Genomic DNA, 72,089 nt, shown 5'->3' with positions numbered 1-72,089 from the left:
AAAAATTTTAAAACACAATGATATAATAAATGACAACACATGGGTTACCTGATATATGATAATATATCAATCCCTATGAGAACCACAAAACATCTCCCTACATAGAAGATTTATTGGGAAAATATGCACAATAAAAGCACAGCATGAGAAGGCATGGATATTTGCAATTTATATTAGTGGAAGTAATATTATCACTGATAAAATTACAAATCTCTTGAGTATTCCAATGCTTTGATTCAAACGGGAGAATGATTAGAAAATTCTGGGCATTATAGAAAGGTTAATGCCATCTTTTGTGGTACCAATCAAATCATATCTTTGATGTCATTACTTATTCCATTTTTACCTCATAGATTCCCTTGCTGTTGCTAGTGGAGATATTGATGATAATGATGCCATCATCATTTCAAGTTTCAATTGTATCTCCCATAATTTACTTCTGTAATAATATCTTAGCTCAACAAGTCAATTTATCTCCACAAATATTTATTATTATTTGTAGGAATATCCTATACTTCAAATATTGTGGTAGGCCCTGAAAGTGATATGAGGCTGAATCGTTTATTCCTGTTAGCATCAAGGTGAGTATGGAAGATTAGAAATAATAAAGTTATACCCAAAGAGTTATAAAACTACATAAACCCAGCAACCCAGAAATACCACTATCAGGTTGTTTCCCAAGGTGATCAAGGTAAAAGGAAAATAACTTACATGTTCTAAAATATTTATAGCAGCTCTCTTTGTGGTGGCAAAGAACTGGACCAGTTGGGGAATGGCTCAACAAGTTGTGGTATATGATTATGATGGAATACTATTGTGCTATAATAAATGGTGAACAGGTTTATCTTAAAAAACATGGAAAGATTTTCATGAAATAATGAAGAGTGAAATGAGCAGAAGTCAAAGAACATCATATACAGTAACACTATTGTTCAAGGAATAACTATGAATTACTAAGTTATTCTAAATATTATACATATTCAAATCAACTACAAAGCACCTATGATGGAGGATGCTATCACCGATAGAGAAAGAACAGATAAATAGATGTATGCAATGTATGAGTGTGAGTGTGTGTGTGCGTGTGTGTGTGTGTGTGTGTGTGTGTGTGTGTGTGTAATGTTGGTCTTCTCTAGTGAGGGGTGGAAAGGGAAGGAGGAAAATATTTCAACACTTAAAATGTACCAAAAAATTAAATTTAATTAAAAAAATAAAGTTCGATCTATCAGAAATGATGGAAAAAAACGTTAAAGTTCCTGTGAGAGCAATAATAAAGAAGTTGTTTCTCACTAGGGAACCAAGAAAACTTAATGGAAAAAGTCAAAATTAAACTGAACCCTGTAGCATGAATAGTATGTTAACAGCTGAAGATAAGAGGGAATGGCAATTTAAAAATAAGGAACAAATCATGAGCAAAGGAAAAGAAGTTGAAATCAATAAGGCATTTTCTGAAAATGACAAGTAGTTCTATTTGTTTGGAGAGTAGCTAGCTTTGAAGTGGAGTAAAGAGAGAGCAGTTTGGAAAGGAGTACTAGATTCAGAGTACAGAAAGTTAAGAATGTCAAGCTAAGGATTTTGGATTCTATTTTGTAGGCAGTGGGGTACAACTAAAAGTTTTAAATGAAGAAGTGATATGACCTGAATTATGCTTCCGGCACCAAAATGAAAAAAAGGGTGAGAGGATGAAGATTTTTGAAGTCATATAAACCAACTGAAATAAGCCAGGTAATGGATGCCTGAATTGGAAACTACCAGTACAATTAAAAAACAAAAAGAATTGATGCATCTTTAATTTTGTATTGATAGAATGGGAAGAATCTGGTATCGGATTGGACAAAGGGGTGAGGGAAAGTAGCTATGGAAGATACCAAATTTAAAGCCTTAGTCACTGGGAAAATGATGGAGCCATGGAGAGAAATACGGAAGACAGGAAGTGGTAATTATGTTGGTGAAATAGATTGTGAGTCTGATTTTGAACATGTTGAGAATAAGGTAGTATGTGGTTCTGGAGCTGAGAAAAACTTTTTAGACCACAGATATAGAATTGAAGCCATTTGAATTCATCTTTGCATAGCAGCTTGTTTGCTTTTATTTTCAAACATCAATAATTTTTTTGAACATAGATTTATTTTCCTTATGGGATTCAAAACATTTTGAACATTTCACAAAAAAAAAAACCTTGAATCTTAAAATATTATTATGAAATTTAAGTGATTCCAAATTTACATGCTTGTTTATTTACAGACATTTTGACATTCAAAAACTATTGTGTTATCTTATGTATGGGTGAAGGTTGCCTCTTTTTTATACTGCCTAAAGGTTACATTTAGAACCAGTTTTAATTTTGTCCTTTTAAGTTTATTCTCATGTAAAATAGTAGGGATTTTTATCTAGTGAAACTTTGATGGGCATAATAAATGGTTAGACTTTTTAATTCTGAGGAATAATCTTTAGAATTAAATTATTTTACTATTCTTTAACATTATTCAAATGTTCTTATCTAAAATTGGGAGGCTTTGAATGATGTCACTATTTTAATAATACAACTACACAACAGGGAGGTAATTGTGTTTTGAAATATATAAGTTGAACTATCAAATTATCCAGGTAAATATAACACTATGGCAATAACATTTTGGTAGATTGTAACCTTTTTTGAGGAATTTTGTTTGTTTAAAAAAAATTAATGAGGAAATTTCAAAAATAAATTCATGAGGATATTAGAATCAAGGTAGATGCTTAATAAATACCTTCTCATTAAATTTTCCATCTTTAATTTAGGTCAATATGTCTTAGAAGTCTAGCATATTATTGGGTTATTATTGTTATGTGACACAATCATTCTTTTGCAGTGCTGTGGATAGATATTTAAGTCTTTGAAATGTCTCATCTTCTAAAGTCTCACACTGAATGATATATTGCATTGCACAAATGACAGTTTTCCCTGTAACCAGTTTAAAGGAATGATCATTTTTTATTTCTTTTTTAAGAAAGACTGCATTAGAAATGTTCATGATAGGGTATCTGTCACTAGGAACTCACTGTCTGGGCTATGTTCCAGTCTAAAATCATATTTTTATAAATGCAATAAGCTTCTTTGTAGACTTGGCGAGTTTTTATTTAACTCTGAGAGCATGTCATCTTATTTTAGGGGATGATTTCCTTTTTTATTGATTTCAGATAACAGATTTAAGATTTCACCTCTAGAACTTAAAGTATGGAGAGAAAGTTCTAGGCTCCAAACATGAAACTTCATATTCTTCCCAATGCCAATAAATGAAGCAATGGAAATATATGTTTAAATAGTCAAGAACATTAGAAAACAAAATCTCTCCTTCAATTATTACTATATCCAAAAACATATTACAGTCAAACCACTACAACCACTTTGACTACCATCTCCCCTCAAGCCTGGAGGGAAACAGCCCATAGCTCTTTACCCAAGAACCTTGGGAATAGTAACATCCCCCAGACCATTACAGCTGCTTTCATTCCAGCGTCTCACAGCCATCTTTGAGGGGCAGATACAAATAATTATGAAGAGGGAGTCTAATTCGCTCATTGCCACCAGCAACAATTGCTACCAACTGCCTCCAACAGGTTAATAGGCTTAGAAGCCTTGAGAGTGAGAGTACACTCAGATGAATATGGGTGGATTTCAGCCCAGCTTTTATATTCAGTCATCAAGGGGAGAAATTCCAATGGAGAAAAAGCCAAACATAACTACCAACTGCCAATAAACTGCCACTAACTGGACAGCCAAGCTGGCTTAGGTGAAATTGGAAAGCACCCTAAGGGGGCAACAGGAGGTAGCATGCACTGGGTAAGTCATACAACTACCTTAACCGGCATCTGAACTCATGCCCTGATGCAGATAGCCCAAGACCCATACTTGCAGCCCAGCCATAATCCTGGAATGTATGCACCTGCACTTACAGATGCTATAGACACATCTAATAAGGACACAAAAAGTCCTTGGCACTATCAAATGAATTAATATAAAAAAACTGTTATATTTTATCAGTGTAAATGATATCAAAAAGAGACATTAACAGGACTTTGCTATTTTACCCTAAAGATTATGGAGTCTTTCCATGTGACATGTAGCTGAAACCTTTCATGTGTTGTCTGTCCTTGAGAGCAGAGTCTGCCTTCCTTTTTAAGTATCTATCACCTGCCTGTCAATTGTGGAATGGCTGAACATATTGTGGCATATGATTGTGATGAAGTAATATTGTGCTATGAGAAATGACAAGGGGATGGTTTCAGGAAAAAAAAAATGTATATTAGAACTGACACAAAGTGAAGTGAGCAGAACCAGCAGTTCACTGTTCACAGTAACAGTAATATTGCAATGATCGACCATAAAAGACTTACATGCTTTGATCAACACATTGATCCAAGGCAATTTCAAAGGATTCATGATGAAAAATGCTGTCCATCTCCACAGAAAGTACTGATAAACTCTGAGTACAAATTGAAGCATAGTTTTCTCACTTTATTTTTCTTCTTTTTTTGTAATATGGCTGATATGAAAATATGTTTTGCATGATTTCACATATATCATTAATATTATATTGCTTGCCATCTTAGTGGGTGAGTGAGGGGCAGGAAGGAGGGAAAGAATAATAAATATTTTTATTATTAATTTAGTTATTTTTAGTTTTCAATATTCATTTCCACAAGATTTTCAGTTACAAATTTTCTTCCCATTTCTACCCTCCCCCGGCACCAAGATGGCAAGCATTCTGATTACCCCTTCCCCCAGTCTGCCCCCCTTTCTATCACCCCCCCCTTTTATCCCCTTCCCCCTTTCTTTCTTGTAGGGCAAGATGGATTTCTATACTCCATTGCTTGTATATCTTATTTCCCAGTTGCATGGAAAAACAATTTTTAACATTTATTTTTAAAACTTTGAGTTCCAAATTCTCTCCCTTCTTCCCTCCTCACCCACCCTCATTGAGAAGGCAAGCAATTCAATATAGGTTATAAATGTGTAGTAATGCAAAACACTTCCATAATATTCATGTTATGAAAGAATAACTGTATTTCCCTCCATCTTATCCCACCCCTCATTTATTCTATTTTCTCTTTTGACCCAGTCCCTTTTCAAAAAGGTTTGCTTCTGACTACCCCTTCCCCCAATCTACCCTCCCTTCTATGACCACTCCTCTCTTATCCCCCTCCCCCCTAATTTCCTGTAGGGTAAGATACCCAATTGAATGTGTATATTATTACCTCCTTAAGCCAAATCCAATGAGAGTAAGGTTCACTCATCATTCCCTTTCACCTCCCCCTTGTTCCCCTCCATTGTAAAAATATTTTTCTTGCCTCTTTTATGTGAGATAATTTACCCCATTCTATCTCTCCCTTTCTCCTTCTCCCAATATATTCCTCTCTCACCCCTTAATTTAATTTTTTTAAATAGCATTCTTTCATGTTCAACTCACCCAGAGCCCTCTGTATACACACACACACACACACACACACACACACACACACACACACATTCCCTCCAACTACCCTAATACTGAGAAAGATCTCATGAGTTACAGATACCATCATTGCATGTAGGAATGTAAGCAATTCAACTTTAATAAGTCCCTTATGATATCTCTTTACTGTTTTCCTTTTCATACTTCTCTTGAAATTTATATTTGAAAGTGAAATTTTCTTTTCACCTCTAGTCTTTTCGTCAAGATCTTGAAAGTCCTGTATTTCATTGGATGTCCATTTTTCCCTCTGAAGTACTCAGTTTTGCTGGGTAGGTGATTCTTGGTTTTAATCCTAGCTCCTTTGACCTCTGGAATATCATATAATAATAAATATTTTTGAATGCATAAATTTTCTATACCCATTGCTTACAATGCTTTGCATATACTTATTGCTTAATAATTGCTTTATTTGTTTATCCATTCATTCATCCAGAGAATTATAGAATGCCAGAATTTAAAAGTACAGCAGAAGCCATTCTATCCAATACATATTATGACATTAGTACCTTCTGTAATATCAGAGAGAATCACAGAATCTCAAAGTTAGAACAGATCATGGAGTCTTTCTAGTTCAACTGGTAGTTAAATAAGTATTCCCTCCACAATATATCTGACGAACATTCATATCATTAATCTATTGATTACAGACCACCAGTGAGGGGAGACCCACTACTTATAAGACACCCCAACCATTAAATAGATCTAATTATTAGGAGCTTTTTTTTCTTCACCTCATGCCAAAATTTACCAATTTGCAACTCTTACCTTTTTGTGCTACTTCTGCCATCATCAGTTAAGTAGACAAAAGTTAATCTTTCTTACATATCCCTCAAATATTTGTCTTCTTCAAGTTTTTCCTCTCCAAAATGCTGAACCTCCCCAGTTTCTACAACTATTGTACAGCATGAACTCCAAGCCCTTTAATATCCTGGTTACCCTCCTTTTATTGTCTACCATGTGCCAGGAATTGCGCTAAGTGCTTCACAAATGTTATCTCATTTGACTCTCACAACAGACTTGTGAGAATTTTTATTAACCCCATTTTATAGTTGAGGAAATTGAGGCAGACAGAATTTAAGAGATTTGCCCAGGGTCATAGAGATAGTAAGTGTCTGAGGATCAACACAAACTCCAGTCATCCTGATTCTAGGCCCACACACAATGATTTCCATAATTCAAACTGGAAAAACAAAAAAGCACTAAAATAAGTCTGAATTATTTGTAATTACAGGGTGTCCCTAAAGTCTGGACACATAGGAAATCTCATTAACATCTCGTTAACCATTTCAAGAAAGACTCTGTGTTGTTCATCGACTTCTTTTTCTGAGGTGTGCTAAAGGAGGTGTATTCAATGAAAATCACAGCTACAACACTTGATTGAATGCATAACAAGTGAATGTGCTAAAATTGAGGGCAATGTGGAGTTCTTGCAGCGAGTTCATATGAATCTTGCAAAGTGCATCAACCTTTGCATTACAAATGATGGAAATCATATTGAAGATGTTATTTGCTAGTATTCCAATGAAATAAAATGTTGAAAATTTCATTTCATTTCTTAAAAGTATGCATTTTTGCCTATGTGTCCAGACTTTAGGACACCCTGCATAATGATCAATCTAGACCCTGTAGAAGAAATAAGGAAGTGCACCTTTCTCCTTTCCTTGGGGGAGGGGTGGGAGACTATGGGTATAGAATGTTGCATATGTTATCAGGTATGATCTCTCTGTGTGTACTGTTTGTGTTTAACTATATTTCTTTGTTTCAGTGGTAAGCTCCCTGGGGCAGGGGAAGAGGGAAATATGTCCAGAAATTATTTTGATTCAAAAGGAAAGAGTATAAATAAAACATTTAAAATAAAATATACATATTATACAATGATATTCCTTTGATCTATGTAACTAATAATTTTCATGAGAAGAAATTATTTTATGACATTCTCAGAACAAGTCATGAAATGCCATGTCTTGCTCTTGATAAAATTGTGGTGGCTTTTGGAATAACTACTTTCTTTTCTAAATGTTCACTAACTATCCCTTTAACAATATATTAAAGATTTATTTCAGAATCAAAAACATTCTCTTTGACCTATAATTTCAAGATCCAACACTTTTTTTCATAAATTGGGACATTTGACCTTCTCAAATCCAGAGATACCTTTTCCATTCTCTATGATCATTGCTGTTAAATCATTTCAGCTGCATCAGACTTTTTGTGGCCCCATTTGGGGTTTTGCTGGCAAAGATACTGGAGTGGTTTGCCATCAATCTTATAAATCCCTTTTTTTTTTTTTAATGAGCCTTGAATTATAAGTGCAAGTGGTTTTTGTACCCAATAGTGTAGTTCATCTGAGTGAAAATAATGACATGAACTCATCAAGAGTAGCTAGAAACTATGTTACTACCAACCAACAAGATGATATTGTAAAAATAACAGTGGATCATAAGTCAGAGTGCCAGGATTTGAACTGTCTTTTCAAACAACCCAGAAACATTACCACAACAATTCTTATTCATTAGATTGTTTAGGCAAGGGAAAGCAGGAAGCATGCATTAAGCACTGTGCTAAGTGCTGGGAATTTAAATAGAAACAAATAGATACTCCTTGCCCTTAAGTGTCTTGTATTCTATTAGGGGGCCATATCTCACAGAAGGGAGCTGAAAAGATGAAAAATAGCGCCCCGCCCCCTGAAGTACAATTATGTTGAAGACTGCAAAGAAAGAAGCTTAGCTGAGAGGGGAATGAAGTTTAGCTGACCTGAGCCCTTGCCAAAAAAAAAAAAAAATGGAGGCCTTGGGAGAAATTGACCAATAGGACAAAAAGGTAGCATGTAGAAATATATTTTGCACAGAATAGGCACTTTACAAATTTTTTTTTTGTTGAATTTACTAATAGATGATTAAAACCTCTCAAAACATATTAACTTCACTAGAAAGAAAAAGAAAAAGTTAAAAGTTGCAGCACCACGAAAAAATCATACAAAAGATTTTATGACAAGAGACATTCTACTTAAAGCTTCCCTATGCTTGAAAGGTTTTGTTGGAGTTAAGATAAATGGAAAGAGTGAGTTGTGATCTAGCAATAGCCAAAGATAAATTTAATGCTACAAGTTGCTAAATCACCAAGATTAACCCAGGATTTTTCTGAAGGAATTGAAGACCTGTGGCATTTAGTTCCACTTTCCCTGGGCAATGATGATGAAACATTGCAAAGCAATCTTTTCCTTCCTGAACTAAAGTGAGTGAATCTGCTTGGTGAGTGCAAGTTTCCAGCAATATCAATTCTATAAGAGCAAAGAATTGATTGTAAGACAAATCTTCCTTCACTCTGTTTCCTTTTTCTCCTCCTCCATCTTCTCTCTGTCTATAATATTGTTCTAACGCTGCTGTAGTTCTCCACTAAAACCTTCAGGTACCCAGGAAATTTAAAACATATAGAAATATGCCTGCACACACGACCCATTGCTTTCCATTTCCTAACCCAAAAAAATCCTGAGGGCAGAATCCTGACATTGTAGTTATAGTTAAGTAATAAGTTGAAAGTACCCCAAAGAGGCTTCTGGAATCCAAGATGGTGTAGTAAACAGTAAATCACCATAACTCTCCCATATTCACCTCCAAACAACCATAAAATAGAGCCTTCAAAAAAAATCTTTGAGCAGCAGAACCAGTAAAAAGATGGGGTAAAACAACCTTTAGCCCAAGATACTTGGAAGATTCACAATAAAGGTCTGTCTCCCTGGAGTAAAAGGAGAGCGCAGCCTCCTAGAAAAGCATCCTCCTAAGAAGCATCCCAGCAAGCCAACAAGCAGCCCTACCTCAGCAAAACAGTGGGAGATCCTGAGTTCCAATGTGATAGGGCAGGCAAATGCCAACACCAGGACCCCCCATTGCTTCAGCATATCCCCTGACAAACAGGTAGATGCCAACCTACAGGTGCCTAAGCAAATGGGCAGCCTCCAGTTCCAGGGCCCCTGCACATACTTCAGCGTAGCTTCAGGCAAACAGGCAGCCTCCACTAACCAGACCACCTCATGTCTCAGTGTTTCCTCAGGGAAAGGAAGAAACACAACCACCAGCATCAGTACACACCAGACACCAGCACCAGGACCTCACTCAGCACCAGGTACGCTGCCAAACTCTTACAGCCTCCGGCATTCTCAATCTCCCCCTGCCTTACCCCCCTCAGCCCAGCAAGAAGGGTGCCCGGGGGCCTCAGGACAACATCAATACAGTACCAGGTAAATAGTGAAGGCCTGCAACCCAGCCTGGCATAAGAAACCTGAGACAGTGCCCCTTCTACCCTGGGAGCAGAGCTCAAATTTAAAAGAAAAGGGGAAAAAAGACAAAAAAAGATGAGCAAACAACAACAACAACAACAAAGACTTTACCACAGAAAGTTATTACGGTAACAGGGAAGATCAAGACATAAACTTAGAAGAGAAAAACAATGTCAAAACACCTAACTGAAAGCCATAATCAAGAGGATACGGACAACATCTTTCAAGAAATTATCAAGGAAATCTGCCCTGATATCCAGAAACCAAGGCAAAATAGGTATTGAAAGAATTCACCAATCATCTCAGGAAAGAGATCCCAAAATAAAAACTCCAAGGAACATTATAGCAAATTATATAACTATCTGGTCAAGGAAAAATGTTGCAAGTGGCCAGAAAGAAACAATTCAAATATTGGGGAGCCACAATTAGGATTACATAGGACTTGGCAGCTGAAACATTAAAGGATCAGAGGTCAAGGCACATGATATTACAAAAGGCAAAGGAGTTGGACTACAATAAAAGAATCACCTACGCAGCAAAATTAAGCTTAATACTTCAAGGGGAAAAGAATGGTCATTCAATGAAATAGAAGGATTTCAAGCTTTTACAAGGAAAAGACCAGAATTGAACAACAACAACAAAAAAAAAAATGACCTCCAATATCAAGACCCAAGAAAAGTCAAAAAAAAGGCAGGGGGGAGGAAGAGAAAAGAAAACATAAGGGATACAATGGAGCTAAACTACTTACATCCCTATGTAGGAAGATGATACTTGTAATTCTTATAATCTGTACCATTACTAGTGCAGGTAGAAGGAATATACATAGACAAAGGGTACGGGTATAAAGTAAATTTAAGGAAATGACATAAAAATAACTAAAAGATGAAAAAGAGGAGTTCACTGGGTGCAGAAGGAAGGGAGAGGTAGAATGGGGTAAATTATTTCACATGAAGAGGTACCAAAAACCTATTAAAATGGAGGAAAAATGGGAAGGTGGACAATAGGTATTACTTGACCCTTATATTAATTCAAAGAGGGAATAATATACACAATCAGTTTAATATAGAAATATATCTTACCTAACAGGGAAGGAGATTAAGTAGAGAGAAGGGAGACTACAAGAAGAATGGGCAGCAAAGGGGAGGCTATAGACAGAAGCAAAACATTGTTGAGGAAGGAAAGGATGAAAGGAGAGAAACAACAAAAAGGAGGAAAAGTAGGATAAAAGGCAATGCACAGTTTGTAATCATAACTGTGAATGTGAATGGGATGAACTCTCCCATGAAACGGAAGTGGATAGCACACTGGATCAAAAAGCAGAATCCTACAGTGTGTTGTTTACAAGAAATACACTTGAAGCAGAGACACACACACAGAGTAAAGGTAAGGCACTGGAGCTGAATCTATTAAGCTTCAGCTGAAGTACAAAACAAAACAAAAAAAAAAGCTGGGATAGCAATCCTTAGACAAAGCAAAAGCAAAATTAGACCTAATTAAAAGAGATAATGGAGGAAACTACATCTTGCTATAAGGTCCCATAGACAATGATATTTTGCACAAACAAAATCAATATAACCAAGAGTAGAAGGAAGGTAAAAAGCCGGGGAACAGTCTTTATAGAAAATGTCTCTGATAAAGGCCTCATTTCTCAAATATATAGATAAATGAGCCAAATTTATAAAAATACAAGCCATTCCACAATTGATAAATGCCCAAAGGACATGAATAGACAATTTTCAGAAAAAGAAATCAAAGCTATCTATAGGGATAAAAAGAAGTGTTCTAAGTCACTTTTAATTAAGGAAATACAAACTGAAACAACTCTGAGGTAACAACACACAGCTATCAGATTGGCTAATATAACAAAAAAGGAAAAATGATAAGTGTTGGAGAGGATGTGGAAAAATTTGGACACTAATGCACTATTCATAGACTTGTGAACTGATGCCCAAAGGGCAACCAAACTTTGCATACTCTTTGATTCAGAAATATGATGACTAGGTCTGTATCTCACAGAGAAGATGAAAAAGGGAAAAGGACCTACATGTGCAAAAATATTTATACTATCCTGTTTTGTGGTGGCAAAATATTGGAAATTGGGGTGATGTCCATCCATTGGGGAATGGCTGAACAAGTTATGGCATATGAATGTAATGGAACACTATTGTGCCATAAGAAATGATGAACAGGCAGGTTTCAGAAAAATCTGAAAAGACTTGTATGAACTGCTGCAAAATGAAATAAGCAGAACCAGGAAAACATTATGCACAGTATCAGCAAAATTGTGTGACTATCAATTATGAATGACTCAGCTCTTCTCAGAAACACAATGATTCAAGACAAGTACAAAGTATTCACAAAGGAAAATGCAATCTGCCACCAAAGAAATAACTAGTGGACTCTGAATGCAGATAGAAGCATATTTTTTTTTCATTTTATTCTTTTTTGTGGGTTTTTTCCCTTTGATCTGTTTCTTCTTTCACAACTGTGATTAATATGGAAATATGTTTTACATGACAGCACATGTATAACCTTTACAAAATTGCTTACCATTTTTGGAATAGAGAAGGGTAGGAGGGAGGGAGAGAAATTTGGAACTGAAAATCTTTTAAAAATGAATGCTAGTAATGATCTTGATATGTAATTGGGAAAAAAGAAAATACTATTACAGAAGGATGTATCTCAAGGATTTTGTCCATAAAAATGATATAGAATGAAAAGAATATAATTTCCTCCCCAATGTTTTTTCCCCTTCACAACATGAATTAAGGCCAGAATAATAGATGATTCACTTTTTAAAATATATTTTCATTCATTTATTTGTTCATTCATTCATAAATCAATATTTAGTAAAACCTAATCTGAACAGAGCACTGGAAAGACATAAAATTTAGATAAGACTCAGTCCCTAATTTCATGAAGCATACAGTCCTCCTCCCACTTGTTCTCTCTCTCTCTCTCTCTCTCTCTCTCTCTCTCTCTCTCTCCTTTTCCCTCCCTGTCTTTTTCCCTCTTGCTTTCCCCATCCCCCTGCCTCCCTTTCTCCCCGCTCTACACACACACACACACACACACACAGATGCAGTATATATGTGTGTCTGTAATTAGATGTTTATATATATACATTTGTGATTAGCACATAAGAGAGGTACAAAGTGCTATATATGTTTTAGAGATGAGGGTGAGGCAATTTCAAAAGCCGTCCTGAAGTAGGTAGCATTTGAGGACAGATATGGTTTCAGCAGATCAAAATGAAAGGGTCTTTATAGAACAGAAAATGGAATGAGGTAAGGAAAGACGGAGGGATTTGTGCCCAGGAAGGAACACTATAATAAGAGTGAGAAAAGAATATCAATAAAATTATAACTACATCATCTCTACCTTGGACAAACAGAACAGAAATCACTAGAGACAATTTCATTCCTAGACAGGTATAAAGGTTTGGGATGAACCATACTCTACCCTCTTGTTCTTACCTATTTTCTTTGAGTAAAGTCTGGTTTAAATTACATGATGGTCAACATTAGAAAGGTGAATATTACTGAAGTGGTAGAGTCAAAGAAGAAAATGTCATAAAACTGCAATATCATTATTTAATAAATATAATTGATGGATGTAAAATTAGCATATTAAAAAGTGATCTCATATGCAAATGTGAATACAAAATTAAAAAGAAATACTTTATGGGGGCAGGGTATGTGAAATCAAATGCTTGATGGTAAAGAACAATCCAAAAGCTAAATTAACAACTGTTAGTATTTATACAGTAATTTCAGGTATTCAAAACACTTTACATACATTTACCCAGTTAATCTTCACAACAGCCCTGTTTGGTTGGTGTTGATACTATCTCCATTTTATAGATGAGAAAACTGAGTCACAGAGTAGTAAATAATTTGTCCAGCGTCAAACAGCTTGAACTCAGGTCTTTCTGATTCTAAGTCTTGGGCTCAATCCATGTCACCACCAAGCTATAATTGAAAATGTCATCCTTTTAGTGAAATCTTTAAAATAGTGAGCTTACTTGGATGTTGTGATTGTATAATAGGAAAATATTTCTCTATATATGTTAATATTTGATTCATAATTTTATTACTATTTTATTGCTAATTTATTGTTTTAATAAAATATTTTAAAATATGTCACATGTTTATGAAATATTTGCTTAGATGACTGACTAATTAAAAGGGACTAAATACTCAACTATAGAAGCTAGGTGGTACAGTGGAAAGAATCTTGGGCTTAGACTCAGGAAGACCTGAGTTCAAATCCAGCCTCAGACACATACTAGCTGTGTGACCTTGGACAAGTCATTTAGCCCTGTTTGCCTCAGTTTCTTCATCTATAAAATGAGCTGGAGAAGGAAAGGACAAACCACTGCAATATCTTTGCCAATAAAATCCCAAATGGAGCCAAGGATAGTCAGACATGACTAAAACAACTGAACACAACAATAATATTACTTGGCTATACCCACAGTGTCAAAGACTAGCATTCCAGGATCGTCTTTGGGATAGAAAATGGAGGAGAAAGAGTTGTGTGTGCAGAAATTTAAAATTTAAATATTAAAATACAAATAAATGAAAAATATACAAATCAAAAAACTAATGGACTAAGTAAAATAAAACAAAACAATCTGACCTGAAGGTCTCTTCTGGAAAATTACAAAGTTCGGGTGATATGTTAAATGTTAATCTGTATGAAAAGGTTATCTGAATTGTGATGTCTCATCATTTTCAACTGAATCTGATAGGAATAAATGCTTAATGTAGCTCTTAAAACTTCTAACTTGGGCACAACATTAGTGAAAATCTGTTAGGTTAATCTTACCAAAACTCAGTTTGCATTTAGAGCGTTATTTGGTTTAAAAAAAATCACCAAATTAAGGTGATGGAGTGGTGCAGTGAAAAGAACATGTTATGGAATCAATAAAGTTAGATTCAATTTCAAATTTTATGTCGCCTATCAGAATGATCTTAAGCAGTTCATTTCTATTTCTTGGGCCTCAGTTTCCTAAGCTATAAAATGATACAATTGGACTGGACAGCCTCTGAAAATTTTTAAAGTCCTAAATCTATTTTGAAAATTTCCAAAATGTTTGCATTTTTATAGACTCCCCTGGTCATGCAAATCTATATTTTCATAAGAAAAACTAAAAAATACTCTAAGAAATGATTTTCTGTCATACCGTATTATTAAACTTAACACAGAGTAATCGGAAATGAAAGGACACTATAATTTAAATTTGTGATTTTGAGTTAATCACTTAAATTCTTCTTTAGTTCTCAAATTCCCCTATTATTATTATAAATTATAGCTAGAATTTATATAGCACCTACATATGCCAGGCACTGTACTAAGTACTTTTGTTTCACAGAATTTACATGCCTTGTTTCTTTTTTATGAAATTAATTTATTTAATACCTATATGCTCATTTGGTGTCATCAGAATAGTATGTGTTCATGCTGATGGAGTGGAAGCAAAGAGGAAAAAACAATTGAGCTGAATGCCTGGTATAAGGATCTGGCCTTTGTAACAACAACATTTTAATTACTTTAGACATAATAAAAATTAACTTTTTATAAGACTTCAAAGTTTTCAAGAATTTTTTTTTCCCATAGCAGCTTTTATTTTAGTTTTCTCTAAAAAGAGTACATTCCCCAAAATACACTTGTGCAAGATCCTCATTACAGTACTAAAAAGGTGCTAAAGCTTCTATAATTCCAGTAATTTTTAAAGGAGAATTTTCCTGTCCAGGATAATATGTTAATCTAAAAATTCAAGGCTACACCCAGCTTCAGATGAGTTGAGAATTGGCTAATACCTGAATTGGAGTGAATTATTTTATTGGCAAAGTTGTTTAATCTGGAAATTATGACTCAGCTGGGAATATTCATCTGTCAGTTATTCTTACTGTGATAGACTAGTCAAACTACTTTTCTGGCAACATCTGTAGCTCTTAGTTTGAAAAGTTCCTAAGCTTCATTTATTAATTTCCTAAATTGCTGTCTTCATGTTCCTTTGTTGTTTTTTTTTCTTTTCATAAGTTTCCAAGTATAATTCTTATCAAAAGCAGGAATCCTATTGTTCTATTGGAAATAACCATCCCAACAGTCCTCAGGTTTATGGATGTCCAGAGTGCAAATCTGGTGAGCCAAATGAGCCCCTTTGTCAGCCCAATGAGTCCCTTTCTCAGCCACTACAGCATAGTGGGGGAGTCTGGTCACAATTTAGTCCAACCAGAGTTAGGCCACCCAGCATGACAATGCTAAAGCTGCTTAACCACTGCTTGTGTCTTCCTTGAACTATAGTACAGTGAATTTGAGACGAATCAGTGCATCATTTCATTTGTCCTGATGGGCATTGATTGTGTCATATGTTAATGTCCACGTAACTGCAGAGAGATCAAGGGTAAGCAAACAGACACATCACAGGAGTCCTTGATGGCAGACCATCCAAGTAATGCTTCCCAGTTAAAGGTCAGTTCTAAGGCTAACTGAGGCCAATCAGCAATTCTTTTCATCAAAGGATAAATGACCATCAGAGATGATGATGCAGTTCCCAGCGTTATAGTGTACTCTAATAATTCAGACATAGGAATATACATAGTGCCAAGCTCAGGTGTCCTCCAAGGAAAACCTAGGAGTGCAAAGATGAAATATTCCTAGCAGCTACTGGTCAATTTGTTGTCATTGTAACTTTTTTATCCTAGTCCTAATTCCATACTTCATTAATGGTACAGCCAGCTCCCCACATCAGAATCATTCCTATGCTAAGAAGGGACAACATATGCCAGTCCGGAAAAAAGTCTGGCTCTGCTGTCAGGCCAATAGTCCAGGTACATGACAAATACAATAGCCATGTTCCAGTGGACTTGTCCAGGCTCATGAGGTGCAGGTAGGACTGCAGAGGGTGGGGTAGAAGACTGTGCTTCCAAGATGACTGCCATCAATAGGATCAGCTCAGAGAGCCTGTCTGGGCCCAGAGAAGGGTGGGGGAGGCAGCAGGGCATCCACGTGGTGTAGGCAGAATACATAGCAGCCACTACAATCCTGCTGGCAGCCCCAGGGCCCACCCTAGGCCAGCCTGCAAGACATTTTTAAATACATTACCTCAGTCAGTCTATCTCAAATAGTATAAAATATCATTTACTGTTATCTCTATTTAACACAGGAAGATATTGAGGCATAGAGAAGTTTTGTCCAGTGCCACAAAGGAGAGAGTGTTCTTTCTACTATGCTTGTGTGTTAACTGGTCTTAAGGCAACATCTGACCCTACAGAACAAAATGCTTCCCTGAAGGTTCACTTTCAAGAAGCTATATCCCCACATACATTAAACATATACAAGATTCTAAGAAAAAGAGGTAACCTTGTTTATAATTTATTGAGCATTGACATTTATGTGAGGTATGAAATATGTGGTCATTTTGATGAGGTCCCAAAGTAAGAATTTGCTATTGATGGTGAGTTTGTAGAGGTGGCTGTAGGTTAACTAGGGTTAACAGACAACACTGTACTAATTGCATTAAACCTCAGAATACTACAATACCTTCTCAACAAAATGTACAACAATGTAAAAGTTTATAGTCCTAACCATCTACACTAGTAAAAAAAAAAAGTGGATAGGGGGGCAGCTAGGTAGCACAGTGAGTAGAGCACCAGCCCTGGAGTCAGGAGGACATGAGTTCAACTCTGGCCTCAGACACTTGGCACACCTATTAGCAGTGTGACCTTGGGCAAGTCACTTAACCCCAATTGCCCTGCCTTCCCCCCTCTAAAAAAAAAAGTGGATGAAAAAACCATTACCCAGATTATGACATGAAGCTATACTGATAGCCCATTGAATGATTCTAATAAGTCCGTTTTCATATTATTTAGAGGCAGCTAAATGGTGCCATGGATAGTGCACTGGACGTTGAACCAGGATAACTGGAGTTCTGGCCTTAGATTCTTATTAGCTATGTGACCCTCCTCATCATTTAATTTCTGCTGCAGTTTTCTCAATTTTAAAATTGGAATTATAATAGCATCTACCTCCCAGGATTGTGAGGATCAAATAAGATAATATTTGTAAAGTGTATAGCATAGCACAGATACTGGCTCACAGTAGGTATTAAATAAATACTTGTTTCCTTCCTGCCTTACTTATTTTTTCTTTTAAATAGTATTTTATGAAAGACAATTTTAACACTTATTTTTTAAATGAAATTTTGAGTTCCAAATTTTCTCCTTAATATAGTAAGCAAATTGAAATAGGTTATATATGTGCAATCACATGAAACACATTTCTATATTAGTCATGATGTATAAGAAGAAACTCAATAAAAGCCCAAAAAAGTACAAAAAAGTAAAGAAAGTGAAAACAGTATACTTCAATATGCATTCAAACTCCATCAGTTCTTTCTCTGGAGGTAGATAGCATTTTCCATCATGAGTCTCCTGGAATTGTCTTGGATTACTCTATTGCTGAGAAGAGCTAAGTCATTCATAGTTGATCATCATGCAATTTTGCTCTTATTGTTGTGATGCTAATCAGTAATTAAAAACCTTCCCAACCCACTCAATAGACCTCAGGTGGGGCCAATTAAGGGAAGCTTGATTGAAGTTTGTAGGCAGGCCTATACTTACTAGGCACTAAGCCTCAGACCCACAACCTTTTGCTGATTGGGCATGAAGCCCTCGGGCCCTAAAAATGGCCCTAAGAATACCCAGAAGGTAGCCATTGAGAACTGAGATTTCAGAAGTCAGAAGTATGAATCAAGAATTCTTCTCCAAGGAGGAGAAGTAAGAACTCCAAGAAGACAGAGCTGCAGAAAAAGTGCAGAGTAGAGAGTGGAAACCAGGAAGCTGCAGAGACCAGAGAACTGAGAGGAGATACAGGCATGCTCATGGTCATCCTCGAGGTCATTAAACTTGCCTTGCTGATACAATTGTGTACAATGTTCTCCTGGTTCTGCTCACTTCACTTTGCATCTGTAAGGGCAAGCAAAATGGGACTTTTTGTTGTCTTTTGTTTTGGCATGCTTCTCAGCACTAAAGCAATCAAGTGCCTTTGACTGAGTGTTGCCTTTGTTTGTAGGAAGGCCCTGACCCTTTTGCTAATTAGGTCACAAGAGGTGTGAAGTACTCTGTCCCTGGAGAAGTGTATATATACTCTGAGGTTAGCATTTTCTTTGAGGTCTCTCTCACTGGAAGAGTGTCAAGTGATTTGACCAGAAGAGACTCTGGGTAGATGTTCAGGAGCCCCCCTGGCTTTGAAAACCCAGATGTTGGTGCTTCTCTCTCTGGTAACTGTATATGTATAGCTTTGGTCAGGCAGATAGAAGCCTGTCTGTTGATTTGTGTTATTTGCTCTGCTTATATTTTCTCTGTTTGTAATTTCTGTTTGTATTTGCTCTGAAGTACAGAGTGCTTAAATTTTCCCCTGAACTAAGTGAATGATATATGTATGTTTAATTAAAGTGAGATTGTAAACCCCTTAAAGTTGCTTTCCTTAGAAAAAGCTGTAGCAACAATTTGGCTAGCAGCTGCTGTGAGGGTGAAAGACCAACAAAAGCCCAACAACAAGAATGCTGCCAGCACAGGTTCTTTTGATCTGCTTTACTAAGGAAAGCAATGTTAAAGGGTTAACAATCTTACTTTAATCAAACATATACATATAAACTCACTTAGTTCAGGAGGAAAAGCAAGCAACCTGAACGTCAGAGAAAATGCAAACAAATTACAAACATACACAACATAAACAGACCAGATCACATTTCATAGTTAGCAAGAAACCATCAACATCTGGGTTCACGAGCCAGGGAGATCTTCACAACAGCTGGCCCAGAGTCACAGGCCACTACTCCAGTGGTTCAGAGCCCCAAGCAAACAGCTCTGTTCTCTCTTTTTATACCGTTTTTAGAGGTCATCAAACATCATCTGAGCTACCAGTACTTAGGCTCCTACTACTGGCTCTGGTCTTAGCAACTCTCCTTAGGGCCCTGGGGGCTTCGCACCCACATTGGCTTAGCACCTAGTAATTAGGGGTTTGGGCCTGGGGTTTAGCACCTAGTTAGACTCAATCAAAGACATTTAATTAATTTGGCATTCTAAAACAGTAAAAAAATTCCCACCTCAATTACCAATACAAAAGCAGATCAAAGAACCTGTACTAGCAGCCCTCCTGTGTGCTGGTCTTGTTGGTCTTTCACCTCCATAGCAGCTGCTAGCTACATTGTTGTTACAGCATTAGGTTATATAAGTTTTTCTAGGTTGTTCTGAAATCTGCCTGTCATTTCTTATAGTAGAATAGTATTCCATTACATTCATATACCCACAGCTTGTTTAGCAATTCCCCAAATGATGAACATGCCCTCAATTTCCAAATTTTGCCACCACAAAAAGAGCTTCTGTAAATGTTTTTGTACACTTAGGTCCCTTTCTCTTTTTTTATGATCTCTTTGTGATACGGACCTAATAGTGGTATTGCCAGATGAAAGGATATGCACAGTTTGGTTGACCTTTGGGCATTGTTCCAAATTGTTGTCCAGAATTGTTGGATCCATTCACAATTTCACCAACAGTGTATTAGTGTCCCAATTTTCCCACATGCTCTCCAACATTTATCATTTTTCTTTTCTGCCATATTAGCCAATCTGGGAAGTGTAAGATAGTACCTCAGAGTTGTTTTAATTTGCATTTCTCTAATCAATAGTGATTTAGAGATGCCTTACTTATATTTTGTTTGTGACAATGAGCTGGGTCCAGAACCAAGTAAAAGGTAGAGATCATGCCACATTACATTTGAGAAGTTTCATACTTCTTCCTATGATCCTAAACTGTTGGCTGCCATGAAATCCAATTTCTTTAACACCAACCTTCTCCCAATAAGACTATATAACTGTGAAAATTGTAACACCATGTTCTTGGAAGAATTAACAATGGGAATACATAGGCTGCAATCATTTACCAAGTATCAGAAGGATCATAAGAAATGGTGGAAAAGGTTTTGACGACATGTGCAAAGAAAATTATATGGATTAATCAATTAATAAGAATGACAGACAAATTTGGTTAGCCTAATTGAACACTGTTACCACTGTAATTTTAAAAGTTCCCAAAGGCCATCAGTACACCATAGTCCAGCTATAAAAGAAAGGCATGTATTAAAAGCAGTGGGGATGAGATGTTCAGATGTACAAGGTTTGCTACCTGTGGTGACAGCACTCAGACTGGTAAAATTATGGATCCACTGAGTTACAAAAATCTGGGTCTATTCATTACTTTTGCTTGTTTTGAATACTTTAAGGCAACAGTATTTTCTCTTTATAGATCCACTGCCTACTTCTTTGGCACTCTTTCTAATGATTTGTCAATCAATATATTGAGGGCAATTTGCTCCAGTGGTTTGGTAGTGTACTTTGTGTGGAACGGTTCTATAATAGCAGACATTAAGGCTACCTACAGCAGTTTTAAGATTTCAATAGTATAACCACTATGACAGGTCAATGAATAGAACACTTAATTTTTTTCCTTCAGAATGTCTATTATTTTAACTGAACCACTTGGATGAGTGGCTGAAATCTGAGATAAGAACATGTTCTACCTGGGTTCGATGAACACATTTATTCATCAAGTCCATATTCTAACACCCATTTTTCTGGATTCACCACAACTTGGTACTGTATAGATGCCAATATTTGATTCCTACAGGAATTCTTCATAAGAATATGACATTCAAATGATTTCAACTTAAGGGAAGATGGGTAAATTCAACCAGTTTTAGATGTCTTTGTACTTTAAGTTGCGTGAAAGACAATATTGCCATATAGCATTGAAATTCAGCTGAGTGGGTTTTACACATGGAGACCAAAAATGCTCATCCTGCCTAGAAATATATTCAAAGGCTTTCACTTTAATTATAACCCTGCCTAGGATTACATTTCATATGTCCTATATTTAAATTGAATTCACTTGAAAATGAGGAGGCATGATCCTTTGTTTAACTAAGGTGTACTACTGCATTTTCTTAAGGGGAAAAACCATAATGTGGTGACCTTTAAAACAAATCTCTTGGGTTTTTATTGAGGCAGTAAAAATATAGTACAGTATATAGCACAGGGCTTTCTACGAGGAATGGTACTCTTGTCTCCTACTCTAATAAAAAATTAAGGTTTACATATATCTTGAAAGAGTTTTGTGGATTTTTTTAAAGGACCCACAGATCCTAGAGTATATTTTATTTATACAGCAGCCAAATCTCTCCATGCTCTTTTTGACAGAATTCTAGCTATGCCTGGATAATATTGGTTCTAATTAAACATTCTGTCTTTCAGCTAGTGAAAAATGAGTTAATGGTAATATATTCATCTGGAGAAATCAGGGTTTACTCTCTCAAATCTGCTACTGATGATGGATTCTTCGTGATAATATGTCCATAGAGGTTAAGAAACAGGTATTGCTTGTTTTAGAGATACACTGAACCAACAGTACTTTTAAAGGCGTAATAAATATCTGAAATGGTAAAATTTTCAAATCCCTGCCTGTTAGTATGTCTTTAATTGATTTAACCCTCTTGAAGGACTTGGAACTTATACACTAAACAGAGAAGGAAGGAATACTGCTGTGGTTGAAGATACGTATAGTATTTATGTCATGCTCTCTTGTTAATGAGTCCTTTGAGAATAGTTCTATTTTTAAAGGTACAATGCCTGTCTATCACCGGCATTTTTGCCTATGTTAATGAACAGTCCTATGGGGCATCAGTCCCTCCTGAGGAACAGGTAATCCTATTATCATTAATAAGTTACACAGAAAACACCAGAAGTAGAATATTCTCTCCTCTTTAATAACAAAACCTATGCATTTTTCAGAAAAGAGAATTCATTACCCAAAAAACTAACATCCACAAATTAAAAGTCATATGTAATTGACTTAAGACTAATGCGATAAAACAGATGTATGTGGTGTGTGTGTGCGGGGGGTGGGGGGGATGTCTGTTAGGGGGTTGGATTATAAAAGGAGAAGCCTCTTCTGGAGAAATAGATCTATCTCTTCTTCCCTCCCCATTCCTTATTCCTTCTGAGTCTCATTCCCTCTCTCCCCACAATAAGATACCATGTGATTTAGGAAGTACAGAATCTCACAGTTAGAAGACAACACAGAGACCATGGGGTCAAATCCACACTGGAAAAGGAGCCCCCTGTACCACACACCTAACAAGTTATCACCCAGTCCTTACTTCAACATCTCCAAGGATGAGGAAATCAATTTATATCATTATCATGATTTTTCCTTTTGTCAAGTTGACCAGGGCCATGAGCGATGTCTGTGTATATCTTCCCAGAATTTGATCTGTGACATTAGTGCTGCAGAAGTAGGATCAGAAAAGGTACACCAATTGACACATATACCCACTCATTCACCTCACATTCCTTTTCACCCTTCACCCCCACCTCTGTGACTCATGCCCAATACTACTAGTTCATTAACTTTACTGGATGAGCAATGATTCTGGGACAGTCATTGCAATGTCTCTCATAATCATCTATCACGACCTTGCAGTGCAAACAAAACATATTAGAATGCCCTTTTATTTTAAAAATTTTAAAGAAATGTTCTCCCAAAGTACATTTTTCTCCCGAACATATTCACCTATATGCATAATATTCCAATTGCTTATGGTTCCCCTAAGTAGAAATAGATCTGAAAATATATATTTGAATTATTTATTTATAATGAAAACTTTAGTGCTTTTGCTTTATTTTCATTTCTGTTTTGTTTGTTTGTTTTTAAGCCTGTATAGAAAAAGCACACATTATTATCTGGGAGAGTTTGCCCTTCTTCCCAACTCCTCCAGTGAATTATTGTGTGGTCTTCAGTATACTATCTTCAGTATTTAAAAGACTTACCCAAACTGTGAGATCTTTTTCCCAGTTAAATGCCAGGAATTTTCCCCTCTGTAAACACTGACCTAGCTGGAGAAGAGAAAGCCAAGGGAAAAGAGTGTCAGTGTGATTACTTTTGACAGAACTTCCATTCTGATCATGGCTTGCAAAATAGGGACATTAAGTTCAATTTCTGTTAAATGTATTATTTGGGGGGAAATGTCATAGAAATTTAGAGTTTTTATATTTGTCCACTTATACAATGTCAAAACTAATAACTTCAAAGCAAACAATATAATAAAACACTTCCTTAGGCTAATTCTATTTGAACTTCTTTGTTTTCCCCTTCAAATTCCCCCCACCTTCATTTTACAAATTTTTACTATATTGAATGCCAGCATCCTTCCCATAGAAACATATGTTATATCCTTTTTACTGTATTCCTGCATTCTACTCAGCTCATTATAAACACTTTAACTGAAATATAATAGGTAAGATTTACCACATGTCTCAGAAAGGAAATGCTACTTTTATAACTATATTTTTATAGCTAAAAGAATACCCCAAAGGGCTTGCATTGAAGAACTATATGTATCTCCCATTTCCATTTTGAAATTGCAATCTGGACGCTGGAGGGTGGATACCAATCAGTATATACTTTTCAACATTCTGTTAGGGAAATGAGCCCTTGTCAAAACATAGCTGAGGTAGGTGAGGAAGCCACCCTGTGGAGAGAGGAGACCCTATGGCTTGAATTACCAAGACATGGTCAGTCTTTCTTCCCCACACAATAAAGAACTCAGGAGGGCATGAGCCATCATTTTGTGCTATCTATCATTACATCTATAAAATTAATCCCTACTCAACCATCTGTAATCATATAATCCAGGAGTCAGAGACATAGAATTCATTGCTATAAGGTGTCCAACTTTCTATCTGTAAAATCAGCACTTGAACGGAATCCATTATGAACTCTATGCTCCAGGAAAACTGGCAAAGTCTTAAAAGGCATTCTCTCTCTCATATTTCTTTGGCTCTTGGGGAGGAGTAGGTTCAAAATTTAACTCAGGTACCACATTGCATACTTCCCATCAAACTCTTGTCCTTACATGGCATGCCCACCATTTGAATCTTCATCTCAGCTTCACTGGCCTAGGTCCAGAAAGTCACATCTTACTCCTTGGGGCATCAATCCCTGACTGACTACAAAACCTCATCTGGACTTCTTTTTCTTGATTCCTGTGGTTCACCCTTTTTTTTTTAATCTTTCAAAACTCACAAGGTAAGAACATTGCATTCCTTTTACCTAAAATGTGAAAAAAAAAATGCAACCTCGAAGGAGCAAGGCCCATTTCTCTATAGCCCTGTGACATCCATGGGGAGAAGATCTTAAGGCCTATTCCCTTAGCTTGTCTTACCAGGTAGTATATAAATTTAGCAGCTGAAAGAACAGGGGCAGGAGAGTCATGGCAGAAGCTCAGCAGCCAGTCAAAGATTTTCCTATTCACCACATGGTTAGTGACTGAGACTAGTGTAACAACAATGCTGCTTGCCGCTACTGTGGCTGTGTAAGACCAACAACACCAGCACACAGAAAGGCTGCTAGCACAGATTCTTTGATCCGCTTTTCTAAGGAAAGCAACTCTAAGGGATTAACAATCTCACTTCAATCAAACATACATATATCATTCACTTATTTCAGGGGGAAAAGATAGCACCTTGAACTTCAGAGCAAATACAAACAGAAATTACAAACAGAAAATATCAACAGATGAAATAACACAAGCCAGTAGACAGACTTCTAGCTTTCTGTCCAATATCTCAGTACATAGTTACCAGGGAAGCACCAACATCTAGGTTTTCAAGCTGCGGGGCTCCTTAATAACGGCTACCCAGAGTCTTGTCTGGTCAAATCACACAAAACTCTTCCAGTGAGTGAGAAGTCTCAAACAAAATGCTAACCTTTGAGTTTATATACCCTGTTCAGAGTCAAAGGGCATCACAACCATGCAACTCAAACCTATGTGAACTAGGCTTTCTTGTTTCTTAAGCAGATCATCAAAGACTCTTGATTTAATCAAAGGCCAGACTCTTCAAAGGCACTTGATTACCTAAGAGCTACAAAACAGAAAACAGTAAAAAAAAAAAAAAAAAAAAAAAGTCCCACTTTAATTGCCATAACACCTTTAAAAAAACTCTTCATAGAATACCTGGAATGCAGACTTATTGATTTCTCTTTCACTTCTTCAAAATGTCTCATAAGGAAATCAACCCCAATGCATTTTGGGAAATGAGATGCCAGTAAAAGTAGTTAAGGGAGGTAGGAAGGATTATTCTTTGTACCCTGGGATTTAAAGATCCATTCAGATCCATTAACAAGGAAAATCTTGTTAAAGGAGCAGCTACACGGCAGAGTTGATAGAGCACCAGATTTGCAGTCAGGAAGATCTGAGTTCAAATCCAGCCCCTGACATGACAACATGGAGGGGAGACAAGGAGAGGTGGCAGTGGAGTATGTCACCTATGTGCCAATGTCACCTATGTCACCCATCTACCAGTGCCACTTGTGACAGCAATTTCCACATGTCACCCATGTAATACAACTACAAATGCCACCTATGTCCCCTGAATGGAAATTTTACCTTTATCAATTATCTGTACATGTCACCTCTCTACAAACACCAACAATGGGCTAATGTCAGTCATGTCACCTATGAGTCTATGTCATCTATGTGCCAATGTCACCTATCCACAAATATGACCTCTGCAAATGCCACCCTTGTCACCTATCTGCCAATGGCACCTTTGTCACCCATCTGCCAATACCAGTGGGAGGGGTGTATGCAGGGGATGAAACTGCAAATAAAGCTCCTTCAGAGGAATTGAACAGAGGCCAAAATGGGTCTGCCTTTCCCTAGGTGGCATGTACCTGGGTGTTAGGGGTGGAGCTGTGGGTATTTGGAGTGTTCATGCTTATGTGTAAGACTAGAGAGAGAGACAGACAAGAGAAAGCGTGTGACCTTCAGAGGTGTCCTGAAGTAGAATGGGCTGCCTGAAGACAGAGTGGGTTTTCCCTCCCTGGAGGTCAGGACAATCAGACAAGGAAAGAAGGAAAGAACAAATATACTCTTTCTCTCTCTCTCTCTCTCTCTCTCTCTCTGTGTATATATATATATATATATATATATATATATATATATATATATATATGTGTGTGTGTGTGTGTGTGTGTGTGTGTGCGTGTGTGTGTAAGTGCATACACACATACATATATACACATAAATACAAACACACACATATATGCATATATACTGTGTATATTTAGATGTATACTATATCTATATATGTATATATATAATTGTATGTATGCAATATGCAACAAATATACAACAAAATTATCATGTAAATTTTTTTCTTCCCTCCCCTGACCCTAAAGATGGCTACCATTAGATATGAATAGGTATATATGTAAAATTGTTCTATACATATGTATATATATATATATATATATAATTATCAAAATGTAGTTACCCTGTTTATCTCTTTTAATTATATCTAATTTAGCCATAACTTTGTTCGAGATCATAATTTTAGCTCTACCTTTTTTTGCATCACCTAAAGCATAATAAATTCTACTCCAATCCTCCATTTTAACTCTGTGTTTAACTCTCATTTTCTTGTAAACAACATATTGTTGGATTCTGATTTTTAATCCATTCTGCAATCCATTTCTGTTTTATGGATGAGTTCATCCCATTCACATAGGCTATTTGTGAATTTCTCCCTATCTTATTTTTAATCATTATTTTCCTTCTCAGCCTCTTTTTTCACCCTATCCCAGTTACCTTATCTCCCTCTACCTTCTAATTCCTTATTTTACCCTCTCCTCTAAAACTCTCTCCTTATCTATTTACCCCACCCTTCTAATCTTAATCCTCCCTTCTAAAAGTCCCTCCCCCACCCTATCCCCCAGTTTTCTCACCGTTATAGAAGTTCTGAAGACATCTAAATCTCTTCTGATATATATGTTGTTTCCTCTTCAACCCATATGAGAGTAAGGTACTAATACTATCAGCCCTCAACCCTTACCTGCTTCCTCCATATAATTTCTCCTTTTAACCTTTTCCTAGTCTTTATTTTCATAGCCCTTTATTTTAACTGTGTGTGTCTTTCTGTTTAAAGTATCTCTCAAGTAAATAACATATTGTTGGATTCTGGTTTCTTATCCATTCTATTTATTTCTATCTTATGAGTGAGTTCATCCCATTCACATTAACAGTTATGATTACTGTGTATTTCTTTATTCAATTTCTTTTGTTTATCTTTCTCTCTCTCTTTGCCTTGTACCTCCTCAAAAGCCTATGTATGTGTATATGTGTATGTGTGTATATATATGCATATATGTGTATATGTACATATACACACATATACATATATATATACACATTTATACATGTGTATAAAATGTATATGTATGTGTGTATTTCCATCTTTAAACCAATTCAGATGAGAATGAGGCTCGAGCATTACTAGCCATCCCACTTTCCCCTCTACTGTAAAAACTTCCTTGCACACTTCTTTTATGTGAAATAATTTTCCCCATTCTTCTTCTCTTTTCCCCCTTCTCAAACTGCATCACACTTTCTCATGCCTCTTTTGTTTTAAGATCATCCGAACATAATCAACTCATACACGTGCCCTCTGTCTATGTATACTCCTTCTAACTATCCTAATAATGCTAGAGTTCCTAGGAGTCACATGCATCATCTTCACATGTAGGGATGTAAATAGCTTATCTGTATTGATTTCCTTATGATTTCTCTTTCATATTTTTGTTTGTTTTGTTTTGTTTTTGTAGTTTCTCCTAAATCTTTTGTTTGAATGTCAGATTTTCTATTCTAGGTCCTCCCTTGCATCAAATATCATTTTTCCCTCCTGAAGGATTATACTTGGTTTGGCTGCGTAGGTTATTCTTGGTTATATTCCTAGGTCCTTTGCCTTCAGGAATATTAAATTCTAAGCACTCAGCTCTTTTAAGATGAAAGCTGTGGATCATGTGTGATCCTAACTGTGGCTCCACAATATTTGAATTGTTTCTTCCTGACTGTTTGCAATATTTTCTCTTTGACCTGAGATCTTTGGAATTAGGCTATAATATTCCTTGTAGGTTTCATTTTGGAATCCCAGGAGGTGATTGGTAGATTCTTTCAATTTGTATTTTTCTCTCTTGTCCTAGAAGAGCATGGCAGTTTTTGTTGATAATTTCTTGAAAGGTGATATCCAGGCTCTTTTTTTGATTATGGATTTCAGGCAATGCAATAATTCTTATATTATCTCTCCTGTATTTATTTTCCAGATCAGTTTTTTTTCCAAATGAGATATTCACATTTTCTTCTTTTTTTTTCATTCTTTTAACTTAATTTATTGTTTCTTACTCTCATGAAGTCATAAGCATCCACTTGCCCAATTATAATATTTAAGGAATTATTTTCTTCAGTGAGCTTTTGTCCCTCTATTGCCATTTGGCCAATTCTGTTGTTTGTTTTTTTAAGGAATTCCTTTCTTCAGTGAAATTTTGTGCCTCCTTACCAAGTTATTACTTTTCTTTTCATAATTTTCTTGCACCACTCTCATTATCTTTCCCATTTTTTCCTGTTACTTATCTCTCTCTCTTTTTTAATTTTTTCTCTCTTTTTTTAATGCTTCCAGGAATTATTTTTGGGCTTATGTCCAATTATTTTTTTTTCTTTGAAGCATTACTAGAAGTTGTTTTCACTTTGTTTTCTTCTTCTGAGTTTGTTTCTTCGTCTTCCCTGCCACTATTAGTAACTTTGGTTATACTCGTTTTTTTTGTAGTTTGCTAATTTTTTCCAGCCTATTTCTTGAACTTTATGTTAGAGTTAGTCTCTGCTTACCTAAGGATGGGCTAGCATTATGCCAAGCTTCAGGTTATTTTTTCACTGTTATTTCAGAACTAGTTCTGGTAATCTGCAAGTTTTCAATGCTTTCAGGATGATGTGATCTGAGGAGAGGTGTAGTCACTACTCTTCTGGTCTGTGCTCTAGTCTTTACCTAGGAGTGGCCCCTGTTCTCTCCTGAAGCTGTAGGTGCTAGCACTTCTGGCCCTGCAACTGTGACCAAGTGTTCTGCTTTCCTGCAGCCCCAAACACTCCTCTCCATCCTGGAATTTTGGCCAATAATTCTACTCTTCTGTAGGTGGAAGTCCTAATGTTCCTCTCTGCCTTGGAACTGTAACCTGGAACTGTGACCCAAACCTGAGTATAGGTAGTATAGCTGACAAACAGTGCTAGGTCTTGCTCCCAGTGCCTGTAATCTGTTTCTGACCAGTTATCAGACCTCCTTACCATTCCTGGCCTGGGAGCTCCCAAATGTCCTGCTGTTTTTGCTGTTCTTGCCACCACCAAGGCCCAATGCTGCTTTTGCCAGATTGTGAGCTACAGGATGTCACAGACCCCTCTTTCCAACCTCCTAAGTTTTCTTAGGCTGAAAAAAGTGTCTCACCCTCACCTCTTATTGACTCTGCTGCTCTAGGATTCAATTTGAGGTTTCTTTAAAGTTGTTCGGAGGCGAATGTTAGAAGAGCTTGGATGGGTTGCTACCTCTACTCCACCATCTTGGCTTCATCTTTACTCACTTCTCATACTCTCTTCCTTCAACTCCCCCAGTGTCATCATATAGTGCTTGGAGATTCTGTGAAGACTTGGTGGAGAAACTCAGCTCACACTTTTACCCACCCTGGCCACCTTAAATAAAGCTAAGAGCAAGTCAGTTAAAGCCCACGTCCTGTCTAGGTAAACCTAACAAAGGATTTCAAAGGCCTGTCTTTCCTGTTTCATCCTTCCTTCATTAACCAAATATTAATGTCAAGATGTAAATTTTAAGCCTTGCAAGCAACCTTATGAATCAGAAAGGTTTTGAAGGTCCTAGGTGCATCAGATGGAAATGATTGGCAGCAGGGGAAGTCTGCATTGGAAGATGGCACAGGTGAAGGCTCTGGACTTAAAGGAGTATGGTTTAAATCCTGGATCTACCACCTCTGTGTTGTTAGACAATTCACTGACCTTCTCTAGGCCTCCATTCCTTATTTAAAAAAATTAGGAACTTAGGTTAAATGGCCTCAAACATTTTCTTTGACCTCTAAATCTATTGTTACTTAGGTTTGCTCTGAGCTCACTCTGCAAGCTGTTACGTTCCTCTAACCCAGTTCTTCAGTATCATGAGGGCTTGAAAGAATTTCTGTTCTATGCCGTCAGATAGAGTCCCTGTAAATAGTGTACATCTAATTTTAGGGATCCAGTTTCTTTCATCACAGTCCCATCTAACACATTTTTTGTTTTTTTTTTTTTACAAAGAAATATTTGCATTTACATGCATGATTCATTACCATACATTGACAACTTTCCTTCTAACTCATTTGGCTCCAAACATGAGCCAAAACATAAGCTTCAAGTAAACCTCGCTGGGGACTGAAGTGAGGCATCAAAAAAACAAAAACAAATATGAAAAAGAGAGCCTAACCCCCTCGTTAGAGTTTAGGGTGCCCTCAAGACTCAGTCTGGTCCATATTGCTTGTATCAGCTCAGAAGAAAAGAGCCCCTCAATCTTTTAGGCCCACCAGAGATTCCAATTGTTTTACTCCCAAGAAAGTCTAATCTCCTTTCAGATAATGCTAATTGCTAGGAAGTACTTCTTTAAATGAAACTGAAATCTGCCTCCTATGCAAACTACTAAACTTAATCCCTCTTCCAAGTGACAGCCCTTTAAATATTTAAAAATAGCTATCTTTCCCCCATTGCCTTCTATCCTCCAGGCTAAACATCAGCTGTATCTTCAATGGAGCTATCTTATTAACATTTTCTCTCAAATAAAGTGCTTCAAAGTGGAGGCTTCACAGAAGTGATAATACAAGTTAGGTGTTAACAGATGAAAATAATATCAACAGGTCAAAGTGCTTAGGGTTGTATTCAGAAGTGTGCTAGAGCCAGGTCAAACAGACTCCTGGGAGTTTATTGTTAAATTATACCTGAGAAATCACCAAATGCTACAAATCAGTTTTTGATTTATGATTTGTTTATTTCTAGAATTGAGAAGGGCAGCTAAGTGGTGTAGTGGATGGAATGCTGGGCCTGGAATCAGGAAGACCCATCTTCATGAGTTTAAATCCAGCCTCAGACATTTATTAACTGTGTAACTCTGGGCAAGTCATTTAATCCTGTTGCCTTAGTTTCTTCATTTGTAAAATGAGATGGAGAAGAAAATGGCAAACCACTCTATTATCTTTGCCAAGTGTTTCACAGGTAATACCAACTGCCAATTATTATACAGGTGGAGACACTGGCACAGATTCACTCTTGATCGGAGCAGATAGGAAGACAGAAACCGAAACAAAATAAGGGGTTAAATAAGCTAATTGTATACTAGTCTAGTCCTCTAAAAGGGGTGTCTGATAATAGAAGCACCAACTCCTACAGCTTCCCTACAACACTTCTCACAGGGGTGGGTGAGAACAGTAGTAGCTACAACTCCTACAGGTCCACCAAGCCTCAGTGGGGACCAGTTGGGGCAAGCATAGATTCCCCCCCCCCAAGCCTTGATGGGGACCAATCAAGGCTGGCACATGCATTCCTCTATGCATCACCCAAATCCCAAATCTCCATTTACTGACCGGTGCCCAACAGAAAAAGAAAGCATCTTGCCAACATTAAGCTCCCAGATTAACTTGAACAATATCATCATTCGATGCAAGTGTAGTAAAATATTACTTATGTCATCCCTATATCTCACTGTGCAAGCATGGTGGAGATGTTTACAAGTCATGAGCCTGGGAAATATTATCTGACACCTGGGAACTAAAGATTGTTATGGCCATGGATCCTGAGAACTAAACTCTAAGCAAGAATAACAAAATCCTCCTCACTTACACCAAGAAAACCCTAAGTGGCATCACAAAGAATCAGACATGACTGAAATGACCAAACAACAACAAAAGGACTTGAGAAAGTGATGGAGAAAATGTTAACCATGCAAATTAAAGTTACAAGTCTGTCATGCATACATTTCCACTTGCCCCGATTCCCCCAGAGATTTCTTTCTTAAACATTTACTAGCACACTCCTGAGTGTATTCTAGGCACATAGAACAACATAAGTATGGAAAGTGAGGGATGAATTTTGACATTGCTGAGTAGGTTTGCTAAAGTGTAGAGTATATAAAAGAAAGTAATGTGAGACAAAAAATGCAGGGGGGAAAACATTGTATTTGTAATCAAAAGGCCTGGGGTTTGAACCCAGGCTCAATCTCTTAATGGATTTGTGACCTTGGTCAAATCATTTCACTTTGCTAGGCCTCACTTTACTTATCGCTAAGATGAGGAGGTTAAATTTGGTCACTAAGGTCCATTTCAGTTTCAATATTTTGTGATTTTGATCTTTGTCTTTTCTTTTAGAATCCCTTATGCCATCACCTAATATCCTCACTATCTGTCCCCTGAGGTTTCTATATGAGCCATGGCAGGCCCCCAGATGTCCTTGGGCCTACTTTAGAAAACACTACTTTGTCACGCCAAACATTATACAGGGAAGATGAGATTTTGGAACCTCCTGGGATTTTCAAAGCCACAGAGATGAGAATCAATAACAAGATCTCTCAAAGCAGAAACACATTTATAAAATATGCCCAGGTGCTATAAATATAATAAATAAATAAAAATAGAAGCTCAGTTCCTACCTGGGTAAAAGAAGAAGGAATAGAATGAGATTCATCACAGCCAGTGACCAAACCTAAAAGGAAAAAAAGGGTGGAATTTTTAGTGGGACAGACACAAAATATAGGTAAAATAAACAGAAAATGAGAAAACAGGTGGAAGATGGGTACACTTGCTCTTGATGGAAAGCTTATTTCAGTCTGATAAATTGGAGAAATTGTTGAAAAACAGTTCAATAAAAAAAAGAATGACCTCTTGTAATGCTTCCCCAGTCTGAAAGACCTACTGTTATGCTGACCAAGTAACAATCTAGAAAGTTAAAGATGCCTGAGGACAGTTTTAACAGAATCACACAATTTCTCTACATTTCTGATGAAGTTTTGAGAAAGACTACATGTAGTACTATTTATCCAACTTCACTATTTCCTAATCAATTTTTTGACATTGTCTACTACATGTCTTGACATGCACTATCTGAGCTCAGACAATGGTAAATTTCTGGATTGGGAGACCTAAATGCAAGATGTGTGGAAGGACACATCCTCCATCTCTCTTAACTAAAATAGGCAGGCTCTATTATATGTCTTGTCATTCCACAACAAGTATTTATTGAGCACCTCCTGGGCAGAATGCTGTACTTGGCACTGAAATGTGGAAATCTAGACTATGCCAAGCATAAGGAGAAAATAGAGCCTGCCAGTTAAATGAAAGCAAAGCAAACTTTCTAGACAATGAGTAGTTAACAATCTCGTGCTACATAAACATATTAGCAAGGGATGTGAATTTTCCATAGGTTGGTTGTCCTTCATAAAGGAAAATGATGTTGCTGACCCATCAGAAATAGAGAATATATTTTGAGTTGCATTTCAAGTCATAGTGATAAATTGCCATGGCTCTTGTCTGTCCACATTTAAGTCCAGTGGCAGGCCTTTCTAAGTTAGTTGGTGAGAATTAAAGTATAGTCTGCAACTATGGGGTAAGGATTCTCTGTATAAATAACTAAAATTTCCATAGTATTTTATGGTTAAAAAATTCTCTTCAACAATTCTGAGGAAACTGAGACTCAAAAATTTGTCCATGATCATACACAAAGTAAGTGGAAGACCTTGAATTCAAGTTTTGCATTCTTGACACTAAACATTACTGGCTCTCATGTAATGTTAAAATGTTAATTGAATAGCTGTCAAACCCAAACACTGGCATGATTGATTTTATTATCTAATTATCTGAGGAAGAAAGATTGAGGGAGTGGGGAGGAGGGGGAAAGAAGAGTGGAAAGAGAGGAGATGCATAAGAAGGAAAGGGAAAGAGGGAGGGACAGAGAAAGAGATAAAGAGACAGATACGGAAAGACACACAGAAAGAGACAGGCAGAGAAAGACATAGAAAGACAGAGATGGAGAGACAGTTGGAAACAGAAGAGTAAGAGAGGCAGAGAGACAAGGGTAGGGGTTTTGATGAACTCTTTGGGCTCCAATTCCTGAGAAAGTAGAACCAGGAATAATTTTGTAGAGTCTCTAACAAAAATCACTGTCTCATGCCTACACCCAGGGTATGCCAGTATCCATCACATTTTGCTTCCCACAAAAGGATGTTCATGGAAGAATTCAGGATAATGTGTATGAAATATAGATATCTTTTCCTTGTAGAAAAGGTTTATACCCAAACTCAGTCAATAATGGGAAAAAACAGTTCTATTCCCAACTGTGAAGAGGATCAATCAACCTTATTCTCTTCTGAGTCCTACCTTCTCTAGAAGCCTGAACAGTACATAGGACTTCACTTTCATTTCTCCTTGGTGCAGATAGTTCTCTAGTGCACTGTCCTCCATCTTTCAGCTCCAGCCCTAGGCTATATTGCTTCAAGGTGACCTGTTCTCTCCATGTCTTCCCTTTATGTCTCATGGAGTACCTTTCATGCAAAGCAGATCTACTCAAACATACATGCATATACACATACATACATATGCATGCACGCATATATACATATACATACATATATAGCTATACCTATACACATGTGTGTATGTGTGCGTGTGTGTGCATGCACGTGTGCAAGTGTGCGTGTGTGTCTCTGTGTGCCTGTATCTGTGTCCTGGAGCTTTTCTTCCCATCATCAAGGAAAAAGGGTATTACAGATTTTTATTAGTATATGCCTCTCACATGTATAATAGCTAGATTTGTGCATATCGTGTTTCCTTAAAACATGTCTATGTGACATGGGAAACTTCATTTGTGGCAGTAGCAATATGTTATCCACTGCTGAGAACCAAAGCTATGGATTTACATGGACAACATTAAATCTTAATGGTTTCCTAACACATCTCTTTCTTTGGATAATGCCCCTATTTTTTTTTTAATCCAAAGGCAATTTTATTAAAATTGTGCGTTTCTTCTTTTCTTTGAGAGAGATATTTTACTTTAAAATTCAATGTACAATACTGGCCTAATGACTGGAACTATAGGTGACTATTTAAGCAAACATTATCAGGTTCATGTTTTCAAGAATCTGAACTTTTATTAATTGGAGAAGATTAATAATGTTCTCATTTAAGGTTGAGTTTTAATAGGTTTTTAATGAAAGCAACAGCATCTCATGAAAAGCTGGTCTGTTTGTATAAAAAAACTGAAGGATAACATATTTCAATGTAATAAATAACCATAAGTAGAATGCCAGTAGCACATAGTCCATAAGTAATATGCTTTTCTCTTGAAAATATGAGAATCTGGCTAATGCTTTGGTCTCCATAATTAAATAAAAGAGATCTTTAGGTCCCATGAGGAACTTAGAATAATGAGACATTGAATCTAGGACAGCCTTTACTATACAGGGTGTTCCTAAAGTCTGGACACATAGGCAAAAATGCATATTTTCAAGAAACAAAATGATTGAAATTTTCAACAACATTTTACTTAATTGGAATATTAACAAATAACATCTTCAACTTCAAATAACATCATATGATTTCATATTCATATTCTAAGAGTGAATGTCCTAAAATTGATGGCAATGTGGAGTTATTGCATTGAGTTCACGTGAATCTTCCAAAATGCATTGACCTTTGCATCACAAATGACAGAAATCATAATGAAGATGTTATTTGTTAATATTCTAAATAAATATAAAATGTTGTTGAAAATTTCATTTCTTGAAAATATGCATTTTTGCCTATGTGTCCAGACTTTAGGAATAACCTGCATTTCCTTCATTGTTATTCATTGTCTCTTCCTACTCCTCATTCCAGGAAGTAATCTGCAGATTTTGTGAAGGAACTCTTTTCATCTAAGAGGCTAGACTCAGGGCTACTTGATACTCTTCATCTGTTGACTCTTCTGTTTGTACATGTTACCATGGAACACATATTTTTATATTTCACACTCAGGTTTGATTGAAAACTCTGTCCTGCAGGGGAGCAAAATCTTATATGTATGATTGTTTATTATCTGTCTGACATCTTAGGTCTTCTGTTTTTCTGCAATTAGATGTCTCCCACTTCTCTTAAATAAAATGCCAAGTTATAGTAGAATGTAAGTTATTCCTAATGGATTTTAAATTCAAAAGGATGTGTGTGTGTGTGTGTGTGTGTGTGGTTGTAACTTAACATAGTGCCTTGATTGTTGTATTAGATTGAAAGTCCAAGAGGGGATCCCCAGTTAAGTGAATTAGCATGATTCAATCAAGCATCATTAATTTTAATCATGAGGAAATCTAGGAAAAGAAAAGGAATACAGAACTTATTAAACATTTAGCCTTGCTAAGATTATTTCTCACCTTGTTAAAGAGAAACATCAAAGCCAAAAAAAAAGTCTTTATCACCAGAGGGCAATGAGGAATTTTATGCAGTTTGTAGGGAAACTTATCAATGCTGGAACAAAATTCTAATCTAAGGGTGCCAATGAAGATCAAGGAAAATGCTTTGCCTAACTCCTACTGAGAACTCAATAAATGTAATTTCCAAGGTCAACTACCACAGCATGGGAATAGGAAATTAAATGAACACCAATATAGCAATGCAAATAAAAATTCAAGAAAGTGAAAGATGATTTAGGAACTGAAATGGAAACAATTACCTTAATTATGTAAGATTTGTGGGAAAAACTATTTGTATTTTGTATATTTGTAATAAATGGAGTAAAGGGAATGAAAGGAAGGAAAGCCCCAGAAATATATATTGCTACGAATACTTAATAAGGATTATGTATGGTTTTCTTTCTAGTGCCAAACATTTTGAGATTTACAATTTATACTGTGAAAGTTATAATGGATCTAAGTACATTATATAAATTCTCCCCAAGATACTCACATCCTCCAGGAAGCATAGATGTAACCACAAGGTAGGTATAAGAAGTGCCTTTCAGGGTCTTATTTTTGAAGAAAAACAAATCTAGTTCAGTTTTGCAGTGTCTCTTGCCCAAGATTTGAGCCAAATACCCTTCCCCAATGTCTTTCCTACAATTGAAATTGCATGTTATGGATGAAGAATAAATGAACTGGTAAGATAGGATCTTTTCCTCTTTAAAAAATTTTTTAAAAATATTTTATAATAAAAAGAGAGGTGGAAGAAGAGAGGAGGCACTCTTGGGGAAAATGTAAACTTTTTTTGTTTATTTCAATTAAGCTCAAGTCTTCTATGAAATCAAGGAGGCTTGGATTTATCCACACAAATAAGACACCATCTGCATGATGTGATTTCAAAAATCCTGGAAAAGTACCTTGCCACTCAAAATATCTCCCAATCAGTTTATTCATATCTGCAATTCCTTTAAAGAAGAACCAACTTTTCTTTCCACATTTTGAAGTAAGCTACAACATGTTCTTAACTTAAACTTACACTAAGATGTGGCAATGGAGACTAACACTGCTTACTTCACAGTTTTGTTCAGGACTAACCATAGCTAAAAATTCCTGACTACATGTGACTTTTAGCAAGTTGCTCAACTCTGATCCTCTATTCCCTTATCTTTAAAATGAAAGGTTTAAATAAATCATCCATAAGGACACTCACAACTAAAAATCTCCGGTCTTCGAAAATTCAATAAATCCAGCTTTATGGTGAAGATACGTAATATATGTTAAGTATTTTGAAAATCTGAAAGCACTATGCAATCCTAGCTATTGTTGTTATTATTACAATTATTAATCACAAATCAGAGCGTGACCACAGTTGATGCAGCTCCAGGGAAAAGTGTTAGAGAATTCAATTCAGTTCAGTTCAGTTTAACAAATATTTGTTAGTACCCAACTATTCCTAAGAAACTAAAATTTAGTCCAAGGAACATAAGTCCTCCTGCCATGCACATGTGATTTGAACCAAACTTTCCTCCTGGAAACAGTTACATTAAATAAACCACAATTTATTTTATTTTTACCCCTCATCCTCAAAAGTCACTGGAACATCAATCTGGATCCCTTATCTCACCTGCTATTTATCTTCATTTGAAAATCACATACAAAGCCCAAGATTCAAAATATGTAGCAATAAATTTCCATTTCAAAAAAGCCTAAGTAATAAATATTATGCATTGTGTTGAGAGCTCTCCATCCTTCCCTTGCTTCCTTATAAGTTTTCTTTTGTTCTCTGTTGTGCACTTTTTAGTTTGTTCTTTTTTCCCCCTTCTTCCCTGCCCTGCCACAGGCTACAATTAAGAATGGACATATTAATATATAGATATGTACATACACATACATGTACGTACATACATACATACATACATACATACATACGTAAACATACAGCTTCCCTAACAAATTCTACTCCTGATCTTTGTTTGTGCATGTCTCTTATTTCAGATTCTTCCTAACTCCTACTTCACTTCTACCCCCTACCTTGCCCTCCTACTACTTAACCTACACCCCCTCCAAGGATCCCTCCCTTATCCTCCCATTCCTATTAGTCTAAACACCTTTCTATACCCCCTTTAAACTATTCCCTCACCCTCTCCTCTAGAGATCCCTGCCTTATCATCAGCCCTTAATATTTTATCCTTTCTGAAGATTTTTATACTCTTTTAAATATGCATGTGTGTGTGTGTGTGTGTCTGTGTGTGTGTGTGTGTGTGTGTGTATGTATTGTTGCCTCACGAACCCATTTAGGATGAAAGTAGGCTTCCAGAATGACCAGCACACCTCATTTCTGTAAGATAGTTACTCCTTTTAGTTGTTTCTAAACAGTTATACTTTTTAAAGTCATATCATACTCAGGTCTACCCCAAACTTTCTTACAAAGTACCCAATCACTAAGCTTAGACCTATGTTTTACATTTTGCATATATAAAAGGTAAACTGTCTTTATCAAGTCCCTTTTAATTAGTAACTAGTCTTTGGTAAATACCTTAAATTCTCTTGGTTCTTGTATGTCAAATCTTCTATTAAGTTCACATTTTTATTTTTTACCAAAGTCCTGAAAATCTGAAAATTCATTAAATACCCTTTTTTTCATTCAGGATTATGCTTAGCTTTGCTGAGTACGATATTTTTGTCCAGAAACCCAGTATATATATGTATATTCAATTCAACTACCCTAATACAGAGAAAGGTCTCATGAATTACAAACGTCATCTTTCCATATAGGAATGTAAACTAAACAGTTCCACCTTAGTAAGTCCCTTATGATTTCTCTTTCTTATTTACCTTTTTATGCTTCTCTTGATTCTTGTGTTTGAAAGTCAAATTTTCTATTCAGCTCTGGTCTTTTTACTGAGAAAGCTTAAAAATCCTCTATTTTATTGAAAGTCAATATTTTGCCTTGGAGCATGATACTCAGTTTTGCTGGGTAGGTGATTCTTGGTTTTAATCCTAATTCCTTTGACCTCTGGAATATCATATTCTAAGCCCTTCCGTAGCTTAATGTAGAAGCTAATAGATCTTGTATTATCCTGATGATGTTTCCACAATAGTCAATTTTTTTTTTCTTTCTGGCTGCTTGCAGTATTTTCTCCTTAACCTGGGAACTCTGGAATTTGGCAACAATATTCCTAGGAGTTTTCTTTTTGGGATCTTTTTTTTCAGGAAGCAATCGGAGGATTCTTTCAATTTCTGTTTTACCCTCTGGCTCTACAATATCGGGGCAGTTTTTCTTGATAATTTCTTGAAAGATGATGTCTGGGCTCTTTTTTTGATCATGGCTTTCAGGTAGTCCAACAATTTGTAAATTATCTCTCCTGGATCTATCTATTTTCCAGGTTAGTGGTTTTTCCAATGAGATATTTCACATTGTCTTCCACTTTTTCATTCCTTTTGTTCTGTTTTATAATATCTTGATTTTTCATCAAGTCACTAGCTTCCACTTGCTCCAATCTAATTTTTAAGGTAGTATTTTCTTCAGTGGTCTTTTGGACCTCCTTTTCCATTTGGCTAATTCTGCCTTTCAAGGCATTCTTCTCCTCATTGGCTTTATGGAGTCCTTTTGCCATTTGAGTTAGTCTATTTTTTAAAGTGTCATTTTCTTCAGTATTTTTTTGGGTCTCCTTTAGCAAATCATTGACTTGTTTTTCATGGCTTTCTCATAGCACTCTCATTTCTCTTCCCAATTTTTCCTCTACTTCTCTTACTTGCTTTTCCAAATCCTTTTTGAGCTCTTCCATGGCCTGAGACCAATTCATATTTTTCTTGGAGGCTTTTGATGTAGGCTCTTTGACTTTGTTGTCTTCTTCTGGCTGTATGTTTTGATCTTCTTTTTCACCAAAAAAAAATTTCTAAGGTCTGAGTCTGAATCTGAGTCTGTTTTCACTGCCTGTTCATGTTCCCAGCCAACTACTTGACCCTTGAGCTTTTTGTCAGGGTATGACTGCTCGTAGAGTAGAGAGTACTTTGCCCCAAGTTTTAGGGGCTGTGCTGCTGTTTTCAGAGCTACTTCTACACAGCAAGCTCTGCCACACCAGCATTCCTCCTCCCCCAAGAACTGCCAACCAGGACTGCAACCCAGATCCAAGCAGGCTCTCCACCTGCTCTGATCCGCCACTTAATTCCTCCCACCAGGTGGGCCTGGGGCCAGAAGTAACTGCAGCTGGAGCTCTGGAAGCAGCCCCAGAGCTGCTTCACTTCCACTGCCCCTGAGGCTAGGGCTGACCATGCACTCCTTTCCCTAGATCCAGCAGTTTTCCACTAACCTGCTCTGTTGTCTTTGGTGTTTGTGGGTTGAGAAGTCTGGTAACTGCCACAGCTCAATGATGCAGGGCCCTACTGCCTGTTTCACCTGCCTCCCAGTCTGGTTGATCCTGGTGTGACCCATGCTCAGCTGTGCTCCACTCTGCTCCCAGCACAGTGTGATAGACCCTTCCCAGCTACCATCCAGGCTTTCCTGGGCTGGAGCTCTGCTTCCCTCTGCTATTTCCTGGGTTCTGTAGCTCTAGAATTTGTTCAGAGCCATTTTTACAGGTGTTTGGAGGGACCTGGGGGAAAGCTTAAGCAAGTCCTTGCTTTCCAGCTGCCATCTTGGCTCTCCCCCACCCAAAACAGTATTTTTAGGACAAAGAAAGGCAAAAATGATGAAAAAACAGAGTAACTGACCAAAGCACTGAAAAAAATTCTGAAATATGTACAACATATAACGTATCTGGGCTCCCCACCTGTGCAATGGAGTGAGGTGGAAGTATTTCATCATATATCTTCTTTTGAGCCATGGCTTGTTCTTCATAATTTTGCAACATTCACCTTTGAATTTTTTAGAGTTATTATTTCCCTTTATATTGTTGTAGTCATTAGATGTATTGGCTCTTCACTCTGAAACAGTTCATGAACAGTTTTCTATGTTTCTCTGAATTCATCTCATTTGTCATTTCTTATAGCACAAAAATATTTTTTAAATTCAGGTACTACAATGGCTTTAACTAGTCCTTAATTTATGGGCATCTTTACAAACCTTTGCTAGCAAAAAAAGAAAATGATTCTATAAATGTTTTGCTGTGTGGAGGTACTTCCTTCCTATCAATGGCCTCCTTTTGATATAGGCCTAGAAATAGAATTAAAAGTTTTAGATATTTTAGTGATTTTATTTCAATAATTCCAAATGATTAATTTTTAAAATAGCTGATAACAAAAATTATCAAAGTTGATGCACAGTCTGTTTTCCCATTCAACTGCTCCCCTTCTTATTTTCAATGCATTTATTTTGTTTATGCAGAAGAGTTTTAGTTTCATGTATCAGTTATCTTTTATATCTTTTGCAACTGTTTCTATCCCTTACTTGGTTAAGAAAATATCTCCAGCCCATAGCTTAGAGAGGTATATAATCTTCTCTTCTAATTCTAAATTGTATGATCATTAATATTAAATTCACATATCAACGTACATTGTATTGTGAAATATGGGATAAGGCATTGGTTTAAGTCAAATTTGTGCCAGATTGTTCTTCAGGGTTGTTTGTAATTTTTTAATAGAAAGCTTTTTTCCCTTTTAAGTAATTTATCATTCTGTTTTAGCAGAATGCTGGGTTATAATAAATTTCTCTATTTTTTATTTTTCTTCATCTTACTGTACCACTTGAGGCCTAGAAGTTTATTCCTAATTTGTCCCTAATTCTTTTAATAATTTCCTTAGATATTCTAGATCTTTTAATTTTCTAAATGAGTATAAATATTTTATTGAGTTCTATAAAAATTTCCATTTTAAAATTTTGCAGGTTTACCAATAAAAGTGTAAATTTCAGAAATATTGTGATTTTTTATTTAAATTTATTTGACCCAGACAAGAGCACTAAATATTTTTATAACTTTTTAAGTTTGTTTTTTTTTACATACATGCAAAGAGCAATTTGTAAATGAATGTACAAAAGTGTTTTGTGAATTTTAGTAGGTTGATAGACACTTTTTTTTTTTACCTTTTTTTGCTTTATATAATTGGATTTTTTTCACTACCGATTTTGGATTTTGTTATTATAATATTACAATGCAGGTGATTTGTGAAAATATATTTTGTCTTCAAATTTGCTGAAATCTGTATCATATCAATTAAAATTAAAATATTTGAGGATTCTCTAGGATTTTTCAAGTAAATTAGCGTATCATTAGGAATAAGAATAGTTTTACCTTTTTTAACTATATGCATATAATTTATTTCTCAGATCTTATTGCTATTAGTAGTTTTTTCAGAACTATATCATATAAAATTAGGATGAAAGAACACTCAAGCTTTATTCCCATTTATTGAAAAAGTTTCTACTATACACCATTGTATATGTAAACCCTTTCTTTTGCTTTGAGATAGATTTTTTTTTATGTTTTCAAAAAGCGTGCTTTTTACCCATAGTTTGTAAGATTTTAGCATTGATGAGAATTGAATTTTGTAAAAAGTTGTTTCTGCCTCTGTTAAAATAATCATGTGGTTTTGGATGTTTATGTTTTTAATATGGTAAATATAGTGGAATTTTTGATGTTGCACCATCTTGCTAACATAGGTATGATTTTTGGACAAAATAATTTACTAATTGGATGAATTTTGTCATCTGTTTTTACAAAATTGTATTTACAATTGTTGAATCAATATTCATGAACTATATTGGTCTGCAGTTATCTTTCTGTGCTTTTTCCTTCACTAATTTAGGTAATCAGTCTCTGGTTATCAAATAAAAAATACAGGGATGGTAATTTCTTAATTTTTTAAAATAACTATTGGAAGTATTATCACTAATTTTCCTTCAGATTTTGATAGAATTCTCCAGTGAATTGCTCCAGACCAGGAGATGTTTCTTTGGTAGTTCCCTGATAGTTCAATATACATTTTTTAAAGAATGGGTTACTCTATTTGGTCTTATACTAGTTTGGATATTTTTAAAGATAACTCTTTCATTTCTCTTTTCAGTTTTGTTCACATATAACCTGTTAGAATATTTTTTTAATAACTCAATTTCTTGTGATTTTGTTATGATATCAGCTTTTTCATTTAACATTTTTTATTTTGTTTTCTGCCTTTCAATCTGATTAACTAAAGGTTTATCAATTGTATTAGTTTTTTTAAATAGTCCACTTATACCTTCATTTATATATTCTGTAGTTTCATTATTTTCTACTTGTATATTTATGTCCTAAATATTACTTACTTAGGAACTGATTTTAGGTTTATTTATGTGTTGACTTTCTAATTTTGTGAATGCCTACTCGGTTCATTAATCCTCTGTTTTTTTATTTTGGTTGATGTATGTCTGTAAAGACTTTTTTTTTTCCTCCAGAGGACTGTTTTAACTCTATCTAAGAAATTTTAGTCATTTTATTATCTTTTTGTCACTTAATTATTAATATTTTCTCTATTGTTTAGCTCCCTAATTAAATAAAATTTATTCATTCAGGTCCCTATTTGCCTCTGTCTTCTCTTTTGCCATCTGAACTAATTGCTATTTTCATTGCATTATGGCCTATAAAGAATATGTTACTATTTCTTATGTTTTATGTTTGCTTAAACAAATAACTTTTTCCTTATAAAGAGTAGAGAAGCATGTGGCCCACAACACTCTGGAGTATAGCCTTAACCAAATTAAACTATAATTGGTAAATATTTAACAAAGCAAACAAAAATAATATGAAAGGTAGAGAATACTAATATGTGGTTTTCTTATTCAATATATAGTCAACAGGGATACTTAAGTATGGTTTGCTGTAACCTTGTTTCATTTGATTTTGACACCACTGTCCTAGAACACAAACAATTTTTGGAAAAATTCCGTGTGGTGCTGAGAAATATTTTTTAGTAGTACCATTTAGAACATGCCATAAGTCTTTTTGCATTCATTTCTCCAGCAATTTGTTTGTTTCATATTTTCTCTTTTGTTTTCCTCTCATTTAGACATATTTTTAACTAAAAGAAGGATGTGGAAAGCATCTGCCAATATCACATTACTTACTATACCTTTTTGTGGCTTGGTTATTTTTTTTCCCTTGTGGATTTAAATGTTAAGGCATTTGGACTGTGATACCTGAGTAGCCAGCTATTGCTAGAAAAACCCTGCCCCCAGCCCCAACTACAAAACCCCAGTTTGCATAATAAAGAGTGGACTCAGACCTTTTGGAGTCTAGCAAATGTTCCTGGGGCTCCGTGATTCCTCCAAGGAATGTCAATAGATAAGATTATTCCACTTAATGATAACCAGTCAGAATCTGTGATCTGTCAGGACCTTTGTTCCTGTACCCCCAGACCACCCTGTGACCTGGCATGTAAATTCTCTATATAAACTACACCTTCACTTCACTGCAAGGCCATTGATTTGGGATGATTCCCCGATGGCCGCCGGCTAATAAATTCTCCATTTAAAACTTAAACTCTGTGGAGTGTCTCACTCACTTCTGGTATAACAGGACAATGTAAGAATAATTTTTTAAATTTTTTTTTAGTCTACAATTTTGTTTTGTTTTATTTTTCAGCAATGGAGTTTCCTTCTTTATCCTTTTTTACAATCTGAATATTTAAGTGTCCTTTGTTTCATAGAATGATTGCCATTCACACTTTTTATGGAGCATTCACCTAATGCATTATAATATTTTAGCTCTTTCTTTGTTATTCTGTATATGTCTTTATTTTGAATATATGTTTCTTATAAACCACTGATTGTAGAATTTTGTTTCCTAAACAATCTATCACTTTATTTTTTTCATTTTTATTCATTATTTAATTCATTTACATTTAAAGATGTAAGAACAAAGTTTATTTTTTTCCTCCATTTACCTCTAAAATTAGTTATTGTTTTCTAGGCTAGTTTTTTTCCTATAAATAGAGTGTGTGTCACTTTTTTAAGTTTAATGTATTTTTTCTTTTTAATAGTATTTTATTTTTTCACAATTATATGTTGACAGCTTTTTGCATTCATTTTTGCAAGATTTAGAGTTCCAAATTTTTCTCCCACCCTCTCTATCCTCCCTTATTCCAAAAATGGTAGGCAATTTGATATATGCATTGATATATTTGATATGCATGTGCTAGCATGTAAAATATATTTCCATATCAGTCAGAGTTGCAAAAGAAGAAACAGATCAAAAGGGAAAAAACAATGAAAAAGAGTAAAGAAAATGAAAAAAGTATGCTTCAATCTGCATTCAGAGTTCATTATTTCTTTATCTGGATCTGGATAGCATTTTCTTTTGTGAGTCCTTTGTACTTCTCTTGGATGATTGTGTTGCTGAGAAGAGCCTAGTTGGTCATCACACAATATTGCTCATACTGTGTACAAAGTTTTCCTGGCTCTGCTCATTTCACTTTACAGGAGTTCATACAAGTCTTTGTGGTGTTAATGTGATTAAAGATCTTCCCTGCTCATTCAATAGGGCCTTTACTTACACCTTTTCCTTAATAAGTAGAAGCCCCAGGCTCACACTCTTTCACTAACTAAGTATGAAGCCCTCAGGGCCCTAAGGAGATGTGCTAAGACCACAGCCAACCAGAGACCTGAGTTCTAGCCAATCAGATGCCAACTAGGACTGTATATAAAGAGAGACCACAGTGTGAGAGAAGCAGAATTGAGAAGTAGACATCAAGAAGACATGAGGCAGCAGACATCAAGAGGGTGATGAAGAGCAGACCCTAAGAGAGAGCCAACTTCAAGAGAGACTGCAGACCAGAAAGTTGCAGAGCTCAAAGAGCTGAGAATCTACATCATTGAGAGATTGGAGAACTGAGAATCCAGAAAATCCAGGAGATGGCAAGGACTCTGAGAAATGCAAGGGTTTTTAGAACTTTGGCAGAGGACACAAACAAGCAGACAGTTAGGATTCATGAGTGATTGTTTATGGGAAGGCCCTAGCGGGGGGGCGGGAAGGTTACAGGATGACTTGGTTCCTTGCTATATATAACTGTGTTATAATTTCGTTGTTGCTACATTGATGTGGGCTTACTGGTTTTGGACTATAATTACAGCTATATAGAATTGGAGTTATCAGTCTTGGGATTTGATCCTCTGGTACCTAAACAAATGTTATTCTTCCACTGCCTTCTACCTAGAGAGTTTTTCACACTTTGCAATTCTGAACCAAACAGGCATGTTCATGGTCATCCTCAAGGTCATGAATCTTGCCTTATTTATACAGTTTTTTCAGGTTTTTCTGAAATCTGTTTATCATTTCTTACGGCATAATAGTACTCAATCACATTCATATGCTACATCTTGTTCAGCCATACTCCAAATGATGGGTATCCCTTCAATTTCTAATATTTCACCACTATGAAAAGGGCTGCTATTAATATTTTTGCACATATAGGTACTTTCTCCTTGTTTAGGATCTCTTTGGGATATAGACCTAGTAGTGGTATTTCTGGATCAAAGGGTATGCACAGTCTGGTTGTCCTTTGGCCATGGTTCCAAATTGCTCTACATAATGGCTGAATCAGTTCCAAACCCCACCAATAGTGCATTAGTGTCCCTATTTTCCCTCATCTTCTCCATCATTTATCATTTTCCTTTTTTTTTTTTTTTGTAATATTATCCAATCTGTTAGGTGTGGGGTGGTACCTCAGAGATGTTTTAATTTTTATTTCTGTAATCAAAAGTGAGCTAAGGTACTTCTTCATATGCCTATAGATAGCTTTGACTTCTTCATCCAAAAATTCCTGTTCATATTCTTCGACAATTTATCCACAGTGGAATCATTTGTATCCTCATAAATTTGACTCAGTTCTCTATATATTTGAGGATTAAGGCCTTTAGCAGACACAATTGTTATTCCTAGCTTTCTGCTTTTCTTCTAATCATGATTACATTGGTTTTATTTGTGCAAAAGCTTTTAAATTTAATGTAATCAAAATTAATTATTTTACATTTTGTAATACTACCTCTTATTTGGTCATGAAGCTGTAACTCACATGAATTCTCCTTTAAGAATTTGGATGCTATACCACTTGATGAGTATGTACTGTAGTATCAATATTCTTCACTGTCTATGGTAGTTTTAGCAAAATGTAGTTTCCTTCCTTATCTCTCATAATTAGGTGTAGTTTTGCATTTGCTTTGTCTAAGATCAATATTGCTATCCCCCCCTTTTTTTTTACTTCAGCTAAAGCATAACAGATTCTGCTCCAACCCTTTACCTTTATTTTATGTGTTTCTCTCTGTTTCAAGTATGTTTCTTGTAGGCAACATACTTTAGGAATGTGGTTTTTGATCCACTCTGTTAACTGCTTCCTTTTTGTGGGAGGGTTCATCCCATTCACATTCACAGTTATGATTACTACCTGTGTACTTCCATTCATCCTATTCTTTCTCCTATTCATCCTCCCTCTCCTTTCACCCTTTCCCTCTTCAACAGTGTTTTGATTCAGTCTAGTGCTGCCCCATGTCTGACTTTTCTTCTCTCAGTCTGCTTTGCTATTCCCACCTTCAGTTAAACTCCTCCCCTCTCACTTTCCTGATAGGTTAAATAGATTTATATATTCAACTGATTGTGTATATTTTCCCTCTTTGAGCCAATACTGATAAGAGTAAAGTTCAAGTGATGCCCATCTCCCACCCTCCCATCTTTCCCTCCACTGTAATAGGTTTTTTAAGCCTCATCATGTGAAATAATTTACCACATTCTACCTTTCCCTTCCTTCTGCACCCAGTGTACTCCCCTTTCTTATCCCTCAATTATTTTTTGTGTCATTCTCTCAAATTCATCTTATATACATATCCTCTGTCTGTTTATATTCCTCCTATATGTACTATTATTGGTGCAGATTATAAGAATTACAAGTATCATTTTCCCATGTAGGGATAAAAACAGTTCAGTTCCCATTGAATACTTACGTTTTCTTTTCCCTTTTTAGCTTTTTAGGCTTTTGGGGGGGGGTCTTGATATTGGAGATCAAATTTTTGGTTCAATTATGGTCTCTTCCTTATGAATGCTTGAAATCCTCGATTTCATTGAACAACTATTTTTTCCCCTTCTAGTTTTATGCTTACTTTCACCGTGTAGGGATTCTTAGCTTTAGTCTTAGCTTCTTTGCCTTCTGGAATATCATCTTTCATGACCTCCAGTCCTTTAATGCTGTACTTGCTAAGTCCTGTATAATTCTGATTGTGCTTCCCCAATATTTGCATTGTTTCTTTCTGGCCAGTTGCATTATTTTTTCCTTGATTGATAGTTCTAAAATTTTGCTATAATGTTCCTTGTAGTTTTTGTTTGGGATCTTTTCCCTGAGGTGATTGGTGGATTGTTTCAATGCATATTTTACCTTCCATTTCCAAGATATCTGGGTAGTTTTCCTTGATATTTTATTGAAAGATGTTTCCCAGGTCCTCCTTTTGATTATGACTTTCAGGCAGTCCAATGATTCTCACATTGTCTCTCCTGGATCTATTTTTAGGTCAATTGCTTTTCTAATTAAATATTTTACATTTTATTCTATTTTTTTCATTCTTTTGAATTTGTTTGATTGACTCTTGATGTCTCATATAGTCATTAGCTTCCACTTGCCCAACTCTAAATTTAAAGGAGTCCTTTTCCTCAGTTAGCTTTTGTACTTCCTTTTCCTTTTGGCTAACTGTACTTTGTAGGGAGTTGGTTTTTTCAGTGGATTTTTTTAATCTCCTTTTTCATTTGGCCAATTGTGCTTTTTAAGAAATTGTTTTCTTTTTCCTAGCCATTGACTCTTTCTTCATAATTCTCTTCCATCACTCTCATTTCTTTTGCCAATTTACCTCCTGCAGGTGAGAGAGAAGATATTCCCTGATGTGGTACCAAGATGGCAGAGAAAAGGCAGGGACCCTCCTGAGCATTCCCTCAAACCATTCCAAAAACCTTTAAATAATACTCAAAAGAAATTCTAGAGTGGCAGAACCCACAAAGGACAGGTTGAAACAATTTTTCTAGCCCAAGACTACTTAGAAGATCAGCAGGATAGGTCTATTGCACCAGGGTAAGAGTGGAGCACAGTCCAGTGCAGACTGTGCCAATGCAGAGTAGCCCTAGCAAAGCAGGAGCGGCCTTGAAGATAAGCAATCAGTGGTGGCATTGGCAGTTTCTGGAACTCTCATCTCAAAAACAGTTAGGGAGTGGGGTCAGACTACTGGTCAGTAGAAGATTACAGGGTTCCTTTTGCTGGCATCAGGGGTAGGGCTTTGTTTCATTGCACATACTTGGATCTGGGTCAAAGTACTGAGTCCCACGACTAGAGTGAGGAGGAGCACTAACACAGCAGAGCTTGTGGTCTCAGGGGAGCAAAGACCTTGGTCTCAGTTCCAAGGCGGAAAAAAGTGCTTCTGGTTGCTCATAGACCAGTGCAGACTACAGGAGAGTAGTAAACACACCTCTTGTTGGAAGAACTGAATGTTGGAAGAACTGAAAACTTACAGGACCCCGGAATTATTTCTAAAAACAGCTGAAAAAAAAATAAACAGCAACTGAAGCTTGGGACAGTAATCCTATTACTCCAGAAGCAGAGCTCCACTTTAGCACAGAGTTAAAAGCCAAGAAATAGGCTGGAAAATGAGCAAAGACCAGCAAAACATCCTATCAAAAGTTACTATGGTTACAGGGAAAATCAAAATACAAGCTCAGAAGAAGACAACAAAGTCAAAATTCCAGAGGTCAAAGGATCTAGGATTATAACCAAGGATAACCTATCCAGAAAAATTTAGTGTAATCCTTCAGGGGGGAAAATGGATATTCAGTGAGATAGAGAGACTTTCAAGCATTCTTGATGAAAAGACCAGAACTGAATAGAAAATTTACTTTCAAATAGAAGACTCAGGAGAAGCACAAAATGGTAAATAGGAAAGTGAAATCATGAGGGACTTAATAAGGTCAAACTGTTTACATTCCCACATGTGGAAATGATACTTGTAACTCAAAAACTTTCTTATTATTAGGGCAGTTAGAAGGAGTGTGTATGGACAAAGGGCACAGGAGTGAGTTGAATATGATGGATCTAAAAAAAATAAAATTAAAAGATGAGAAAGAGGAATGCACTGGGAGAAAGGGAAAGGGAGAAGTAGAATGAGGCAGATTATCTCACATAAAAGAGGTAAGAAAAATATATAACTTTTACAGTGGAGAGGAAGATTGCGAAGGTGGCAGGCAATATTTGAACCTTACTCATTAGAATTGGCTCAAAAAGGGAATAACAAACACATGAAATTGAGTGTAGAAATATATCTTACCTACAGGAAAGTAGGAGGGGGAGGGGATAAAAGGAGGGAGGGGTGATGGAAGGGAGGGTAGATTGGGAGAGATACTACTTTGAAACAAAACACTTTTGAGGAAGGATAGGGTGAAAAGAGAAAAGATTTTTTGAAGCAAGTTTCTCTGGAAAAAGCCTTATTTCTCAAAAATATAGAGATCTGGGGCAGCTAGGCAATGCAGTGAGTAGAGCACTGGCCCTGGAGTCAGGAGGATCTGAGTTCAAATCCGGCCTCAGACACTTGAAACACTTATGAGCTGTGTGAACTTGGGCAAGTCACTTAACCCTAATTGCCCTGCCTTCCCCTCTCCAAAAAAAAAAATATAGATATGAGTCAAATTTGTAAAAATAAGAGCTATTCCCAATTTATAAGTGGTCAAAACATATGAACAGTTTTCACATGAAGTAATCAAAACTTATCTATCAAAGCTATGAAAAAAAGATCCAAATCATTATAGATTGGATAAATGCAAATTAAAACAATTTTGAGGTACTACTTTACTCCTATTATATTGGCTAATAGATTCGAATAGGAAAATTACAAATGTTGGAGAGAATCTGGGAAAATTGAGACACTAATGCAACGTTGGTGGAATTGTAGACTGACGCAATCATTATGCAGAGTAATTTGGGACTATGCCAAAAGGGCTATAAAACCAATGCATTTCCTTTGAGCCAGCAATGCCAAAGGCAAAGGATTGGACATTGAGCATATCAGTTGGGGAATGGCTGAACAAGTGTAGCAATTGATGTGTTCAATTTCCAATCCTTTGCCACCAGAAAAGAGCTGCTATACATATTTTTGTACAATAGATCTTTTTTTTTTCATTTTTTAAAATGTCTTTTGGGATACAGACCTAGCACTGGCATTGCTCAGTCAGGAAGATGTATCTATCTTTCAGAATTGTTGTGAAGAGAAAATAAGAAAGTATTTACAAAAAGAATATGTAAACCAAATCTTAAAGTGTTATATAAAGGGGAATGTGTGTGTGTACACACAATAGAGACAGGGATAGAGAGAGACAGAGGGAGAGAAACACATATTAACAGTCTGAGAAGTCATCCTCATAACACAGAAAAAGCCTATTCCATTATTTTATAGGTCATGTGACCTGGAAGTTCCACATTAGCTCCATAAATATGTTCCTTGCCTCATCTCCTAGTCCTCTCTTCTAATCCCTTCTTCAGATAACTTGTAAAGTGATTTTTCCCCAAATGTAGCTCTGACCATGTCACTCTTCTACTCCAGTGTCTATCATTTCAAAAATAAAATATGAACTTTTCTCCTTTGCAATTAAAATCCCTTCAGCACCAAATTATCTTCCTGGCAGTATTATCCCTCTTCCCATACATTACAGCATGGAAACTGGCATTTGTACTGTTGTTCAAATACAACAGTTCATCTTTTACGTCTCTACCTTTTCATTGGCTATTCCCTATGCCTAGAATTTACTTCCTCCTCACTTCAGCCACTGAGAATTAGTTTCCTGCAATGCTCAGCTCAAAATTCACCTCTTTCATAAGGCCTTCCTTGGATTATCCATTTACTAAAGCATTATACCAGTAATTATTTTTTTTCTATCTCATTATGCCTATATTTGCACATGGGCAGCTATGTGGAAGACTCATCTTCCTGAATTCAAATCTGGCTTTAGATCCTTAATAGTTGTGTGACCCTGGGCAAGTCACTCAATCCTATTTGCCTTAGTTTTCTGTAAAATGAGCTGGAGAAAGAAATCGCAAATCACTCCAGTATCTTTGCCAAGAAAATACCAGATGGGATCACTCAAAGAGTTGGACGCAACTGAAAGGACTCAACAACAACATCTGTACTGTTTTCTATTGTTGCCCCCTTTAATTTATAGTGTTATGATAAAAAGTTCCAGTTGTCCCACCCTAGTTATGGTTTTGCTTTTGTCATCAGGATTTCATTCTTGTGAGCTGCCCAACTCTGCTGGGCTGACTTTTGAAGATTCTGACTTTATTTTCTCTAAAATTAAAATTAGGGGTACAGATCAGACTATGTAAGGCCCTCTTTTCCCTATCGTAATACATAACTGAAGGTTCTATTCTGTGCAAGAGGTCCTGGCTCTTAAAAAGAAATTATATTAATTATTCCTGAAAACTACAAACCTCTATATTGCTATTGACAACGGGTCATGAAGAAAGTAAATATGTTTTATATACAAATTGATTAGTCATAGGAACTAAATAAAAATAACAAAAAGTAAAGCCCGAAAAAGTAAAATAGAAAAATATCTCCTAACTTCAGAAGAAAGTCATGGGGTAAGGTTTATGCTCTAGGCAACAAAATGTTCCATAAATCTTTCTTTCTATATTTCTTTTAAAGTGATAGAAGCAGTGTTGAGAGGTTGTAAGAGCAAAAATAAAATCTTCCTTTTGTGCATGACTAACAGTGGATAGATCTCATGGATGATCCAAAAAATAACTGATTTTTAAGAGGTAAGTAGGCACAGACATTCTATACCTGAGCCTAGCAGATACTTAAGAAGGTTTCACTAGTTGGTCTCCTTGCTCCCACTCTCTCCTCTCTCCAATCTATTCTCCAAGTGGCTGTCAAAATACTCTTTCTGAAGCACAGGACTAAGAATGACACCATGCTCAAGTACAGCCAATGTCCCCTCCAGGATAAAATGCAAGGTCCCCATTTTCGCATTTAAATCTCTGCACACTCTGGCTATATCTTCCCTTTCTGGATTGATTTCCCATTACCTCCTTTCACAAAACCATATTCCAGCTATAATGGTCTACTAATAGTTTCCATTACTTGGAATTCTGCCTTCCACCTCTGTCCCTCTGAACAGGCTATCCTGAATGTACCTAATGTACTTAATGCCTTTCAAATTCTTAGCTCCTTTTTAAACTTCAGCTCAAGTACTACCTCCTACTAGAAGCCTTACTAGATCCCCTAGTATGCTTGCTATCTCTTTAACTTTCATTGTAGTTATTTGCCTGCTTAGATAGCGAATCTACCAATGGCACAAATGCTTTTTTGAGGACATAAATGATTTGTCATTTTTGTCTTTCCTAGCATGGTGCCTTAATGGTAGTGGGTGCTTAATGAAATCTATGGTCAGTAATGACTTGCTAATCACCAAAAAGAATGATTGATTTTTTTACAGAATTCCAAATTATTTTTCAGAATTATTCTAGTGATTCACAGGTCTACAACCAATGCCCTAGTGTGCCTAACTTCCGGTGATAGCTCCAATATTCCCCATCATTTGTCTTTTCCAAAATTATGTGTGTGAGGTTCAATCCTGAGGATTGTATTGATTTGCATGTATCTTATTATTGGTAATTTGGAGCATTCTTTCGTATGAATGTTAATACTTTGCAATTCTTTTACTGTTTGTTTATATCCTTTGATTACTTATCTATTTCAAAATAGCTTTTGGCATACTCAGAGGCATGCGCACGCACACACACATGCACACGTGCATACACACCTATCTGAAAATCCCAAGAGTATAAGAGTATTTAGGAGGAGAGTAAAAGGTCAACAAAGTTAATTGACATAAAGCGGACAATTAGGACAAGCTCTCAAAAAAAAGGCCACAACATATGGTCATTAAGAGATTGCTAGTAACTTTGGAGATAGAATTTTCAGTGCCATTCAGATGCCCAAAAAAAAGTCACCACTCAAAAATATTTCCTCCACTGACCTACCTCAGAATCTACGTAGTGAGTCCTCCATTAAAATGGAATTATCCCAGGTTTGTTCTCATTCACCTGCGTCTGTTTGTAACCCTACTTGGGGTCTTCTTGGCAGAGATAATGGAATAGTTTGCCATTTTCTTCTTCAGCTCATTTTACATATGAGGAAACTGAGACAAACAGGCCTAAGTGACTTGTCCAGGGTCACATACCTAGTGTCTGAGGCTGCATTTTAACTCAAGTCCTCCTGACTCCAGGGCCAGTGCTCTATCCACTGAGCAACCTAGTTGCCCACATCCCAGGATTAGGTAACATAATTTTCCATTGTCAATCACATAACCTTGAAGGAAAAATAAAATGTAACAAATTATTCAGGGACACAGTAAATCAGATGGTCTCATCCAGGATTGTGAAAAATCATTTGCTATCTCTTAAAGATTACCACAACTCTAATATCTGAGATCAAATGGATGCCTTTAATTGTTGGAAAAATATTTGTTACCTCTCCATCCTTGCTGCCCTTAAACAAGTAATATATTCTCACCCAGTTAAGAGTTCTTACGAGTTGCATTCCTATTACCCCAGAAACCACTCTTTTATGTCTTTTTGATTTCCCCTTCCTCCAACTATCCCTCATCCATGAAAAGTGTTACTTATCTATGCTAAATGCTACTGATTGGCTGTATATTCTATAGTGTACCTGAAAAGTTATAAAAATCAGAACTACATTCAGAAGGAGAAACTACGGCCAGAAAACAGATAGCATGCTAATTTTTTTTTTCTTTTCAGTTTAGTTACATAAGTTATTTGACCTCTAGTCATCATATCTAGCTGGTGGGTAAGATTCTACTCTTCAGGAACCCAGGGCAAGATATTCCCCATATTTTTGTTTCTTCTTTTCTCAATTGTGTCTGACTCTTTATGATCCCATTTGGGGATTTCTTGGCAAAGACATGGCCATATACTTCACCAATTCATTTTACAGAAGAGGAAACTGAAACAGTAGCATTAAGTGACTTGTCCAGAGTCATATTGCTAATAAGTGTCTGAGGCCAGATTTGAACTCAAAAAGAAAGTTCTCCTGATTCCAGGCCCAGCACTCTAACCACTGCACCATTGAGCTGCCCTCCTAGCCCCAACAACGTATTAGTAAGAATGATTTCTTGGACTGCTTTCTGCCATGAGAGCTAGATGAGAGGGCATTAAGTTGTGTCTCATTGTCTTGGAAAAATCATTGTACTTCTCTGGGCTTTCTGTGGGAATCTTTATGATGCCTAAGTTCCCTTCCAGCTCTAAAGTTTAATAATATATAAAATAGAAATCAGGGTACTTAGGATCTGGTATAGAAAAATGTCCTGGAACATTGGTCATTTAACATAGAGATCTGACTAGGGCCTGGCCCTGGAGTTACAGTAGAGATGCCAAGGTGCCAACATAAAGGACCCTGGGCAACTGGAAGGGCAATTCAAAAATAAATTGTCAGTTTAACAATTTTTCCTGGAGCTGGCTCTGATACAAAGAACACAAAGGACACTTTAAGACAGTATGCTCCCTGCCAAGTGCTGAGGGGAATAATAAGATCAGCATATTTCAGGTTATATGGAGTATCATGATTAAAGAATAAAGCTTATTTTTACATTTTGCAAACTTACTAAAAATAGCAAGTAGCTAAAAGAAAGAGTTGGGAGACATTTAACTTGAACACCTTAAAACATAAAAATAGCCCATTTATACTATGTTATCTTTCTGGTTATAACCAAACTTTCTCCATTTATCTTAAGAATTTGTTCTTCAACTTTTTGCCTTACTTTCAAAATTTTGAGAAATCAATTCAAACAAACAAATAAAAACCAAGCATTTTTTCAAAAGGGCATTTATGGTGTATTGGGGAGTTAGCACATTAGTACAAAGCTCTGTATTCAGCTTAGCAATTAAATTCAAATGTGTTTGCATCCAGAACCAGGATCAGGGAAAACCAGCTGCAAATATCTGCACAACTTTTAAGGATTTATGCCTCTGTTATATACAGAATCTGCGAAACACCTGCTTCAGCTGCTACCTAGATAAAAAAAAAAACATAGAAATGCTCGATTATGCTGACATGATTCTGGAGGAATTATGGGCCTAAGTTCACATAAGCTTCACAGTTCTAACATGAATACCAGATGGAGATTCTTCTTGATGTCAGGTGTTAGAGCTGCTTGTCTGAAGGAAGCTATTCTCTGGTTCCCAAACATATGCTTCAACTATCATTACTAGCAGTATTCAATACAATTCAATTAACTACAATAAACTTTTATCAAGGACCTACTTTGTGCAAATTATCTACTGTGCTAAGTTTTGAGGATACACATAATAATAGAAATAGTTCTTCCCCTCAAAGAACTTACGAACCACACACACATAGAGAAAAAAAAAAGTGCAAAAACAATAAAAACCTGGCTGGTTGGTACATGATCTGAGCCTTGAAGGAAACTGGGAATTCTAAGGGGCAGAAGTGGAAAAGCTGTGCATTTTAAGCACCAGCAATAGCCTGTGCAAAGGTACATTAATGGGAAATGGGATGTACAAAAAGAAAGAACATTTTGTTCCCATTAAAAAATTTATTGATGCTTTTTTGTTTTCTCACACCAAAGTCATTTCCTAATATACTACCCCTGCCCTGTCAACAACAGAAACTTCCTTTGTAATAAACAAAAATGGTTCAACGAAATTGACCAAAACACTGACCCTCTTACATTTATGTCTTTGCTATATTCTCTAAAAAATGGAGTGGGGGAAGAGGCAGACTAGTCCCTTCCTCTCTCTCTCTCTCTCTCTCTCTCTCTCTCTCTCTCTCTCTCTCTCGTCTTCTTCTTCTTCTTCTTCTTCTTCTTCTTCTTCTTCTTCTTCTTCTTCTTCTTCTTCTTCTTCTTCTTCTTCTTCTTCTTCTTCCTCTCTCTCTTTCTCTCTTCCTCCCTCCCCTCATCTTTCTGTTTCTGTGTCTCTGTCTGCCTATATATACACACATACATATATACACATATTCATGTATGCACACATTGAGAATATATCAATTATCACAGGCTGTTAGGTAAAATTTTCAGGTACAACAAGCTACTACTGATCTCAATTCCTTTAAAGATGTCACAAATACTGGTTTCAGAGAGTCAATCAGGCATTTGATAAATTATTCACACCAAGCAATCAAGATGGAGGACCTGGAGGCCACAAAAGGACTGGTGGCAATAATAAATAAGGAGAACCATGTGCCCCTCCTCCATCTGAGTTGTGAGTGCATTATAAAAAAGTAAAGACAAACTTCAAGGAGAACTGGCTTCTATGATTTGGAAAAAGTGATCTTCTTCTTACTAGAGGTTTTTTCATCGTAGCTCCTTTGTTCTCTATTATTGTGTCTATTGACTTTTTTTTACACTGTGGTTGGAGAGAACCTGTTCTGGACCTGTGTTTCATTAGAATTATAGCTTCTTTGTATCAGGCAACTTTTGAGAAAAGCAAATGTGGAGATTAGCTAGGTAATCTTCAGTTGCTTTTTATTATTCATCATTATTTCACTAATTATTCTTGGTCAGGAGTTCTTAATCTGGTGTGTGTGTGTGTGAGAGAGAGAGAGAGAGAGAGAGACAGAGAGAGAGACAGAGAGAGAGAGAGACAGAGAGAGAGAGACAGAGAGAGACAGAGAGACAGATACAGAGATGAACCCCTTTAGCAGTCTGGCGAAATCTATCGACCTCTTCCTACAATAATGTTTTTAAATGCATAAAGTAAGACACTTGAAATTACAAAGGGAAGCAATTATATTGAACTCCAGATATCAAAATATTACCCCCAAAAAGTTTATGGTAAGAAGCTCTTTCCTAGAGGCTGCTTTGTGAAATGAATAGAAAACCTACCAGAAGCAAGTATGTTGTGAGTCACTTAAGCTCTCATTTTCCCAGGAAACTCTCTAAGACTCTAAAAGAGCAAATTCTGATCTGCATTGGCAGAGGGAATTTCCTCACAGGGAAATCTCAAGTTCACTACCAAAACAATAACAACAACAGCAACAAAATGCTCAATACTATAATTTTATCTATAAAAGGGCTATCAGGTGTGGGCAATGAAATATTTGGGCAAAAGCTTAATGAGGAATCAATTTTCTTCTTATTTCCATAGGATGGTTTAGCAAAACAAGTATTTTATTATTGAATGCAAGTTTATTAAGTTACTTTTCTTGCCCAAATATAATTCCTTGAATGTGGTGGTTGGAAAGGAAGACCCTGATAGACTCAGACTTAGAGCTAGAATACTTCTTAAAGGTCATTTAACCTAACCCTCTGGTCTTACAGAAGAGGAAAGAGTCCCAGAAAGTTTAAATGATTTGCTCAAAGCTATACATAGTAAATGGCAGAACTGAGACTTACTTACTAGGTCTTCTGATTCCAAATCCTATATCCTTTTCCTTGTACCTGTGAAAAATAATTTTCTTAGTGACTATTATCTTGGCAACTCAGAGTTTCCCCATCACCCCCCTTTCTTTCAAAGCTCTGTGCTTCTTCAGAAGGACTTTAAGATCTAATCTAAATGGGTCTATTTCTGCTCATTAAGTTGCCCAGAAAGGTATGGGAAAATGTTGATTTCTCCCTATTGTTAAGAGAGGTGATATGGAAATTGATGTCTCTGATCAGGATTAAATGACCTAAGACCTCATTTTAATACAGCCCACCTCCCAGAGTGTCAACCAATCAGAGTTGGTTGGCATCCCTTGGAACACCTACCCTTTGAAGGGCATATAACCTGTATCCCCAAATCCCAAATTGAGCCAGTTCTCAGCTGGCCCCCTTAGGGGGGGACCCAGTTTTGCATTCTAACTCCCATGCAAGCATGTCAAACCACCTTGAGAGAAATTAACCTGTGGACACACATACTACAATTTTGTTTGTCACTTTCTTAGAACAGACTGTTTCAAATTGGGGTTAGTGGGGTTTCACATACCATATATTCCATATGTAGCCCACATTATATCAAGTCCCCAGACTAATAATGTGGGGGCAAAGTTCTTTGCTTGCCCCTCTTCCTTCTCCATATTCCCTTGCAAATTGCCTTCACTATTTCATAATCAACTACTACCTTTCTGCAAATGATTCCTGACAAAATATCTCTAAAAAGGTTTTATTGACGTATTTTGTTTCCACTTTACAAACATTTGTAGATTATCTCTGCACTATGACAGTTCTCTTGTAAAAAGTTAATTAAATAAAATTAAGAGTAGAGTAGCGTCACCTGAAAGTGTAAGCAATATTCCATATCCATGGCATGAATTCACTCCCTGTTTAATTGTTTTTAAATGAAGTCTATTTTTTCCTACTCTACTTCTTACCTTACTGAAAAGAGAAAAAAACCAAATTCATTAAACAAATAAGCATATTGATGCAAAACAAATTCCATCATTCACTATATATGTATGTATACATATATATACATATATATGTATATATACCTATATATGTATACATATACGTATATATAGATATATAGGTGTGTGTGTGTGTATATATATACACACACATATACACATGTATGTGTCTGGTGTGTGTATGTGTGTGTGTATATATGTCTGTGTGAGACATATATCTCATTCTGTACCCTAAGCCTAATACCTCTCTGTCAGGAAAAGGATAATGTGCTTCATCATTAGTTTTCTAGAATCAAGGATGATCATTGCATTGACCATAGTTCTCACAATTTATTTTACCTTTACAATGTGTTATTATTGAACATTTTCTAATGGTTCTGCTAATTTCATTCTTCATTAGTTAAGAAAAGCCATCAAATTACTGGTTTTTATAATATGCTTTAGTATAAATTCTTCTTCTGGTTCTGCTTACTTCATTCTGGATCACTTCATAAAAGTCTTTCCATGTTTTTTTTTTTTTAATCATCTACTTCTTCTTTCCTTATGGTATCATAGTGGGGCAGCTAGGTAGTGGAGTGGATAGAGCACTAGCCTGGAGGCAGAAAAATTTATGTTCGTGAATTCAAATCTGGCTTCACATATTACTAGCTGTGTGATCCTGGACAACCCACTTAACCCTGTTTGCTACAGTTTCCTCATCTATAAAATGAGCTGGAGAAGGAAATGACAAACTACCCCAATATCTTTGCCAAGAAAACCCCAAAAGGAGTACAAAAAGTTGGGCACAACTGCAAAACAGTTTGACAGCAACAAATAGTATTATAATGTTCTATCACATTCATATCCCATACCTTATGCAACCATTCCTCAATTGATAGTTCCATGTTTGTTTTTGTTTTATTTTTTGACGTCACAAGAAGAACTGATATAAATATTTTGTGCAGATATATGATTTTTTCTTATTGTTTTGATCTCTTTTTAGGTACAGGTGCTGGTTAAAGGATATGCACTATTTAATGACTTGTGGATAATTCCAAATTGCCTTCCAGAATGACTGTATCCATTCATAAATCTATTACCAACAGTGCATCAACAAGCTGTTCACAGCAGCAACACCATTTATCTTTTCATTTTGGTCCTGTTTGCCAATCTGATAGTTCTAAGGTAGAAGCTCAGATTGGTCGTAATTTGCATTTCTCTACTTAGTTATTTAAAACATTATTCATATGGCTTTTGTAGCTACCATTTCTCCACAGATCCAGGACGATATTTACAAATAGGTTTAGGTCATTTCTACCAAAAGAATTTCAAATTAAACATGGCTAAAACTAAGTTGATTGTATTTCTCCCCAAATATGTTTCCCTTTTCCTGTCTTCAAGATTTTCTTTGACTTTTCTTCTCTCTGATCTTTTATAACAGTAAAGTCCTATTCATTCTGCTTCTCCAATAGTTCTCCACTCTCCTCTCTATTCTTACTCCCAAGACTCTAGTATCTTCATTGTGGGTAGCTAATACTACTACAAAAACTTACTAATAGGTCTTCTCACACCCAATCTGTTCATCAATTTATTTGTCCTTCATATTCCTGTCACAACAGTGGTCCATGCATTGGTGAAAAATCTTCAGTAACTTCCTAATCTCTGTAAAATAACATTTAATCTTATTTTTTATTCAAAACCTTTCAAAATCAAGTTCTATATTACAGATATAGTCTTATTCAGCATCTCCATGAGCTCTGTGTACTAAAAGCAGTAAACTACTCCCTGAACTTACCTCACATTTTCCTACTTCCATATCTTTGCTTAAGCAATTTGCTGTCCTTATAATGTTTTCCCTTGGCCTCTTTCAAGTTAATCCTACAAACTCTTTAAATTTCTACATACTCTTTTGAAATTGCACATGAATAAAAAAGCTTGATGTCTTGACTATTAGGTGCACAAAAACTTTGACATTTTATCATAAAATTTGAGTAAGTATCTAGGATATGAAATTCTATGTCTTTAGAATCTGTCATCCAAGGTGGACAATTTGATCAGAAAGACAACCATTTAAATTCAATTATATCTGCAAAGACTGCTAATTCATTAATGACTAAATTTTATATTGAAAGTAAGCTTAAAATTTTTTTAAAACTTTTCTTGTCCAAAAAAGACTTTTTATCAAAAGAAATGATATACTTTAAACTTCACTTGTCCAAATTTCAAATATGTTATCTTATCCCCCTCACCTGGGGTGGGGAACCTGTGGCCTCAAGGCCACATGTGGCTTTCTAGGTCCTTGGGTATAACCTTTTGACTGAGTCCAAGTTTTATAGAAAAAAAATCCTTTTACTAAGGGGATTTATTCTGTGAAGTTTGGATTCAGTCAAAGCGCTGCACTTGAGGACATAGAGGGCCACATGTGATCTCAAGGCTGCAGGTTCCCCAGCCCTGCAACCTTCCTCTCTTCCCTATTTTTTTTGAAGACAGTCTCCTAGGGTTATAATCTGAGCATTTTTCTGAACTCCTCATTTTTTCACCTGTAATAATATATCTACATTGTAACAAATTCTTGCTTTCTTATATTCACAATGTCTCCCACATACAACCCGTTCTCTCCACTCATGCAGCTAACGTTATCTGGGGCTTTTATCCCCTCTTACCTAGACTCTTGTACCACGCTCCTAGCTGTTCTCCCGACTCAAGGCTTCCCCCACTCCAGTACATTCTACATAGTCTGTCAAAGTAACTTTCCTTTAACTTAGATGAGGGAATAGCTTTCCGGTTCAAAGCACTCTCTTGGTGCCCCTATGACTCCACAGCAGTAGCTTTGCCTGCACCTGCCTATGAGGGCTTCCTGGTCTCCATGAACAGCCATTGCACTTCACTCCAAGCATTCTCTTTGGCCTCCTACATCCCCACCCCAACCCCAACTTTCCAGTGAAATACAGATCTTTGATGCACAGAAATAATTCCACCAAAGAGTGAACTTGTATGAACAAAAAACCCTATGTGATCTCATTCCTCAATTAGTAACTTGCTCTCATCTCATCATTCTCTCATTATCCCAGTGATTCTAAACCCCCAACTGCCATTATTCAGATATTCTCCTATATCCCCTATTAACTATTCCCTTATTCCTATTCCCCTCTACCTAATCCCATAAATGTTCTACTATAAAGCTAGCTGTGCTCTCTGGAATGCCTATTCCATAAGTAACAAACTGACTTTCACCTTAAACCTTTTCTTTCTCACTTCCTCCATCTTCTTGTACTCACTAAGACCTGGCTTCCTCCTCATGGTCACCCTTAAAAGCACTATTTTACTTTTACCTTTGAATCACTAGTCATGGTTGGGTGACTGTATTAATCCTTGTTCTCCATTACCACTGCTAGGATTTCTCTCTTCCATAATTAATCAGTAATCTTTCCTCCTTCTGAGATTGATACATTGATACATGTATCACCTATCACCCAATCAAAATTCTGATGGCTATTGTCTCCAAAACTCCAGAACATTCTAATTCCTTTCTCAATGAGTTCAGTGCCTGGTTCACAATGTGTACCTCCACCCCAACCCCTGCCCTTACACTAGACTGTTACAATATACTGCCTCAAAAATGGTGACTTCCCAGTTCCTCAACTTATTCATTTGCTATTATATGTTCTTCCACTTCACCTTAGTGAGACAGAGATTGGCATACCTGTGATCATGCCATCACTTACAAATATTCTACTTCCATGTTCATAAACTGTACAATTCCTTTATCTGTATAACATTTTACTGATGTATCTTTCCATATGACATATGAACTCAACCTTGGTCTTCATCCTCATCATGACCTACAACTTCTCTGCCCCTCATTTCTTTCCAAGACCATCACTCCTACTCAGCGCTTTCCTTCTTTCCCTCTCTTGACCCCTTGCCAAACCAGTTCAACTCCACAGCATCCTATTTCCTCAAGTTCCTTACCCCCTTTATCCTATAGCCAGTTATGCCTTGCCAAACCTAAAGCTTGATTTAATCTCATTATTTAGTGTCTTTGTTCTTATTCATCTCCCACTAAATAAAGATAGAGAAAATCACTGTCACCCTTACTAGATCCACTAAAGATATTTTTGTTGTTGTTTAGTCATATCCAACTCTTTGTGTCCCCATTTGGAGTTTTCTTGGCTAAGATAATGGAGTGGTTTGTCATTTCCTTCTCCAGCTCATTTTAGATATGAGAAAATTGAGGCAATCAGGGTCAAGGGAATTGCCCAAGGTCACATAGGTAGTAGCTGTCTGATGCGAGGTTTGAATTCAGGTCTTCCTGACTCCAGGTCCAGTGCTCTATCCACTCTGCCACCTAGCTGCCCCATGAAAATGTCTATTACATAATCTCAAATGGGTCCTCATTGCAACAAGGCAATCCTTTTGTACCTCCCTGATCAATTCACTATCCCACTCAAGATATTGATTACTCCAACCTTTTCCATGATTTCTGTAGTACCCTGTCCCCATTCTCTCAACTGATGACCTTAGATCATAATTCACTGAAAAAAATGAGGCCATTCACAAAAAAGCTGCTCTTCTACTCTTCTCCATATCTCATAATATTTAGACACCTTTTGCTATTATCCCATTCTTTACTCAAAGAGGTGGTCCTTCTTGCAAAGGAAAACCTGTGTACATGTCCAAGTGATCCCATTCCATCACATCTTCTTCAGTAGATTGCCTCCACTGTCATCCTTACTCTCTCAATCTTCAATTGCTCCCTTTCAATTGACCGTTTCACTTCTGCCTACAAACACAATTGTCCTCCTTCATCTCTAAAAAGCTCTGCTTGACCTAGTCACTCCTATGTTGCTATCATCCTATATATCTCATCTTTTTAAATAGCTAAACTCCATGAGAATCAGACACTAGGTGTTTCTACTTCTTCCCTTTTCACCTTCTTGAAATCCTCTGCAATCTGGTGTCCAACCTCATCATTCAACTAAAATTGCTCTCTCCAAAGTTAACAACAATCTATTCATTATCAATCTAATTGCCCTTTCTCTGTCTTTCTCCCTCACCTGTCATCATTGACAAGACTGACAACACTTCTCTCCTTAATAATCTTTCTTTTCTAGGTTTTCACAACATTTCCCTTTCTTGGTTCTACTCCTATCTGTCTGACCACTGTTCTTTGCCACCTTTGTTGGATCTTAATCCAGGTCACTACCAATATGATAATAATAATAATAATAATGGTAATAGCTAACAATCATATAGTACCTGCTCTGTGCCAAACACTGTGATCCTCACAACAACCCTAGGAGGTCAGTGTTATTATTATCCCCATTTTACAGATGAGGAAACTAAGGCAGAGCCTAAGTGAGTTGCCCAGGGTCACATGGCAAATAAGTGTCTGAGACTGGATTTGAATTCAGGTCTTCCTAACTCTAGGCCCATTACTCTATCCACCTAGGCAGATCTTTACAGAGTTTTGGTTTAGAGGGATGAATTGGAGGTCAAAGAAGAGGAATGCTGTGGAAAGTAAAGTTCAGAAGCAGAATTTGTGGAACTCTCCTCTGTGTGTGTGTGCATGTGCGTATACACACATATACATGCATGTTTATATGTATATGTTTGTATGTGTATACATGCACACAATGCACGCACCAAAAAATGGAGCTTTGGAGTACCTGGGACAAATGCCCATTTCACCATTATGTTAATATTTCTTTGGTCAGATGACATCTATAGTATTAAGTCCAGGTCTGGGCACTACCGTTAGAGGGATGTGCATCAATGAGCTGCATAAAGTACATCCATAGAAGGGTGATGAGAGATGAGTTTGGCCCAAGCCTAGACCTTTGCCCTTAACCCAAAAGAATGTGGGTCCCATCTGTCTATGGGACTTGGAAAACCCCATCTTGCAGTCTCCTTGAATCTTCCCACTGGATCTGGTGTTTGCCTAAAGTTTTAAGCCTTTCATTATCTCTATGCCCAGTTCTCAGTTACCCTTAACCTAGCCTAGCCCTCCATTGTCTGTTATCTCCAGATAGCCTTGGGCTACTTACCACCCTTAATCTCATTCTCTAATTTCCTGGCATTGACTTCCAGTCACCTCAGACTACTGGCCACTCCCATCAAGATCCACCCTAGTCCCCTCTTCCAATCACCCCAGACTACTGGGGCAACTCTAGATCTCTCCCACAGTCTTTCTGTATATAAGATTCATCTCAGCCTCCATTAAGGTGCTCAGATTCAATCTGGTCTGCTTACGTTAGCATAATAAACACTCATATTCCTTAAGAGTCTGGCCAATATTGGGGATTTTTAATAAACTTTGTTTTTCTTTGGTTGAAAAAAGGCTTGGGTCGAATTCATTTAGGCAAGGCCTACATGTCACTATTTTGGGGTCCCAGCACCCCTAAAGCTCAACAATGAGGACATTGAATGGACCTGAAACAATGACATACAAGGAATCATTGAAGAATTCAGAATTTTACCTGAGGAAGAGAAAATTTAGCAAGAAAATGAAGATATGGTAACTATTTTCAACAATGTGGAAAAGTTATCATGTAGGAGAAAGACTGAACTTACTCCACTTGATGTCAAAGAATAGGAGTAGAACCAATAGATGAAAGTTACTGGGAAGAAGCTTTCATATTAATACAAGGAAAAACTTCTGAACAATTGAGAGATATCCAAAATTCAAATGAGCTAACTTGATGGTTAATGAAGGTCTTCAAGGTCTTCAAGTAGAGCCTGTATGACACATTGAACAACAAAGAAGGAGAAACTTAAGCTCTGAACAAATATTGCACTAGGTAAATGACATTCCATTATAGAATTCTTTAATTTCTCTGCCATTCCCTCCAAAAAAAGATCTGTGGGTCATAAAAAGAATATCAACCTGCCCTACCCCCAACACACTGTTTTGCATTGGGTTGTATAATTTTATTAACGGAGAGAAATGTGTTATTAAAACAAACAAAAAAACCTTTCTCTTACAATGTAACTGTAATACTTGATCTCAGAGAAATGAAAGTTTAAACCACTTGTCTAGCGTCACATATTCAGTATGTGTCAAAGGCTGAACTTGAACCCAGGTCTATGTGACTATAAGGCAAGCTCTTTATCCATGCTCCATGTTACCTATCAGCTCCTTTTGCCTATAGGGAATGTTAAAGAGAGAGGACAGAAAGTCCTAAGTTCCCCATTCTTGTTTTTTCTGTATATCTGGGGTAAAGCACCTATTACTGTGGCCCAGAGGCCTGCTTTGCCCTGGGGCCCCAGTGGCAGCAGTCCCTTACTCCTCCCTGTCCACACCCTTAGGGCAGCCTCCCATAACATAGGTCTTCTTCTGGCTAATTGTAGGTCTGCCTGGACAGCTGCACCTGAAGCAAGTACTGGAGATGCTGTCTCCAGGGCATTTGCTATTTCTTAAGCAAAGGAAATGTGGGTGAGGAAAATCCCTCCACTAAAGCATCTTCTGAAATAGTTCTGGGAGTTCTTGAGGTGCTGAAAAAATGCTAAGTGCTGGTAATATAAATACAAGCAAACAAGACAATTCCTGCCCTGAAGGAGCACAATTATAATGAGAGAAGACAGCATATAAAATGCAAAGCAGGATGGGGTGGGGTTTGGGGAGGGGACTCTAGGTAAGATGAAGAGGAAACTAAACGAACAGAATCCTGAGGCACAGGACCAGAGTCCTAAATTCCTGTGGGAGAAAAATGAGGATATCTGTCGGGGGCTGCACCCCGACCACCGCCTTCCACTTACCCTGCCCTCGGGTCTTCGGACGTCTCCGGCTCCTCTCGGGGGATGCGAGAAGAGAATCACCAGGCAGTACACCGGAGTAAACAAGCAGCTTTATTGCATGGCGTACCAGAAATCCCAGAAATCCCACTGACCCTCTCTGGGGCACGCCTTATATAACCGATCGGTGTTCCGGGTTGGCTCCTCCCCAGTTCCTCCCCGAGGGTGGAGCTCCTCCAGTAAGAGCCGCCCCGGTACTGAGGTGGTGGAAGCCACACAGGCATCGCCACGTCAGCAGGTCCAGACTCCCTGGCGTCTCACTACCCTCTCGGGGGGCCTAGGTCCAGAGCGCCCCTAACAGATATCTGATTGCTGGCAACAAGTCACACAAGAAAAAGCTACAAGGACTCCTCAGCGAGATTCCTGGACAGTCAAATGTGTCCAGCCTAACAATCCATATAGGCGGGAAAAAAAGTGGATGAAGAAAGACTATTGACCAAATCATGAGATGGACTCATGAGGTTGAAGAAAAATGATGATGGTAGGGAACCATAGGTTTCTAGGGGTGCTTGAGACCCCAAAACACCGACATCCTGGGTCCTGCCAAATGAATTCGACTCAAGCCTTCTCAGCCAAGGAAAAAGACAAGGTTTATTAAGGATTTGCCACAATCGGTTGTCTTAAATCTTACCATTTGTGACGCTTGTTTTCACAAGCAGGCCAGATTCCAGCTAGATTGAATCTGAGCACCTTCATGGAGGCAAGATGAAACTTACATACAAAAAGATTGTGGGAGGGATGGAGGGGTGGTCCAAGTAGCCTGGGGTGACTAGAGGAGGGGTTTAGGGAGGGTCTTGTGGAGGAGTCTAAGGAGGATCTTGATGGGAATGGGATGACTAGAGGTCAAGACTCCAGGAAACAAGAGAATGGGATTTTGATAGGATTAAGGGTGGGAAGCAGCTTGACAATAAAGGGCTAGGCTAGGTAGAGATTTGGGCCCAGTGATAAGGAAAGGCTTATGGCCTCAGGCAAAGACCAGATCTAGTGGGAAGATTCAAGGAGAGTTCAAAGGGGTTCCCAGAGACTGTACCCTCATCAGATAAGCCAATGAGTTAGGCCATTTAAACATTAGATGTAAATGTGTATATGTATGTACAAATATGTGTATATGTACATGTGCACATATATGCCTATGTGAATATAGATATCCTCTATAACACATACATAACACATTTAAAATATATCTCATAAAGCATTATATATAATGCATTGCTATGTGATATACATTATACATGCGCAATGAATGGCATGACATGCATAATGAATGGTTTATCACATATGCTCAATAAACAGCACATTATAAAGGGCAACAAGTAATTTATTACACATGTGTGAGGTCATTTATTATACACTTGAGCTATGTGATATGTGCACATGACGTATTAGAATGATATACGTATATATCTAACATATTATATGTATATGTGTAACAATATAACAAGAATATTTTATATATGTGTGTATAGTATGATATATTAAATATAATATGTGTTTATACATTCATTGTGTACACATTTATATCATATAGTATTATGATTTGTATATGGCACATATACATTATATATGTACATATACACATGTATTATGCAGAGTGTGTGTGTGTCTGTGTGTGTGTGTATTACCTACCATATATATCATATAATATACTGCTTACCTGGAGCTACCAGCTCTAGGCAATTCCCTAAGGGGCTCTGATCCCTTTCTTGAAGTCTACCTTAAAAACATATATGAGCGGCAAAGCTTTATATATGCAGAAAGGATACAGACTATAACATCATAACATTTTTTCCCTCATACCATGCCTTGCAGACAAAATCTAGTTGTTTTAAATTTTTTGTGAAAAACAAATCAAAATTATTTGCATTCAATTTCATATTTTTTAATTGAAGTTTCACTTATTTTTGGAAACAAGCCTCAGATCAGTACAGGAAAAAAAATGAGTCTGTGTTGAATTTGATGCCTGATAATCTGGTTCCAATATCATTTCTGTACTAATAGCTTATGTGACTTTGATTGTCACTTAACATCTCTAAGCCTCAATTTCTTTATCTGGATAAGAAAAGTTGGACTAAAAGGACTTCTGAATCTATGATCTTATGTCACTACTTCCTTCTTCACTCCTGTCCCACATGATGAGGTAGCCCTACTCCTTACCAAACCTAGCCCTCTACCTTCTCAAGTGGTCCCATTACATCATGCCTCCTCTGTCTCCATTGTATCACTTATTTTCAATTGCTCCCTGTCCACTAGCTCCTTTCCTACTGCCTACAAACATGTTCATGTCTCTGCCATCCTGAAACACACAAATAACAAAAAAAAAAAACAAACCTCACTTGATCTTTCCATATTCTCTATGATCCCATATCTCATCTGCCCTTTGTGGCTAAACTCCTTGAAAAAAAATCACCTATAATAGGTGCCTCCACTTTCTCCTCTCACGCTCTGCTTAATCCTTCATTATTTGGCTTCTGACTTCATCATTCCTCAAAAATGTTTTCTTCAGTTACCAATGAACTCTTAATTGCCAAATCCAATGACTTTTTCTCAATCCTTGTTTTTTTAATTTTTTTTTTATTTTTACTTCTCTACATCCTTTGACATTGTTGATGACCTTCTTTCTCTTTAGTACGCTCTTCTCTTTAGATTTTCAGAACACAATTCTCTCCCGGTTCTTCTCCTATTTATCTGTCTGCTCTTCAGTCTCCTTTGCTGGTTCCTTATCCAGATCACACCTTCAAACCATAGGTAATCCATAGGTTTCTGTACTAGTCCCTCTACTTTCTCTATACTACTTCACTTGGTGTTCTCTTCAGCTTCCATGGATTTAATTACCATCTCTATGCTGATGATTCACAAATCTGACTTTCTTCCTTTCTTTCCCTAACCTCTGTTAACCTCTAATCTTGAATCTCCAACTGACTTTCAGACATCTCAAACCAGATTCCAATAGTGTATTAGCAAGCACCCTAGCACACCCAGGATGGCCTGCTAGCACAGGTTCTTTAATCTGTTTTTCTAGGAAAGACTGCTCAAAAAGGGGTTAACAATCCTGCTCTTAATTACATTCACTAGTTCAGGGGAAAGGTCAGCACCCTGAATGCCAAAGAAAATACAAGCAGAGAAATTAGCACAGAGACCAACAGATAGGGCTCTAACTGCCTGATCAAAGCAATATTGCCATACACTTCACAAGCATGACTGGAATGAGAGAGCCTTTACATCTGAGTAGTTGGGAAGCTCTGAACATATGGCTACTCAGAGTCTTGACCAGGAAATCAAAAGGTCCTTCTCACAAGCAAGCCCCCAAAGCAAAACCTCACCTCAGAGTATATCTACACTTCTGGCTTATAGACTCAGAGCCAGAAGGCATTATAACCCTCATGACTCAGTGCCTAACTAGCTTAATACCAAAAGGTGTGAAAGTCATTCTACAATCAAGCCTCCCCCAAACAAGCTTCCCTTAAAGGGCTCCACAAGAGGCCTATTAATGGGTGGGGAAGATCTTACACCCCATTAACATTACAAACAGACATCTTAAACTCAACATGTCCAAAACTGAACTCATTACCTTTTATTCTTATCCCTTCTGTATCTCTTACTTTTCTTATTGTTGTGGAGAGCAACCCCATCCTCTCAGTCCCTTAGCCTTGCAGCTTAGGTCTCATTTTCTATGGTATTCTGCATAGTTTCTTGACTCTCTTCCCACCATAACCCCTACCATATCCATTCTATTTCCAATGCCTGTCTGTTAAGGTCACCTTTGCAACATTTCTCAAATATTTGTCTTCTCCTATGACACTGCCA

The 72,089-nt window shown here is 36.7% G+C and overlaps 1 pseudogene; it reads right to left on the bottom strand.

Annotated features, from left to right (window-relative positions):
• Positions 1-15,761: 15,761 nt before the first annotated feature.
• On the bottom strand, positions 15,762-35,268 carry LOC118836782 (annotated as a pseudogene).
• Between the last annotated feature and the right edge of the window lie 36,821 nt (positions 35,269-72,089).

Source organism: Trichosurus vulpecula, chromosome 2 (genome assembly GCF_011100635.1).
Source record: "Trichosurus vulpecula isolate mTriVul1 chromosome 2, mTriVul1.pri, whole genome shotgun sequence".
In the NCBI taxonomy this organism is placed as follows: Eukaryota; Metazoa; Chordata; class Mammalia; order Diprotodontia; family Phalangeridae; genus Trichosurus; species Trichosurus vulpecula.
This window is presented reverse-complemented; position numbering and strand designations above follow the sequence as displayed.